Genomic DNA, 72,089 nt, shown 5'->3' with positions numbered 1-72,089 from the left:
CTCGGTATTCTTCGACATTGAGAAAGTCCATGATAAGGCATGGAGATACGGTATACTTCGCGATCTTCATGAGAGTGGCTTGCGCGGCAACCTACCAATTTTCATTCAGAATGTCTTGACCACTAGAACTTTTCAAGTAAGAATTTTCTCTGTTTTTTCGGATGTTTTTGAACAGGAAGAGGGTGTGCCTCAAGGCTGTGTGCTTAGTGTAACACTGTTTAGTTTAAAAATAAACTCTGTACTAAAAGAACTTCATTCCACCATCTTGGGATCTCTATATGTTGATGATCTGCAGATTAGATGTCGAGGAGCAGACATGAGATACGTACAGAGGCAATTGCAGATAGCTGTGAATAAGATCCAAGAATGGTCAAACAAACAGGGATTTACTTTTTCCAAACAGAAAACTGTGTGTGTTCACTTCTGTAGGAAGCGAGGTCTCCATCCTGAGCCTGAGTTATATCTGAATGCTACAATTATTCCAGTTACGCCCCAGGTAAAATTTTGAGGAGTGACGTTGGACCGAAAATTGACCTTCCTTTCTCATCTTTTAAACCTGAGAAAGAAATGTCTAAAAACACTAAATATTTTAAAAGTGTTGGCGAATACCTCCTGGGGTGCAGAGCGCTGCTCCATGCTTAGCATTTACAGAGCGCTTGTGCGCTCTAAACTGGACTATGGCTCAGTTGTTTATGGATCCGCTGGGTCATCTGTTTTGTTAAAACTGGATCCTGTTCACCATCAAGCTCTGCGGATTTGTTCAGGAGCTTTCAGGACCTGTCCCGTTCAGAGCCTGTACGTTGACTGTAACGAACCGTCACTTTATCTGAGGCGTGAGCAATTGTCCCTCTTGCAATATTTTAGTATTCTATCCCAACCTGAACATCCCAAAAAGCTGTACTTACTCGATAATGTGTGTAACACTTTATTTGAAACGCGTCCATCCTGCGTTCCTACCTTTGCTTTAAGAGTTCGCCTTGTCATTGAGGAACTTTCCCTCTCTGATATGCACCCCCAAGCAGTACAGAATTTTGAAATTCCACCTTGGGAAAATTCACGGATTCAGCTTCTTGATGTTTTCAAACATCACGGAAGGCAAGCACTAACGAGATCGTTTACAGACAACTCTTCGCTGAGCACAGGCACAAATATAGCAGTTATTATCCGATATATACAGATGGATCAAAGTCAAATGATCATGTTGGGAGGGTTTTGTATTTGAAAATTACATAGAGGGCAGATGCCTGCACCATGCTTTCTTAGTCCTAACATCTGAACTAACTGCAATATATTATGGTCTTTTGTACATCTCAAAGCTCATCAACAAAAAGTTCATAGTTTATACAGACTCGTATAGTGCTCTTAAATCCTTGGAAGCTTTTCCCAACACTCAGAATCCTGTGGTAGTGGATGTTCTCAAAATTCATATAAATTTAACGATTCGAGGTTATGAAGTCCTGTACTGCTGGGTTCCTGGACATGCTGGAATAAAGGGAAATGAGCTTGCAGATATCGCAGCAAAATATGCTGTTTAACTGTCCAGCCGCCTTATACCTTTTAGAGATATCTGCAGTGTCATCAAGGGAAGGGTCCGGAAAAAATGGCAGCAAATTTGGGATGTTCAGCATCACAACAAGTTGAGAAACGTCAAGCCTAGAATTGAGCATTGGGATTTTCCTGGAAATCGTAAGGAGGAAGTTCTTTTGACTCGCCTCAGAATTGGTCACACTAGATTGACACAGAACTACCTTTTAAAAGCTGAAAATGAGCCTGTATGTTTTAATTGTAATGTTTGTTTATCTGTTTGTCATATTTTAATTGAGTGTTCATGTTTTAGTAATCTTCGCCAGAAGTATGTTAATAGCTGTGACTTATCTCTCGACCGTTTATTCGGAAGAGAGTTCAATTGTAATTTATTTTATTATTTAAAAGAGACTGGCTCTTACTACGTAATGTAATTTGTTTTGAAGACTGTGTCTTGAATTTTAAATGTGTGCTTTTAACTTGTGTTTATATGACTTCATCCTCTGGATTTGGTATATTTGTCTACTTGTTTTTATTTATTGTATTTTAACTTCATCAATTGTAATCACCCCATCACGTGTTTGGCGCGTTTTAATCATCCTTGGTTTTGCGCCATAATATCTCACTCACTCACTCTTCCAAACCTCTCTCGAAGCTGGGCGATTGCTTTTGGATAATTCGACGCCGTTGCCGGAAAGCTCTGGTACGAATTAATTAAATTACACAGTCTTTCTTTATGTTCCGCACTCGAAATATGCGATAAATCAATCTCGTTCACAGAAATAGCATTCACCAGATGTGAAAGGTAATTAATTTTCAAGCCACTTCCGCTTTCGGGTTTTTTGTTTACATTAATGGAGACGACAGACGATTAAGAAAGATCATAAACATTCTTCAATGACGCAGAAATATTCAAATTTCCCATAACGCAACGCACGTTAGTATTTCGAGATGACCCTCAGGGGCTCACTTTTGTGAGTATGGGTGTGGCAATCCCGAGGTACCCTAGCCCTTCAGGGGATCATCTTCTTGGTGAGACGGGTGTCATAATCCTGGAGCCCCAGTGATCTATCTTCTCTTCCGTCTTCTCTCCTCTTTGCTGGAACTTTTTCCCTTCTCTTCTCCCTCGTGGTTTCTCTCTACGGAGTTTGGGGCTCGTCACGAGAGGTTAGAACATACCTTGTTTCTAGTTTTCGAGTGGCGAGAAAACTACCCACGTGTTTGCCGTGCGTGGAGACCCGTGTCGCTGGAAAGGAGGGTCCTGGTAGTTGAGGGGCGAGGTACTGTCCCCAACACACTGCTTTGGCCTCTGATTCAGCTAAACGGGAGGCACCTTAGTCGTCCTCACGGGCGTCAATCGGCTGGTCACTAGTCCTTGTGTCAGTGGCTTGGGGTCAAGCTCTCGGGAGTACCTGCTTTCGGGAAAGCCGACTGTGGGGCTTCAGTTTGCGTATAGGTCCGGCTAGCCCTAACACAGGAATCTGTGTTCCCTTGTAGGGCTCCGTGGTGGGCGGGGCCGTCGGACCCGAATTTTTTCTCTTTTAAACATGGCTTCAATTTTCATACTAAAAAAACCTGACCCAAACGAAATTAAACAAGATATAGAAATAATTGAGAAACCTATTAGTAAGAAAATCCGTACTGATGTAAATGCAAAGGAAACTACTGAAAATCCGCGCTTCCTAGTTGTCTCTTGTCCTTCTGGTGAACTGCAAAAGATGTCTCCTTTTCTAGTAAGCAAATACATTAACTCATGCATAGGTCAGCCAAAGAATACTAAGCGTCTCCGTTCTGGAGACCTGCTTATAGATACTGTTTCGCCAACACAATCTGCTTCCCTTTTGTCACAAACCAAACTTGGAAATGTAGCTATAACTGTGTCAGCGCATAAAACTCTGAATTTTTGTAGAGGTGTTATCTCGGAAATCGACCTTCTCTCTGTTTCAGAAGAGTTCGTTTCCGAGTTAGCTGACCAAAATGTCTGTGGCAATAGGCGGATCAAGATGCGTAAGGAAGGTCAGTTGATTGACACCAAACACGTGATCCTGACCTTCAAATCGCCTGATCTGCCTAAGAATATTAAGGCTGGATACCTCAATTGTCCTGTACGTCCATACATTCCAAACCCTATGCGATGTTTCCAGTGCCAGCGTTTTGGCCATTCGAAGATCTCCTGTCGTGGGACCCTGACGTGCGCTCGGTGTTCGTTGGTTGGCCACGACAGCGAAAATTGCACTGCTGCGGCACTGTGTGTTAATTGCAAGGGCAACCATCCAGCATTTTCCCGTTCCTGTCCAAAATGGAAAATAGAAAAGGATGTTCAGACCATAAAAGTTTCTAGAAACTTTTCCTATGCCGAAGCCAGAAGACAAGTTCAAAGCACACAGCCTCAATCAAACAAATCATACGCCAGCGCCGTTAAATCAACACGCACTATAGCCACCTAAACTTACATAAGTACACAGACTCAACCAAATAAAACCCAGCAATCTGCAAACAAGAAAAAAGGAAAATGCAACACATGTACAAAATAAAGAAATAGTTATTCAAAGCACACCAAAACATATCCCTCCAAAACCACTTAACAAAAATAGAAGTCCCAGCAATAGTTCTGTAAATGAAACGATTTCTGAATCCGCAGATTCAGATAGTATGGACGTGGAAGACGGTCTAGAAGTTCCCGAACATCTGCTTCCGCGCAAAACTAAAAAGGAACACAGAAAGAACAAACATCAAACATAATGGCCACCCTCGTCTCATGGAACTGTCGCGGTTTCCACCGAAATTTATTGACATCAAAGCTATGATCAATGCGTATCATCCTGTGTGCTTGGCAATACAAGAGACAAATCTGAAACCAGATCAACATGCAAAACTTCGGAGGTTTTCTCTCGTCAGGAAGGATAACCTTGCAGGTGAACGTGCCAGTGGAGTTGTATGTCTCCTTACCTCACTGGACTATCCCTCAAGTTCCTTTCCTTTGACGACATCTCTCCAAGTTGTCGCTGTACAAGTAAATTTTCATATTGTAGTTTCAGTCGTTTCTCTTTATTTGCCTCCTAACGAACACATTGATCAGCGGGATTTAAATGACCTTGTGGCTCAGCTGCCTGAGCCTTTTATCATAATGGGTGATTTTAATGGCCATAGTCCGTTGTGGGGAAGCAAAGACACCAACTCACGAGGAAGACAAATTGAGCAGGTAATTGAAGACCATTGCCTTTGTCTCCTGAATAATGGGCAGGACACTTACTTCCATGAACCTACAAGGACATTCCACGCTCTTGATCTAGCCATCTGTTCACCATCTCTCTTGCCATTTTGCGATTTCAGTGTCGGAAGTGATCTGTTTAACAGCGATCATTATCCCATTCTTTTATATCTTCCACGAAGAGGAGCGAACCCCACGTCGAGACTCCCTCGGTTTATACTGGATAGGGCAGACTGGGAACTCTTCTCTTCCTCTGCAGATGTCACACAGAAAATGGTAGAAGATGTGCTTATCGATGATGCAGTGGAAGCAGTTACAACTGCTATTGCTCAAGCAGCTATGCTCTCCTTTCCTAGAACATCAGGAAAAATAATAAAATATTCGAAACCGTGGTGGAATCGTGACTGTCATGAAGCACTGAAAAAAACAGAAAAAAGCATGGGGTATTTTTCGTAGATATCCTACTCTGCGAAACCTCATAGCCTTTAAAAAGCCAAAGCAAATGCACGAAAAGTAAGAAGGCAGAGCCAGAGGGATTCCTGGATTTCATGTGTCCTCAATAACATCCTCTACGCCTAGTAAGCGGGTTTGGGAAAGAGTTCGAAAAGCATGCGGAATGTATAAAGACCACTCACTTTCCTTTCTGGAAAAAGATGGCCGAGTGATTAGCTCCATAGAAGAAATTGCAAATACTATTGGTGAGACATTTGCTGCCGTTTCTTCAAGCAGAAACTATTCACCTGCATTTCTCTCTATCAAGCAACACTCTGAAATAAATCCCATCGCATTCAACTCTTCCAAATCTGAGCCCTACAATAGAGACTTTACTATGGTTGAATTAAGGATAGCTTTGTTGCAGACACATAGGTCTTGTCCTGGTCTAGATGGCGTGTATTATGAAATGCTAAAGCATCTGTCCTAGTGGCCTTCTCACACTTTACAATAGAGTGTGGAAGGAGCGTACATTTCCCAGTGCATGGAGGAGAGCCGTTGTCATTCCTATTGCGAAGCCAGGGAAAGACCCGAGGAATCCCTCGAACTATCGGCCAGTTGTCCTTACCAGTTGTGTTTGCAAACTGTTTGAAAAGATGGTAAACAGCCGCCTAGTCTACTTCTTGGAAAAAATAATATTATATCACCTTATGAAAGCGGTTTTCGAAAAGGGAGAACAACCGTAGATAACATGCTCCTCTTAGAGACATCCATTCGAAAAGCTTTTGTAAGAAAAAATCACCTTGTCTCAATTTTCTTCGATGTAGAGAAAGCTTATGATAAGGCATGGAGATACGGTATACTTCGCGATCTTCACGAGAGTGGCTTGCGCGGCAACCTACCAATTTTCATTCAGAATTTCCTGAACGCTAGAACTTTTCAAGTAAGAATTGGCTCAGTTTTTTCGAATGTTTTTCAAGAGGAAGAGGGTGTGCCTCAAGGCTGTGTGCTTAGTGTAACCCTGTTTAGTTTAAAAATAAACTCAGTACTAAAAGAACTTCTTTCCACCACCTTGGGATCTCTATATGTTGATGATCTGCAGATTAGCTGTCGAGGGGCAGACATGAGATACGTAGAGAGGCAGTTGCAGATAGCTCTGAATAAGATCCAAGAATGGTCAAACAAACAGGAATTTACTTTTTCCAAACAAAAAACTGTGTGTGTGCACTTTTGTAGGAAGCGAGGTCTCCATCCTGAACCTGAGTTATATCTCAATGGTTCAATTATTCCAGTTGCGCCCAAAGTAAAATTTTTAGGAGTGACGTTCGACCGAAAATTGACTTTCCTTTCTCATGTTTTAAACCTGAGAAAGAAGTGTCTAAGAACACTAAATATTTTAAAAGTGTTGGCGAACACCTCCTGGGGTGCAGAGCGTTGCTCCATGCTTCGCATTTACAGAGCCCTTGTTCGCTCTAGACTGGACAATGGCTCAGTTGTTTACGGATCTGCTCGGTCATCAGTTTTGTTAAAACTCGATCCTGTTCACCATCAAGCTCTGCGGATTTGTTCAGGAGCTTTCAGAACTTCTCCTGTCCAGAGCCTGTATGTTGACTCTAACGAACCAGCACTTTATCTGAGGCGTGAGCAATTGTCCCTATTGCAATATTTTAGTATCCTAATATTTAGCATCCCAATAAACTGTACTTACTTGATGATGTGTGTAACACTTTATTTGAAACACGTCCATCCTGTGTTCCTACCTTTCCTTTAAGAGTTCGCCCTATCATTGAGGAAATTTCCCTCTCTGATATGCGCCCCCAAGCAGTACAGAATTTTGAATTCCCACCTTGGGAAAATGCACGGATTCAGCTTCTTGTTGTTTTCAAGCATGACGTCAAGGCAAGCACCAATGACATCATTTATAGACAACTCTTTGCTGAGCACAGGCACAAATATAGCAGTTATCTTCCAGTTTATACAGATGGATCCAAATCAAAAGATCATGTCGGGATGGCATTTGTAATTCAAGACCACATGGAGGGCAGACGCTTGCACCATGCCTCCTCTGTCTTAACATCTGAGTTAACTGCAATATATTATTGTCTTTTGTACATCTCTAGGCTCTGCCACAAAAAGTTTATAGTTTATACAGACTCCTATAGTGCACTGAAATCTTTAGAAGCTTTTTCTGACACTCAAGACCCAGTCATAGTGGATGTCCTCAAGATTCATATAAACCTAACGAGTCGTGGATATGAAATCCTGTACTGCTGGGTTCCCGGTCATGTGGGAATTAAAGGGAATGAGCTGGCAGATATCACAGCCAAATCTGCTGTTGAACTGTCCAGTCGCCTCATCCCTTTTGGAGACATCTCTTGTGTTGTGAAAAAGAAGATACGAAAAAAATGGCAGCAATTTTGGGATGTTCAGCTTCAAAACAAGTTAAGACATGTAAAACCTAGAATTGAGCATTGGGAATCAACTAAAAATCGTAAGGAGGAAGTTCTTTTGACTCGCCTCAGAATTGGTCACACTAGAGTCACACATAACTATCTTCTCAAAGCTGAAAATGAGCCTGTTTGTTTTAATTGTAATGTTTCTTTATCTGTTCGTCATATTTTAATTGAGTGTCCATGTTTTAATAGTCTTCGCCAGAAACATTTTAATAGCTGTGACTTACCTCTCGACCGTTTAATCGGAAGAGAGGTCAATTGTAATTTATTTTATTATTTGAAAGAAACTGGCTTTTATCACCTAATGTAATTTGTTTTAAAGATTGTATCTTGAATTTTAAATGTGTGGTTTTAACTTGTGTTTATATGACTTTATCCTCTGGATTTGATACATTTGTCTACTTGTTTGATTTATTGTATTTTAATTTCATCAATTGTACTCACCCCATCACGTGTTTGGCGCACTATAATCATCTTTGGTTTTGCGCCATAATCTCTCACTCACTCACTCACTCAAAGTTTCTGTTAAAGGTACTGCGATAGATGAGAACATGGGAATGTAATGATTATAATATCCCGCTAATCCTAAAAATGCTCTGACTTGACTTTTTGTGGATGGCTCTGGAAAATCAAGAATAGCTTTTACTTTCACTTCACTTGGCATTCTTATACCACGACCTACAATATGTCCTAGATATTTTACTCTATCTTGAGCAAATTTACATTTTATTGGTTTAATAGTTAAACCAGCGTCCTTTATTTTGGACAAAACGGCTTTCAGGTGACTTAGATGTTCTTCCCAGGTGTTTGAAAAGATTGCCACGTCATCTAAATATGGAACAGCAAAGTTTTCACAACCGTGAAGGATTTCGGCCATCATTTTACTAAATGAAAATGGTGCATTTTTAAGTCCGAAAGGCATCCGTAGAGGTCTAAATGTGCCAAAACTTATAACAAAAGTGGCTAATCTTTGAGCATTAGGTGTTAAAGGTATTTGCCAGTATCCCTTTGTTAAATCCAAAAGAGTTATATATTTTGCGCCTGCTACCGTTTCTACTCGTTGTTCGATGTTAGGCAAGGGGAAGAATTGTGTTTTAGTCAATTTATTCAATTTTCTATAGTCGATAGAAGGTCTTGGATCCCTCCCTGCTACTTCTACTTAAATCATAGGAGAAGTGTAATCTGAATCTCCTATTTCAATTATTTTATGCTGAAACATTTTACCGATTTCTGTTTTTAATATATCCGTTTGTCTAGGAGACATTCTGTATGGTTTACAGTGGATTGGGGTGTTTTCTGTCAATTGAATATCATGCGTTATTAAATGAGTTTTTCCAGGTTTATTAGAAAAGATTTTTGAAAATTTCAGCAGCATATCATGCAATTCTTGAATCTGTTGTTCATTTAGCTTATCACTTAAGGAGCTGTTTTCTTTGATGTCCTCAAAATCGAACAATGTTGGTTCAGAGTCAATTGTTGGGAAATTTTCCTCCATATCATCAATTTCAGACTGATCTTCTGTAATCATAAGGTTAACCGATTCTGCTTGTCTATGATAGGGTTTTAGCATGTTAATATGGTAGACTTGGTTAAAGTCATTTTTTTTCTTCGAAACTCACAACATAATTAGTTTCGGATAATTTCTTCTCAACCTTCCCAGGACCTTTCCATTCAACTGCTAGTCTGTTTGGTTTATTCGTTGATACAACTAATACTAAACCCCCTTCAGAGAATTCTCTTTTATAGCTTTACGATCGTACCACACCTTTCTTTTGGTTTGCATTTCCAGCATTTTATCTGTAGCCAGCTCTTTGCATCTTTTTAACCGATTTATCAATTGAAAAACGTATTCAACAACATTATTTCCTTCGTCTTCAGGATTCATCCATTGTTCATATAATAATGTTACAGGTGTTCTAAGATTTCGACCATATACTAATTATGCAGGTGTAAATCCCGTACTCTCGTGCGTTATTGTTCTTAAAGCAAATAGAGCTGCGGGAACTTGCTTCTCCCACTCAGGGGCTGCTTCGATACCTAAAACTTTTAAAATTCGTTTGATTGTTCGGTGAAATCTTTCAACAGGGTTGCTCTGCGGATGGTGTACTGAGCTTCTAGTTACTTTTATTCCAAATTTTTCTACAAATTCTATGGCTAGATTGCTCATAAAGGAGGTACCTTGATCAGTTTGTATTTCTTTCGGGAAACCCATTCTACTAAATATTTGTAACATGGCTTCAATTACTGACGTTGTGCCAATATTAGGAACAGGTACAGCATCCGGATATTTTGAAGCTAAACAAATAGCTGTAATTAAATATCTATTGCCATTCGGTGTTATTGGTAAAGGACCGCATGCGTCAAAGTTAATTTTTGAAAATACTTCTGCAATAATTGGTACTAAAGTCAAAGGTGCTTTGGCTTTATCATTAGATTTTCCCACGCTTTGACATGGATCGCAAGTTTTAACATACTCTTCTATTTCTTTATAGCAATTAGGCCAGTAAAAGTATCTTGTTAATCTATCTTTAGTTTTGACGACGCCTAAATGTCCAGATGTGCTATCATAACATAATGACTTTATTTGATCCCTATATTTTTCAGGAATAACAATTAATTCCCTTTCATTTCCATTTTTATCTATTTTCCTTTTCACCAACAATCCATTATCTTTTACTTTGAAATCATTTGTCTTGCTGGAATTTTCATTTTTAGCTTCGTTAAGCAATGACGCTAGATCTCTGCTTTGATGCTGAGATTCAATTAATTCCTTTGAATTAACATTAATCACTTTCTTAAGTTCCTTGTCTTCCTCATCAGCTTGAGGTAAAATATCTTCGTCAGTTTCAATAAACTTCAGTTCTTCTAGTTTCTCCATTTCAATTTCTCTGCTTCGATCATCTTCATGAGATCTTTTTACTTGAGATCGTGTCAAAACTGCATTTATTTTTTCTAAATTTAAGAATGATTTACTTTTGAACAATTGGGCAGTTTTATTACCCAATACATATCTGCCTGGATCATTTGTAACAACAGCTGCCTTTGTCTTTATATGACCAAGTTCGCAATTAATTTCAATTTCCGCTAACGGTAGACACACTAAATGGTCATTTAAAAGATATTGTACCCAGACATGTTCTCCAGTCATTTTTGCGTTATCTATGTATTTCCGAGAAATAACATCAACAGTGGCTCCTGTGTCTCGAAGAATAGGCATTTCATGCCCATTAACTAAACCGTTAATTGTATATGTCTCTAACAAATCATCATTCGAAGATACGCAATTTACCTTTTCATTTGGTTTTAAGCGAGGACACTGAGGCTTAAAATGTTCGTATGATCCACACTCGAAACAACGTGGTCGATACCTTTTGTCATATAAATTTTCTTGTGTTGAAACTGACTTCTTTGTCGGTGATCTTTCTGGTATTTTGAATCGTCCCATTTATCAGAATGCTTAAAATGAGGCGGATGCTGTATTTTTTTCACAAAATTACAACGCGGTTTAAATGATCCTTTGTTAATTTTCTCAGTCTGATTGGCAGAAAATTTCGGTTTTATTGTTTCCCTCACATCTTCAAAATCTTCAATTTTCTTAACTATTTCAGTAGGTGAAATGATGGTTGTCCATTGATCCATAAAATGTTCTTTGAAATCAGGAGAAGTACGCTTTTTTATTTGATCAACCAGCATGAAATCTTTTAGCTGTTCAAAAGTTTTAATGTTTAATCCGTTAAGCCATCCTTCTAAATAATTCTTTAATTCATAGTAGAAATCATACCAAGTACTTTCAGTAGATTTTTGGTGTTTATTAAATAGTTGTCGAAATTTTTCCGCACTTAATTTAAATCGTTGTAACAGTAAAGTTTTTACATATTCATACTTTTTCGCGTCCTTTTCTGGTTCTCTAGCAATAAGCTGAACAATGTCGGGAGGCAGCAATAAAATAAGTTGAGTCACTTGATTTTCAGCAGGTATATTCATTATTTTAGCTTGACGCTCAAATAACACCAGAAATAAACTTATTTCATCTTCTTTAGGGTTGAAACGTGGCATGACATCGTGAATTCTGATTTTTAAAGGTAACTGCGTAGTTTCTACCGGCTGCACTGTTGCAGCCATTGCTTCCAACTGAAGTTTCTGTAGCTCAAAGGCTCTAATTCGCTCTTCTCTTTCACGCTCTTCTTTTCTTTCTCTTTCTTCTCTTTCGCGTTCCTTTTCTCTTTCTTCTCTTTCGCGTTCCCTTTCTCTTTCTTCCCTTTCGCGTTCTTCTCTTCTTTCTTCTCTTTCACGTTCTTTTTCTCTTTCTTCTCTTTCGCGTTCTTCTCTTCTTTCTCTTTCTCTTTCTTCTCTTTCGCGTTCTTTTTCTCTTTTTTCTCTTTCGCGTTCTTTTTCTCTTCCTTCTCTTTCGCATTCTTCCTTTCTTTCCCTTTCTTCTCTAATTGCAGCCAGTAGTTCTCGAGTAAACTCCTCATCATAACCGGGATTTTCAGTAATCAGTTTATGCAACTGAGCAATCTTAAATTCAGGTTTCACGGTTAAACCTAAGTCTTCTGCTAATACTTTTAAATCCTGTTTTTTACTCCTAGCTAAGAATGACATGTTGACACAAGTTACCTTTAATAGGCTTCCTTTTGAAATACAATCTAAAAGCTCGTACTTGTATTAAAAATATATAATTTTTGGAGAGACTTAATTTCTCAAATACGAAATTCACACCAACCAATTGGAGAGATTTATTTAAACAACTTTGCCAGGTTGGCACAAAATACTATAATTCTACGTCGGGTTGATTTTTTAACTCAATATTCACAAGCCTCGTGAGCTATAACTATATAAACACCTTTGCCAGTTAGGCAATTACCCACGTCAGTTTGACGATTTTACTATCTATCTCCACGCCTCGTTGGCGATAAGAAAACAATTTTTGCCACTTTGGCAATTCAACTTTTAGAATATACAATCTGTAATACGTCGGGATGACGTTACTATCTACCACACGCCTGGATGGCGAGAACTAAGAAAAAAATCTTTGCCAATTCAGCAGTATAATCAAATCACACTACGCCAGTTTGACGTTATTATTTATTTTTCAAGCGCCTGCTTGGCAACAAATTCAAAACTCAGCTAGCAGTTCTTTTTTTTATATATATAAACTCCGGAATGGCTTACACATATCAATTATCAACATAAAATTTCAATACAAATAAAAGTAAAGCATAAATAACAATTTTAAAATACTTCTTTACCACAAATATCAATTATAAATTTAAGGTGAATATTTTTAGTGTCAGTTATTTTAAACAAAATCTTACACGATAAACTATAATTCTGAAACAAAGTATTAAAATTCAATAGAAAACCAAAAGTTAATCTTATCTTCGAAGATCAGCAGTATCCTGTTTTGACAGATTTATGCTCGGACGCAAGTTATAGAAGCACAGAAGATGACCTTTGAATGATCCGCTTCAAATCTGGCTTTAAAACGGCAGACTTCTTACATCCATTTCTCCTTGAAATAAACAAACTTGGCAATTGGTATTAGCAAACTTAATTTAAAAAATTCAGTAAATTTCTGGGGTTAGGAGACCAGCACCATCGAAATTGATAATTGCACTCCTAATTTCCAGTATCTCGGTGGAACCTCCAATTTATTAAGACTGTAATGTATTTTGCAGTAATTTACAAAACAGACAATCTTCTTAGTAGAACATAAATTTTATTTCTAGTTCTCGGTGATAGACAAATTTTATACAATTCTTAAGTGGCAAAATTTTAATACTACTCCTAGCTGTTAAAATCTTCAGAATACCAAATCTTTTTAAAATCTCTCGTTGCTGAGTAACGGTTTGATACAAATATGGCGTTGCCACTTCAACAATAATTATATTTATTTATTAAATAACAAGATATTACATAGCTCATTAAATAATTTAAAAAACATTGATAGGGTGGTAGCCACTAGGTATTATTATCGACCTGTGCGTTTAGTGTTTAACTAAAAATAAATAACTTAAAAATACATTTTTGATCATATTGTTTAGAATTCTTTGTGGGACAGCCCAAAATTTTACTTCAAATGTGAATAATATTTTATTAGGAAATCTTAGTTATAAATGATGATTTTTTTTCCGATTCTAGGTCAGTCAAAATTTTTTCTCCAGGTTTGGATTTCCTGGTGTTTATGGAGCAATTGATTGCTCTTTAATACCTATTTCTAGTCCTGGTGGTATTAGAGCTGAAATGTTTCGAAGCAGAAAAGGGTTTTTTGCTTTAAATGTACAGACTGTCTGCGATGCAGACCTGTATGTTCGAAATATTGTTTCTCGCTGGCCAGGAAGTACGCATGACATGACAGTTTTTAGCAATTCTTATGTTCGCGCAAAACTAGAAGCAGAAGTTCCTACGCAGTACCATTTGATTGGTGAACACCATATTTGGATCCAGCATCAGAAGGACAGAGAAGGTAATTTTTTAATATGTATCCTTTAATTAAATATGAAGTAATAAAAATTGTCAAATATGATTAATACTTTTTTCAGCAGTTTATGTCAGAAACTTTTTAAAGTCTATTAAAACATAAAAAAGCATAAATTATATTGTAAATGAGATTTTTTGGGTACTTTTCCGTTTTGCCGGTGCAAACGATAAAGTCGCCAATAATGCTACAACTGATACCAAACGGAATATCTTCGCTGGTAACCTTTTACGCTTCATTTTCAAAGCAAGTCGCATCCATTTCTTATCAGATTGATTGTTTCTTTCAAAACTGGCATACAATTATATAGAATTTTTAAAAGATAGTTAAATTTTATGCCGTAAGACCATTCGCGGTAATTAAGTCAATTAGGATGCAATCACCCCACTCACAGGCGAAAATATAGAAAGGCAAAATCAAGGGTTAAATTCATCCATTCTAATGAGAATGCACTAGCGAAGCAAAGCACTGCGGTTTTACATAATTTCTGAATAAGCTATTTGTACGAATTGAATAATTCTTGCATTTAAACTTGTATTCCAAATTAAGATTAGAATTAATGTAGATAATTACTGAGAAACTTGAAATTAATGTAGATAATTACTGAGAGAATTTTATTTTTGTAGCGTAGTTTACGTGAGATGAGATCACTTGAGGTCACGTCATAAGAACCGGAGAACCAGGATGTTGAACCATGAAAGCATAGTAAATTCTTAAATTAATGTCTTTTTACAAATTTATTGTCTTTATTTATTGGCTTTTTACACAATTTTAAACCATATCAAAATAAACAAAATCTTAAAACTAACATTTTTTATGTGTATACTGTATGCTGTCGCCAACAAAGTCTGCTTGGCGAGATTTGGGCCGGCGAAACGGAAAAGTACCATTTTTTTAATTAAATGTTTTTGTGTCATGTAAAGGCATAATTTTTTTTTTTTTTTTCTTTGAGTTACCACATACTCTGGTAATCTTAAGGTTCTAAAAGTGCTGGATGAGGATCTAATTACTAGAAATTGCAAGTAATATACCACCAAATTCAGAGCATGTATTTACATGATTAATTGAAATCATGTAATTATCCACATCAATTATCTACATGTATTACATGCATTCCTGCTAAGACTTTTTAAATTCTTGTTATACTTGTATACTGTAATTTCTTTCATTCGTTTAAAAATGCTTTAAATATCTAGAAAGTTTTCCAGTATATTTATTTAAAAATTTATATATAAGCTGAATTGCACGATTCAAGAGTAAATTGTATCGAATTCTTTGTTCTTCATATTCAGTATTTTTGATATTTTAATGCTATTTAACATTACGATGTTTTAGCATTAGTCGAAGAAAATTTTATGGTAACTTACTATCAGATCAGAAATAATGTATTAATAAATTTCTGAATTTATATTTTATCTTTATGTACGCTTGGATAGCAGCTATAAGCTTAATTTCTGTCTATTTTTTACAGGTATAATAATTCTTACATATATGCTAGGAACACCGTAGAGCGGCAATACGGAGTATGGAAGAGGCGTTTTTCCTGCATTGGGTCAGGCCTCCGATGTAAAGTGGAAAATGCCATGACTATAATAGTAGCAACAGCTGTGCTACACAATATAGCTCTGCAAATGAATGATTTTTTTGAGGAAGATGATACAGAAGATGAAAATACAAATCCTGTATTTCAAGAACGAAATGTGGCAGGATTTGCAAAACGCAATGCAATTGTCAGAGAGTATTTCACATAATAATGCAAAAAGATTTTTAAAAAAAAATGCTATTAAATAAATTTTTATATTATAAATCTGTGTTTATGTAACTATTTTATTAATCTTTAATACCATGATACAGTAATACAAAAAAGGTTAAAAGTTCAACATTTAGTATATTTCATGTTTTATTTTTAATCTGATGCTCATAGTGAAGAAATGCCTAGTTTCTGAAGATTAAATGAGCACATAGTGAATAGCAGTACTGTAACAAACATATCTACTATGAGTTTATAAAACTGAGTTTTGAAATATTTTTAAGGGGAATAATGATAATTTCAGTAATTCTAAGTTTAGTTAGTAGGCAATAAAATATTATTGGTGCATTGCTATTAGGTGAATTGTGGATTAAGAAATGAAATTATGTGAAACAGATACTTAAGATCATGAAAATGTAAAATATTTATTCACCTACGTTCTGTTAATTTTAAGTTTGCAAACTTTATTAAACAGGTAGTTAAAATTATTAGAAATATAAAATGCAATATACTTTACAAAATTATAACGTGGTAACCCCTCAGATACAGATTTCAACTGAAATTAATTTTTTTAGGATCATTCTGTATGACAGCAAGTATATTTCTTTTAATTTCTAAGTCTCTCTTTAAAATTTCCATTTTTAAATCATGATCTTTTTTCATGTCATGTTCTTCTTTTTTGTATTTCATTGTTAATTCATGTTCTTCTTTTCTGTATTTCATTGTTGATTCATGTTCTTCTTTTTTTAATTTCATTGTTAATTTATGTTCCTCTGAGAGAAATTTCGATTTTAGTTCTGAATGTTCTACCAGAGCAACTGCATTAGATGCTGGAGGCTGTCTTTTGGCTTTCCTCAGTAGTTTAGGTGTAGGTATAATTCTTGATGATTTATCAGCCTTCGTTTCTACCATTGGTGAATACATTTTGCCTTTTTGACTTCCTGATGCCTGTGAAGGAGAATCACTAGCCTTGACTTGTGTTATAAAATGTAAGTTTGGCTCTTGCTGTACATGTCTGATTTCATTCATTTCTTTAGGTCCATTTCCCAAGTTAGCCTGTTACATAAAATATTACACAGTAAGTAAAAAATACAAATACAGTAAAAAAAATGAAATAATTATTATTGGTACTCTTAATTATCAGAACCGGATTCGAGAATGCATGCATATATGTATGAATGTATGTGTATGCATGCACATATTATATACACATACATGCGTACATATTTTCTTGAATCTGGTCCTGATAACAGAAGAATATCTTATCTATAGAAAGTGCAGATTATAATCAAAACATTACATTCCACATCTTTCGATTGCCACATGCAAGAAACAAAACTAAAAAAAAAAAAAATAATAATTACCCTGCGAAAAGTGCCTCATAGAAACCAGTAAATTTTTTTATGGGTACCCATAAGATTTTATGGGTTTCTATTGACTTTTCCTGGTTTCTGTTGGTCTCTGTGGGTTTTTCTTACTGGTTTCAAAATGACCCATAGAAACCAGTAAAACTTTCTACTGGTACCTATAGAATTTTTGATGGTCTCTACTGACTTTTACTGGTTTCTATTGATCTCTGTGGGTTTTTCTTACTGGTATCAATTCACACCCCATACAACCAACATTTTTTTTTTTTTTTTTTCAATGGCAGAACTTTGTACTGGTTTGTATAGGTTTATATTGACTTTTACTGGTATCAATATAATAATAAATCTTCTGTTGGTTTATATGGGTTTATGCTATTTTTTTATCTGACGTTAATAGACTTCTTGTAAACAATAAAATTAACAGAATGAAAATATGATCTCTTTAAGACCATCAGAGTAACCTGGAAACGCAGGTGGTTGTTTTAGAGAGGGTTTTTACTAAATATGCTTATTTATTTGATTTAAATTTTTTTTCGGAAACAATAACAGTAATCATATACACCACACACAAAGAGGTCTCTCTAAGGCGACCAGCCGCAAATAAAAATTCATCTTTGCAAGTGGTCGCCTTAGAGAGGTGATGCTCAATACCAATATATACTTACGTTCTCAGAGATACGTTTATCTTTTAGAGGTGGGCGTCTTAGGGAGATTGCATCTACGGAATAAATCTCTCTAAGGCGACCAGCCACACTTGCAGAATTTTCTTTGTGAATGGTCGCCTTACAGAGGGAATATTCAATACCAAAGTATACTTATGTTTTCAGAAATACTGGTTTCTTTCAGAGGCGGTCGTCTTAGGTGGTTTTTGCTACGGTTTTGAGCGCCCAGGGACAACTGAAGATTTCGCGCCCCCTACTGCTTGCCAAGGAAGGAAAACATTTAATTCTAAAATGTCGTAACATCAGTTTGGCTTCCCTTGGATTCTGCGCACGGGGACAGATACCCCCTTGACCCCCCTCTAGCTACGCCCCTGGCTACAAGTTGGTTCTCTGAATACACACACATAAGCACTTACATTTCTGATATTACAAATAAACACCGGTATCAACCAACATCTCTTTAACGCGAACAAGTTCATTCACAAAACTTTTCTACCTGTTAACGCTGACGTGAGGAAAACAATTCCCTCTCCCTCCCCCGCTCTCAGAAGTTTCCCAAACAAGCAATATGGCGCCGCTCTAGTTATTGTTGTGCGATGGTGGTGTTATTTTCTTCGTGGTTGTATTAATGCAATATATTATTTACTATGATTAACTGTATTACAAATTTTACTATGTTTTACTGTTTAGAAATTAGTAATAAATAATAAAATACCAGCACTGACTATGAATATTGCACTAAAGCCATGCACGTGTAATCGCGTCTAACGTTTGAGAGAACGTTGCTGATAACTGACTAGTTGTGTAATGGAGTTTCTGAGCGTGAAATTGATTTTCCATCTTTACTTTTATCCTGAAAAACAATATGCTTAAAGACTGAAAAGTAATAATTTCAGACTTGATAATTTGGTTCAGTGTGCAGATGCAGATGTGATCAGATGCAGAAATATAGTTTTTGCATTCTACTGAAACTGTATTTTGGAAAATTTATTTTTTTGATTACAGTTTAGAAATACATTTTTAAAGCTTGTTCATGTAGATGCTTTATCATTTGAATATTATGTACTGATAAATTTGAGCATACCTTACTTAAAAATGATCTTGCATGATTCAATTTTCAATATTTCGACTAATGTGATGTGGCGGAGCAAAAATAATGTTTTCTTATGTTTTAAAAAATGTACTAATTATATTTCGCGAGCAAAAAAGGTAAGTTTTTGTGATGATTGATTTTTAAAGGTTCTTTCGTTGTCTGTCATCCGTGGTGTTAATCCAATAATGGGACTTCTTTCTTCTCAAGCATTATTTTATTTATTTATATATATATAAGAGGTATTAATTAGATTGCAAAATATTTACATAAGATTAACATTAATTAAAGTCCATTGGAGAGTACACGCCTGCATATTATCGTATAGTCCTATTAAGACATACGGTGAGTGCACGCCTGCGGTAATCGTGCAGTTACCTCCGACACTGTCCAAACCCTAACTGCGGCAATCAATCGCCAGAGGGTGTTGTACAACTTTTTCCCTCGAATACCAGGGGGAGGGAGGTATCAGACATTACACCCCCCACCTAAGATTGTGATTGGGGTGCAAACCTAAGATCACATATCTCATAATTGTCTGATACATTGAAATATTTCTATCATCAATTCATATAAATTTCATGAATAATTTTTCATACAATACAAATTTCTACCTTGATCATTACAATTATCAATAATAGATTAATCACTATTATCTATATAAAATACATGAAAAAATGTTCTAATAATTCATAGAAATCATAGCAAATAATATATCATACCACTAACTTAGCATAACATATCCAAACATAAATACCAAAGCATGAAATATTAAAAAATTCGATTAAAATATACCTAACATAATAACCATATGAGAAATCTTATCTCCACTGAATCTGTAAAATATAAAAGATAGATATGGTTATTTAATATAGCAAAAATATCAATAAGAGGTATGTGTTTTGTCATGGTTTTAAGCTTAGTGCTTTTAGTCAGATATTGAATAAAGTCACTTATTTCAATATAGTTCACAGAGTTCAAGTCACACAGAACCACATAAAGTGTCCACTTAGTCCGATGTGAATTACTTAGTTTACCATTAATGTCACTTAAAGTCACACCAAGTCCACACAATGATGGCACCTATAATCAGGAGGACTACCGCACATCAGTCCTGTAGAGCAGTTTGAACCCTCTCTATAAGCAAATAATAGAAATGGAATTTGTTTGTCCCATCCTCTGGGGTCTTCTCTTATTACATGATATAACATATTCTTAAGGACTCTATTCCATCGTTCTATTAAACCATTGCTAGCTGCATGACCTGGACATGAAAATCTCGGGGATGCCCCAATTCGTCTAAGAAATTCCTGGGTCAATGCTGAAGTAAAATTAGTTTCCTGATCGCTTGCTACTGTATTGGTACTCCTGTCATAGAAAATATTTGCAATAGTGTTTCACACGTAGATTTAGCACTCAAAGAAGTTATAGGTATAGCTTCTGGCCATCGTGTATGCTGATCCATCACACATAACACATATTTATGTCCTCGACCCGATGGTGGATCGATAGGACCAATAACATCCATGTTCACGACGAATGGTTATGGGTTATGGGTTATGGGTGCTCTTTCGTGTATTCTTTCCGGATTTCTCAGCTGACAATTTTCACAAGTACTCCGCAATGTCCTTAACCATGGAAGGCCAATAAAAGTTATATCGAATCCGCTCTTTGGTCTTCTTAATTCCTAAGTGTGCACCGAAGACTGATTCGTGTGCTAATTGAAGAACTTTCGAACGTCTTTTCGCTGGTAATACCAGTTGAGATACCTTTTCACCCGAAACCTTGTCATTATGATATATCAAATCGTCAATTAAAAGAAAATTTCCTTTCCCCTTCTTTAAATTTAACCTGACAATCTCTAAATCGTCACATTCCCTCTGTTCTTCTTTCAATTTTTCCCTTTCCGATTTCTCTGCCTGTGATGTTGGTTCTTTAATTTCTTCATTATTTACCTTAATATTCATTAGCCGATATAAGTCTGTCGTTTACACTTTCTAACGAAGGTGTTCCCATTACATTTAAATTCTGGCGCAGACTTTCATCATCTGTAGTTTCGGAGTCTAGGATCTTTTCGACTACTATCCTTTTGTCTGATTTTTCTGAATCTCTAAATGTTAACGGTGTAAAGAGGTTTTCATATTCCTTCTCCATCATTTTTAATACACTGGTCGGAATTAACCCTGGTTCTTTCAGTTTATTTGTGACCGCTACATCGACTTGGTGTTGTTAATGTACCGCTTTTACCCTTATTTATCGACGTAAAAGTCTTAATTAATTTGGCTCTTATTTCTTCCCCGAAAGCTGAACTCAAGGTGATGACTCCATAATCGTCATTTACATTAGGGACATTTTCTGGTCTTAAAATGGTAATCTGGGTTCCGCTATCTTCAATACATTCAATCTCCCTTCCATTCACGTTTACCGTAATAAATCTCAGGGGTTGAATAACTTCCGATGCGTTTACTTGTTTACAACGACTCCCGAAGTTGCGCGAAATCACCTTCGCAATTACCACGTCGTTGTTCCCTCGTTCAGTCGAAACATTCTTTTCTGTTTGGTTCACCTTCTGCGGACAGTTTCGCGCTAAGTGCGTTTGGTCGCCACAAATATAGCACTGCTTTGTACGAAGGCCCCGTGGCTTATCAGAGAAAGTTTTCCCCTTCCAGCTGCTTCTAGTTTGGGAGTGGTTATGGAGTCTTACCCCCTGGGTTTGAATTATTCTCTCTGCGCTGGTAATTGGAAACTGTTGACCGGGAAACGCAGCTGCATCGCTCATTACTGTCTGCGTAAGCGTTTTTCCTTTCGAAGTAAAATAGAGATCGCTTTCTTTAGCTAAATCTATTGGAATGAACCACTTATTCCCTTGACGTAGTTTTATATGGGCTGCTGTTTCGCTATCTAGTGACTCCATCAATTTGTCTGCTACAATTAATTCATTTAAAGTTTCGAAATCTTCAACTTTTCTTAATTTGCAATAGTAATCCCATGTCGCTCTTAATCTTGAGGCAAACTGTGTATGGGTTTCAATTCGGAACCGTTTAGCTTTTCTAAAATTGTTTAAGCATGCATCTGCCGTTGGTTCAAATTCCCTTAGAACGACTGATTTCACCCGTTCGTAATTACGCATTTCTTCACTTTTAACATAGGTTAATAGATTCGTTGCTTTTTCTCCCAATATATGAAGTAATATTTCTACTTTCATTTCGGTAGGGATGTTTTTAATTTCAAAAGCTTTTTCTAAAGAGGTGAAGAATAATTTCCAGGTTTCTGCACGTTGCGGTAAGGGAATTGTCAATGCTCGAACACTTTTAATCATATCTTCTAATGTTAATGTTCTTTCTACATCGGAATTCCTACTTGTATTACTCTGGATACGAGCCAGTTCTAATTGATTATCATGCAGTAATTTTAATTTCTCTAGTTCCAGAGTTCGATCCTCACGTTTAAGTCTATCTGAGACCGTGCTCCTTAAAATTTCTGTTACGAATTCCGGATCATTTTTCACATTCTGAACTTTGTAAAATAAGTTTTCTTAGATCAGCTACTGTTGAGTTAGGAGGAACAGCCTGACCTAATTCTTCCGCGACAAATATTAAATCTTCTTTTCTTATTCCTTTTACAGCAAACATTTTATCTTATTTTCATGCAATAAGAGAAGAAATCAAAAAGTCAGATAAAATTATTGCCTACCTCTTATCTTCTTGATGACGCTCACCACGACGACAAAGTGATCCCACTCCTGACACCAATGTGATGATTGATTTTTAAAGGCTCTTTCGTTTTCTGTCATCCGTGGTGTTAATCCAATAATGCAACTTCTTTCTTCTCACACATTATTTTATTTATTTATATATATATATAAGAGGTATTAATTAGATTGCAAAATATTTACATAAGATTAACATTAATTAAAGTCCATTGGAGAGTACACGCCTGCATATTATCGTATAGTCCTATTAAGACATACGGTGAGTGCACGCCTGCGGTAATCGTGCAGTCACCTCCGACGCTGTCCAAACCCTAACTGTGATAAGGCATGGAGATACGGTATACTTCGGGATCTTCACGAGAGTGGCTTGCGCGGCAACCTACTAATTTTTATTCAGAATTTCTTGAAAACTAGAACATTTCAAGTAAGGATTGGCTCTGTTTTGTCTGATGTTTTTGAACAAGAAGAGGCTGTGCCTCAAGGCTGTGTGCTCAGTGTAACTCTTTTCAGCCTAAAAATAAATTCTGTATTAAAACAACTTCCTCCCACCATTTCAGGTTCTTTATATGTTGATGATCTACAAATAAGCTGTAGAGGTGTGGATATGAGACATGTAGAGAGACAGCTCCAGATCGCTTTGAACAGGATCCAGGAATGGGCAAAAAGACAAGGATTTACGTTTTCGAAACAGAAGACTGTCTGTGTGCATTTTTGTAGAAAGCGAGGTCTCCATCCTGAGCCTGAATTATACCTTAATGGGTCTGTGATTCCAGTAGCATGTGAAGTAAAATTTTTAGGGGTGATGTTCGACCAAAAATTGACTTTCCTTCCTCATGTCCTAAACTTGAGAAAAAAGTGTACAAAAATTTTAAATATTTTAAAAGTCCTGGCGAACACCTCCTGGGGTGCAGAGCGTTGCTCCATGCTTCGCATTTACAGAGCTCTTGTTCGCTCTAGACTAGACTACGGCTCAGCTGTTTATGGATCCTCTCGGTCTTCAGTGTTGTTAAAACTAGACCCTGTTCATCATCAGGCTCTATTGGATGATTTGTTCTGGAGCCTTCAGGACGTCTCCTGTCCAGAGCCTTTATGTTGACTGTTACGAACCATCACTCCGTTTGAGGCGTGAGGAGTTGTCTCTTTTACAGTATTTTAATATTTTATCTCAACCTGACCATCCTTATAACTTGTGTATATGTGACAATAGCTGTGACCTTTTATTTGAGGCACGTCCATCCCGTGTGCCTTCTTTTCCTGTTAGAGTTCGTCCCCTCATTGAAGAATTCTCCCTGTTTGATACTTCCCCACAGGCAGTACAGCATTTTGAAATTGCACCTTGCGAAAATGCACAAATCCACCTTCTTGACATTTTCCACAATTACGGAAAAACAACTACTAATGAGAGCATCTACAGACAAATTTTTGCTGATCACAGGCAGAGTTACAGGAGTTATGTTCCCATATATACGGATGGCTCTAAGTCAGCTTGCCATGTTGGCATGTCATTTATAATTGGTGACCACATGGAAGGCAGACGTTTACACGACGCTTCCTCTGTCTTAACCTCCGAACTGACTGCCATATATTATGCGCTTTTGTACATCTCAACGCTGCACCATCGAAAATTCATTGTATATACGGACTCCTACAGTGCATTGAAAGCTTTAGAATCCTTTTCTAGCACTGAGAATCCTGTGATAGTGGATGTTATCAAGTTGAATATTAAATTGACATGTCGTGGATTTGAACTTCTGTACTGCTGGGTCCCCGGACATACAGGAATAAAGGACAATGAGCTGGCGGACATCGCAGCGAAATCTGCTGTTGAAATGTCTGGCCGCCTCATCCCTTTTAAAGATATCCGTTGTGTCATAAAAAAGAAGATCCGAAAGAAATGGCAGCAACTTTGGGACATTCAACTTCATAACAAGTTGAGAAGGGTAAAGCCTAAAATAGAGCATTGGGATACTACTAGCAATCGCAGGGAGGAAGTTCTTTTGACTCGCCTTAGAATTGGTCACAGTAGAGTGACACATAACTACTTTCTGAAATCTGAGAACGAGCCTATTTGTGCAACTTGTAATGTTTGTCTTTCAGTTTATCACATTTTAATTGAATGCTCATATTTTAATAATCTTCGTGAGAAGTATTTTAATAGCTGCGACCTGCCTCTCGACCGTTTAATCGGAAGAGAGGTCAATAATAATTTGTTTTACTACCTCAAGGAAACAGGTTTCTATTATTTAATTTGATTTTTGTCCTGAGATTCTATGTTGGAATTTTAATTAATCAGATTTTTAGGATTTTATATCTATACTGCATATCTCATTATTAAAGTCATAATCAGCATTTTCATCCCATCATTTAAATATCTTTTTACTTGCCTCGATTTTAAAAGTGTGCTGTTGTCTTTATATTTTTTTCCTTTAGTTTATATGTTAAAAAAGAATCCTGTGTTTGGCGCATATGGCCTATTGAGCTTTGCGCCATAAAACTACTACTACCACCACTACCAAACCCTAACTGCGGCAATTAATCGCCAGAGGGAGTTGTACAACTTTTTCCCTCGAATACCAGGGGGAGGGAGGTATCAGACATTACAGTTTTATTAATGAAATAAACATTGAAATATTTAATGTGTTTATTACTTATTGAACGGGGTAGACAAAACATACAAGCTTAAGGAATCTTTTTTCCACTACTAAAATTATGTGAAAATTTAGATGATCATAGTAGCTTACATTGTTTTTTCTTTTTGGTCTATTTTTCTTTACAAGTATGAGACTAGAACCACATTTTTACATTAAATATTTTGTGCTATTTTGTTAAAACACATATAATCATTTTTATGCATACTTTAATTTTCATTATTATTAGTTTGATACAGAAAATTTCAATTGTGTTTTTCATAAATTGCTTTCGAAATAGATTTGTGAATAAGATTTATGTAATATTAAATGTACTAGTCTTGGGAGTATAAAAAGTGAATTATTTATTTGAAAAAAAATTACATCAAGTTGAAACCTCATATAGTGGTTATTTTCTTAAATGAACACCTGATAATGGCACATTTGTCAAGACAATAATTAAATAACAGGACTTAAAAAATCACTCATAGTTTTGTCAGGCTACAGGAAACTGGCATTATCTTGAATTGTGGAGTTGATTGTTTTAGGAACGTTTTGCTGTATAATCAATTGACTTGAATTGTCAAGTCAAATTGAATCAGTTGACTTGACGGTGTAGTAATTTTTACGTGGGTATGAATTTTGCAGAAGTAATTGAAAGTTTTTACGAGACTATTAAAACCAAAGCTTTTCGGATCATGAGTCTTATAAGGGCAATGTTATAGCATTGCTTTCAAATATAGTTAGAGTAATATTTAAACACTATTTTCGAAAGCACTTCCACAGAGAATCCGGTTGTTCTCTGCGGATGAAAACCCATATAAATAAATCTTCTGTACAGCCTTATACAAATGCAGTTAAAATTACTGTCATTACAATTAAGCGAATATAGCTACATTTGTTTACAAAAAGTTATTATTGCTAAATACTGCACTATATAAATTTCATTTGGCATTGTAATTTCAGAAAATGCTCAGCATGAGGTATTTTTATATTATATTGTAAGGATCCTAAGTTTTACTAACGTTTATTTTATTTTAAATCTTTACTATCACTTCTTATTTTCTACTTCCGGCCAGAATTAAAAGCTTTTACTTAGTTATGCAAATTTGTCTTGCTAACGCCAAGTACTTAAGTTGTGGCTTTTTGCCAAGCAAGAGAGAGGAAGGAGTTATTAGAAGCAGGCCGCTTGCCATAGTAGTTTTACTCGTTTGCTGGTTGCCTTCAAGACCAGAGGTTTAATCCTCTTGATAATTTTAAACGTATCCTAGTTTTAGCAGCTCTCTGTACTACATACGGCTTTTTGTTAATTAACGGCCAATCTTAAAGTAGGCACTTGTATATTAATCCAAAGTTAGTTTAGTTATAGTTAATATTTTTATATTCTTACGTTCAGACCACAAGTGGTTGGTCTCTGTATTCCGAAGTTCCGGAAAGCTCTGTAAAGATAGAAAAATAAAAGGTTTCGTATACCCTTCCTGTGTGTATTGTCTACTTCACAATTTATCGAACATAGCTTGAGTAAGCTCCCTGTTCCGAGTCAGGACAGTTCATGTTTCCAAAGCAAGTAAAGAGGAATACCAGTCCTGATAATATAACCTACTGTCAAAAACAATAGCTACCTTTTCAGTACTTTAAATTTTACTATTTAGAATTTTTATGGTTCAAAATAATATTTCTATACATTTTCTAAAGTATTCTTTCTACAATAGAAATCTAAATAACTTACACCTAAAACACTGATTCAAATTTATTCCAATAATGCATCGCTTTAATTAAATTTATGTTCCTTTGAGATGATACATGAAAAACCTTATGTAATAATAAATTATTAATATATATAGGTAAATGGTATTTTTATATATTTTTTCGAGTCAAGTGCAAAATCGCCCACTTATTTATTTGGCGCTTTTTACAAAAGTAAAAATAATTGGATTTTTGTCAATTATCTTTTGACTTTTTAAGTGAAAATAGGTCGATGTGTACATGGATAAAGTCAAAGAAGTGCGCAATGACATTTTTGTGCATTTCTGGGATGCTTTTTTAAGTGACAATAGGTCGATGTGTACATGGATACCGAGTATGTTCAATTCTTAAAAACACACCAAGCAGTGGACGATTCTACACTTTCCCCATTTTTCTATAGGAATTTAGTTTCATTAAATTAGTTATTTAGTATAATTATGTGTATAGGAGTATATTCATAGTTATTCACATAGATGGAATTTTTACAGTACGAAAGTTGATCTCTTTTACATCAAGAACTACATATAGTATACCCATTATGTTATAGATTTTATTTATATAAAATTATTAAATTTATTTATATAAAATCTGTGGAAGATTATATAGCACTAAAAGTGAGATATGGAATAAAACATTATACGCTATGAGATATTTCCTTAATTCCCGAACTGTGCGTTGAGAATTGGTATTTGTTGAGACTTGTAATTTTTTTAAATTTAGTTTTGTTACAATATAATTTATTGTATTTTGGGTATTATTAAGTTTATTATATGTTAACTTCATGTTTCATTTATCTTTTGAGAGATACAGGTAACATTCAAAGTATTGTAATAAGAGGTCGACACAGTGTTTGTATATTATTATTTCTTCACTACATTATATTCTAGGATTCATCCTTTCTTCACGCAAAACATCTATGTGTATGCGTCTCATAATAAGCTGCAGGGTGTTACTATCAGTGGTAAGCGAGCTTTAAGGGGATAGGAAGTATGCTAAATTTGAACTCTATATTAAGTTTCTAATTTGCAAGTCCCTTATTCTTTTTGCTTGCTTCCCTCAGGGGGCTCACTTTTGTGAGTACGGGTGTGGCAATCCCGAGGTACCCTGGCCCTTCAGGGGATCATCTTCTTGGTGAGACGGGTGTCACGATCCTGGAGCCCCAGTGATCTATCCTCTTTTCCGTCTCCTCTCCTCTTGGCTGGATCTTTTTCCCTTCCCTTCTCCCTTGTGGTTTCTCTCTACGGAGTTTGGGGCTCGTCACGGGAGGCTGGAACGGACCTTGTTTCTAGTTTTCGAGTGGCGAGAGAGCTGCCCACGTGTTTGCCGTGCGTGGAGACCCGTGTCGCTGGAAAGGAGGGTCCTGGTAGTTGAGGGGCGAGGTACTGTCCCCAACACACTGCTTTGGCCTCTGCTTCAGCTAAACGGGAGGCACCTTAGTCGTCCTCACGGGTGTCAATCGGCTGATCACTGGTCCTTGTGTCAGTGGCTTGGGGTCAAGCTCTCGGGAGTACCTGCTTTCGGGAAAGCCGACTGTGGGGCTTCAGTTTGCGTATAGGTCCGGCTAGCCCTAACACAGGAATCTGTGTTCCCTTGTTGGGCTCCGTGGTGGGCGGGGCCGTCGGACCCGAATCTTATATTTTTCAATCATGGCTTCCCTTTTTATTTTAAAAAAACCCGAATCAAATGATACCAACAAAGATATAGAAATTGTCGACAAATCTATTAACAAGAAGATCCGTGCTGATGAAAATACCAAAGATATTGAAGTTAATGACAAATCCATTACAAAGAAGATCCGTACCGATGCAAATGCCAAAGAATCTGCTGATTGTCCGCGCTTTGTTGTTGTTTCCAGTGCCTCTGGAGAATTGCAAAAGATGTCTCCTTTCCTGGTCAGCAAATACATTCATTCCAGTGTAGGTGAGCCAAGGAACATAAAGCGTCTCCGTTCTGGAGACTTGCTCATTGATACCCTTTCGGCCACCCAGTCTGCTTCACTTTTACATCTAACCAAACTTGGACAAGTAGCTATAACAGTGTCAGCACACAAAACACTTAATACCTGTAGAGGCGTGATTTCGGAGATCGACCTTCTGTGTGTTTCAGAAGAAGAGTTCGTCTCCGAGTTAGCTGACCAAAATGTCTGTGGTGCTAGGCGGATCAAGATGCGAAAGGAAGGTCAGTTGATTGACACGAAACACGTGATCCTGACCTTCAAATCGCCTGATCTGCCGAAGAATATAAAGGCTGGGTATCTTAACTGTCCCGTAAGACCATATATTCCCAACCCAATGCGATGCTTCCAATGCCAGCGGTTTGGTCACTCTAAGATATCCTGTCGTGGCACCCTTACGTGCGCCAGATGCTCGTTGGTTGGCCACGATAGTGAAAATTGCAACGCTGCGCCATTGTGTGTTAACTGCAAGGGTGATCACCCAGCATTTTCTCGCTCTTGTCCAAAATGGAAATCTGAAAAGGAAGTTCAGACGATAAAAGTTTCTAGGAACATTTCATATGCCGAAGCCAGGAGACAAGTTCAAAGCACGCAGCCTCAATCAAAGAAATCATATGCCAATGCCGTGAAATCAACCCGCACTATAGCCACTCAAACTTCCATAAGCACACAGACTCCACGAAATAAAACCCAACAATCTGCAAAGTAGAAAAAGGAAAATGCAACACATGTCGTACAAAATAAAGAAATAGTTATTCAAAGCACACCAAAACATATCCCTCCAAAACCAATTAACAAAAATAGAAGTCCCAGCAATAGTTCTGTAAATGAAACGATTTCTGAATCTGCAGATTCAGACAGTATGGAAGTGGAGGATGGATTGGAAATTCCTGAACATCTGCTCCCGCGCAAAACTAAAAAGGAACACAGGAAGAACAAACATCAATCATAATGGCCACCCTCGTCTAATGGAACTGTCGCGGTTTCCACCGAAATTTCCTTGACTTAAAAGCTATGATCAATACTTATCATTCTATGTGCTTCGCAATACAAGAGACAAATCTGAAACCAGATCAACATGCAAAACTTCGGAGATTTTCTCTCGTCAGGAAGGATAACCTTGCAGGTGAGCGTGCCAGTGGAGGTGTATGTCTCCTCACCTCACTGGACTATCCCTCAAGTTCCTTTCCTTTGACGACTTCTCTCCAAGTTGTCGCTGTACAAGTAAACTTTCATATTGTAGTTTCAGTCGTTTCTCTTTATTTGCCTCCTAATGAGCATATTAATCAGCAAGATTTAAATGATATTTTAGAGCAGCTGCCTGAGCCTTTTATAATAATAGGACATTTTAACGGCCATAGTCCGCTCTGGGGTAGTAAAAATACAAATTGCCGTGAAAGACAAATTGAGCAGATGATCGAAGATCATAGCCTTTGTCTCCTGAATAATGGGCAGAATACTTACTTCCACGAGCCTTCAAGGACATTCCACGCTCTCGACCTTGCCATCTGTTCACCATCTCTGCTGCCATTTTGCACTTTTAGTGTGGGAAATGATCTTTACAACAGCGATCACTATCCCATTTTTATATCTCTTGCACGAAGAGGAGCAAACCCCATGTCGAGATCCCCTCGATTCATATTCGATAGGGCAGACTCGGAACTCTTCTCTTCCATTGCAGAGCTCACAGATGAAATGGTAGAAGATGCGCATATCGATGATGCTGTTGAAGCTGTTACAAATACTATTATTGAGGCAGCTATGCTTTCCATTCCTAGAACATCAGGAAAAATACTGAAATATTCGAAACCGTGGTGGAATCGCGATTGTCATGAAGCACTGAAAAAACAGAAAAAAGCATGGGGTATTTTTCGTAGATATCCTACTCTGCGAAACTTCATTGCATTTAAAAGAGCCAAAGCAAACGCACGAAAAGTAAGGAGGCAGAGCCAAAGGATTTCTTGGATTTCCTATGTGTCCTCAATTACATCCTCTACGCCTAGTAAGCGGGTTTGGGAAAGAGTTCGAAAAGCATGCGGAATATATAAGGACCACTCACTTTCCTTTTTGGAAAAAGATGGCCGAGTGATTAGCTCCATAGAAGAAATTGCAAATACTATAGGTGAGACATTTGCTGGCGTTTCTTCCAGCAGAAACTATTCACCTGCATTTCAAACTATCAAGCACCACTCGGAAATAAATCCCATCGCATTCAACTCTTCCAAATCTGAGCCTTACAATAGAGCATTTACTATGGTGGAATTAAAGAAAGCTTTATTGCAGACACATAGGTCTTCTCCGGGTTTTGATGGCATAAATTACGAAATGCTAAAGCATCTGTCCTATAAGTCACTGAAAGCCCTTCTCGCTCTTTACAATAGAGTGTGGAAGGAGCATACTTTTTCCAGTGCATGGAGGAGAGCTGTTGTCATTCCTATTGCGAAGCCAGGGAAAGACCCGAGGAATCCCTCGAACTATCGACCAATTGCCCTTACCAGTTGTGTTTGCAAACTGTTTGAAAAGATGGTAAACAGCCGCCTAGTCTTCTTCTTGGAAAAGAATAATATTATATCGCCTTATCAGAGCGGTTTTCGAAAGGGGAGAACGACCGTAGACAATATGCTTCTATTAGAGACAACTATTCGAAAAGCCTTTGTTAGAAGAAGTCACCTTGTCTCAATATTCTTCGACATTGAAAAAGCTTATGATAAGGCATGGAGATACGGTATACTCAGGGATCTTCACGAGAGTGGCTTGCGCGGCAACCTACCAATTTTCATACAGAATTTCATGAACACTAGAACTTTTCAAGTAAGGATTGGCTCTGTTTTTTCGGATGTTTTTCAACAGGAAGAGGGTGTGCCTCAAGGCTGTGTGCTTAGTGTAACCCTTTTTAGTTTAAAAATAAACTCTGTATTAAAAGAACTTCCTCCCACCATCTTGGGATCTCTATATGTTGATGATCTGCAGATTAGCTGTCGAGGAGCAGACATGAGATATGTAGAGAGGCAACTGCAGATGGCTCTGAATAAGATCCAAGAATGGTCAGACAAACAGGGATTTACATTTTCGAAACAGAAAACTGTGTGCGTGCACTTTTGTAGGAAGCGTGGTCTCCATCCTGAACCTGAGTTATATCTCAATGGTACAATTATTCCAGTAGCGCCTGAAGTAAAATTTTTAGGAGTGACGTTCGACCGAAAATTGACTTTCCTTTCTCATGTTTTAAACCTGAGAAAGAAGTGTCTAAAAACACTAAATATTTTAAAAGTGTTGGCGAACACCTCCTGGGGTGCAGAGCGTTGCTCCATGCTTCGCATTTACAGAGCGCTTATCCGCTCTAGACTAGACTATGGCTCAGTTGTTTATGGATCCCCTCGGTCATCTGTTTTGTTAAAACTGGATCCCGTTCAACATCAAGGTCTGCGGATTTGTTCAGGAGCTTTCAGGACTTCTCCTGTGCAGAGCCTATATGTTGACTCTAACGAACCATCACTTTATCTGAGGCGTGAGCAATTGTCCCTTTTGCAATATTTTAATACTCTATCTCAACCTGAACACCCCAATAAGCTGTGCTTACTTGATGATGTGTGTAACACATTATTTGAAACACGTCCATCCTGTGTTCCTACCTTTCCTTTAAGAGTTCGCCCTGTCATTGAGGAACTCTCCCTCTCTGATATGCACCCCCAAGCAGTACAGAATTTTGAAATTCCACCTTGGGAAAATTCACGGATCCAGCTTCTTGATGTTTTTAAACATCACGTAAAGGCGAGCACCAATGACATCATTTATAGACAACTCTTTGCTGAGCACAGGCACAAATATAGCAGTTATCTTCCAGTTTATACAGATGGATCCAAATCAAAAGATCATGTCGGGATGGCATTTGTAATTCAAGACCACATGGAGGGCAGACGCTTGCACCATGCCTCCTCTGTCTTAACATCTGAGTTAACTGCAATATATTATTGTCTTTTGTACATCTCTAGGCTCTGCCACAAAAAGTTTATAGTTTATACAGACTCCTATAGTGCACTGAAATCTTTAGAAGCTTTTTCTGACACTCAAGACCCAGTCATAGTGGATGTCCTCAAGATTCATATAAACCTAACGAGTCGTGGATATGAAATCCTGTACTGCTGGGTTCCCGGTCATGTGGGAATTAAAGGGAATGAGCTGGCAGATATCACAGCCAAATCTGCTGTTGAACTGTCCAGTCGCCTCATCCCTTTTGGAGACATCTCTTGTGTTGTGAAAAAGAAGATACGAAAAAAATGGCAGCAATTTTGGGATGTTCAGCTTCAAAACAAGTTAAGACATGTAAAACCTAGAATTGAGCATTGGGAATCAACTAAAAATCGTAAGGAGGAAGTTCTTTTGACTCGCCTCAGAATTGGTCACACTAGAGTCACACATAACTATCTTCTCAAAGCTGAAAATGAGCCTGTTTGTTTTAATTGTAATGTTTCTTTATCTGTTCGTCATATTTTAATTGAGTGTCCATGTTTTAATAGTCTTCGCCAGAAACATTTTAATAGCTGTGACTTACCTCTCGACCGTTTAATCGGAAGAGAGGTCAATTGTAATTTATTTTATTATTTGAAAGAAACTGGCTTTTATCACCTAATGTAATTTGTTTTAAAGATTGTATCTTGAATTTTAAATGTGTGGTTTTAACTTGTGTTTATATGACTTCATCCTCTGGATTTGATACATTTGTCTACTTGTTTTTATTTATTGTATTTTAATTTCATCAATTGTACTCACCCCATCACGTGTTTGGCGCACTATAATCATCTTTGGTTTTGCGCCATAATCTCTCACTCACTCACTCTTTTTGCTTGCTTGTTAATAATGTTTCTCTTCCTGAAAATTTGGGTTTCTTCTAGTTTTGTTTTTTAATTTGGTTTAGTGCATTGTAGGTAACTTAAAATTTAAGCAGATGCTAGAAAGTACCATCCTTTGGCAATACATTTCTCATTAGGTATCAAATTGTTAAACAAGCTGATGTGATTAAATACAATTGTTTAATTTCCCAATTAAAGAACTGAAATACAAATATATGCAGTGAGGTACAGTACTATATGTATATATTTATAATGAAATCAATAATATATATACAGTCAAAGTAATGATTCGCAACCATCAAATGAAATGATATTATATATATATGTAATAGATTCTGTAGTCGAATACAAGCAGCTGAATCCATAATGAACAGCAAGAATTTTGATGTCTTAGAGATGTTGAAACTCCAATCCACAATGAATAAGAAATTTGGCAGTCGAGGTAGATTTAATTCAACTTTTCTTTCAGCAAATATGTTGCATCCGCAAACAAGTTGGCACATTATTTATGCCTATTCCAAAAATGAACATTTTTGATAAATGTGTAGTAAGAAACAAGGAGCAGACAGACTGCAATCCAGCTAGGCCAAAGCGTAAAAAGCAAATGCGTTATGTTAAGGGTGAAATCTTAATTCAGACCGAGTTAATTTTGTTTCTCGATGCATTTTTACTCGTATTTGATAGTTAATACTGCTGTAAAATTACTATTGGCTGATTGAGTTTTAGTTCCTTTTACAACATCAAATTATGTAAGAGTCGTATGACATAAACTAATCTCGAAATGATTCAGTGCAGAAAGATTACTGTTTTTAGAATAGAGAAGAAAAATTAATTTTACGCTGCTAATTTAATCTTTTGCATATTCCTTATTTTTCTTACATATATATATGTACATATATCATTCGATGGTTGTGAATCATGACTTTGGTTATTATCTTTCTATTCATTTTATTTTCAAAATTATATAAAGGTAGTTTAAAATTTTGTAAAGAGAATTTATACAAATATTTTGTAATATGTTTATAGATATTGACGTGCATTAAAAAGGACAGGGGCTCGTAGGCTTCTAGATATTTTTAAAGTTTTATTTATTCTCATTGAATTTTATTTAAAATTACTTTACATGCTTTCTCCGCCATTTAGTTCTGTACATTTCATCAGTGCTAATTATGTACTTCTGCTGGTTTATGTTTTTATGGAAATTTGATTTACAGTTCTATTTTTGTGTATTGTTTTTTATAGGGATTCTGTATATGGATACCCGTTCTATGTACGATTCTATGTATGGAGACTCCACTATGGTATAATGCTATTGGTTCTGTTTGTGGGTTTGTTTTTACTGTTTTGTGCAGCGATTTTTCCAAGAGGTTCCTTTATTGGTCTGTGGATTTTTGTGTAGTGGTTTTTACAGGACTTGGCGTATGGGTGCCTGTATAGGTGTATATGCTTTTGTTTACTGGTTTTTACAAGGCATAGACCTACGGAATATCCATTTTTTAATGAAAATTTGGCCAATGGATATGCCTATAAAGTTCTGATTTTTGGCTATGGGTTTTTACTGGGATTTTGTTTATAGTGCCTACAGTTCTACAGAGATTTGGCCTACTCGTATCCGTACAGTCGTACGGGTTTCTGTTTGCAGGTTTTTTACGAGTATTTGGCCTACAGGTACCCGTACAGCCGTGTGGGTTTCTTTCTATGGGTTTTTACGGGGATTTGGCCTACGGGTACCCGCAGAGCTGTATGGGTACCCGTGGACCAATGGGTTTTTACGGGGCATTTTTAGCAGGGTAACTGACAGGAAGATATTAACTAAATAAAATTAAATGGAAACATTCATAAATTATAAACTTCACGTCACGTGAAATCCAACATTCTCCCACCAACGACAGCTTAACCACCTGCAAATATTAAATAATAAAACTTTTAAAAACAAACACAGTATTTCAAAATTACAAGCACCGAAATAAAGCTTTAATAGGCTTGCCACAGGAATACATATAGCCAGAAACCACAACCAAGTCAAAATCGTGCCAAGTTTGGCGCTCACCCCGGTTATGGAAGATTAACCAAAATTCTAAAACAAGAAATAAAAAAAGATCATAATTTCTTTAAGTAAGTCATGTTATGGTATATGCATGCAGAAAATTAAGTCCAGAATTTTACTGCAGGCAATGAAAAATGCAGTATGTAGTCGAATGCATGCTAAAATACAAAAATTTCCGGCTAAAGTGCAGAATCGCCCACTTATTTGTTTGGCGCTTTATACAAGAGTAAGAAGAATTGGATTTTTGTCAATTTTCTTTTTAAGTGAAAATAGGTCGATGTGTAAATGGATAAAGTCAAGGGAGTGCACAATGACATTTTTGTGCAATTCTGGGATGTTTTTTTAAGTGAAAATAGGTCGATGTGTAAATGGATAAAGTCAAGGGAGTGCACAATGACGTTTTTGTGCAATTCTGGGATGTTTTTTTAAGTGAAAATAGGTCGATGTGTACATGGATACCGAGTGTGTGCAATTCTTAAAAACGGGCCAAGCAGTGGGCGATTCTGCACTTTCACCAAATTTCCATAGAAGTAATTATAATCTGCAGTAAAATGTACGGAGAAATAAAAAGCCATCAGGGGGAGGGTAACTAGCTTGGAACATAAGTACTTTTTGGCAACATGGTGCTTTCCCTCATCAATACGTTTTCTTGCCTTTTCAATGTGAATTACAGTTAATAAGAAAGTACAAAATTTTCAGTATAAAATAAAAATATTAAATTAATTCAGAGTATGACTTTTAACTTTCTATCATTGAAAAATGAGCTAAAATAATAAAACTTACTCTTTTTAAGTCATCTGCATCTATTTCACAGTTTGAAATTGTGTACTCATCTGAAATATTAAAACATATGCATGTTATATGTACATGATAGCATATCATTAATGCAATATAATGATTGAATAAAAACAAATTTTTAAAAAGAAAATTTTAATGAATATATTAATATATGAATTATAGTACTGCTTAATTAGTTCTAGTTCAAAATTAAAAAAAAGGAAACAATTTTAAATCTTCAAAACTGAAAAATAAGATGAAGTATTAGATTAATGTTACTATTTATAAAATTTCTTTCTATTCAAAGTTTCCGGGATATCTTATAATTGCCTGCATTATTTAAAACCATTGTGAAGTGTTATTAAAAATGTATAGAAACAACTAGTTTAAGAAAATAGAAATGTGTTAAATCTTCGGCTCAAGCAAACTCGATGAGTTTATCGCAAAGAGGGTCCCCGCGTTACGACGCTATCCCGGCATAAGAGGTGTGCAATTTTCGAGTCTGAGCGTCGAACAGTTGGATAAAAAATTCGAAAGCACAATGAGTTCATAACAAGAACCGATGATTGAGTCCAGAAGAAACACCAGTAGCTGATATGCCTTAGACGGAGATAAGTGTGCAATGGCATAAGTAAAAAGAAATTGCCTATCGCTGGTCTGAATTGGAGTCCATGTGACCACTCATCATAAGTACAAATATATAAACATAAATACATAACATTTCCATAAGTAATTAAAAAGTATGTTATAAGAGAAAATACATAAATACATAAAGAGAGAAATATGTGCACTATATACAGACATTTAAGCAGGCGGCGAGTCAATTCAAAACATTAGTAAGGGAGAGTGTTTAATTAAGTAAATTATAAAGGTTGCATTAATTTAGGTATCTTAGTACCGCAAGCGGCCGTTTGCTGTTTACATCAAGTGTATAATCATATTGAGGCACAGGTATGGAACTATTGTTTACATTAGGAATATTATAGAAAAATTTGTCAGCAAGGAGTGCGAAATAATTTGAGATAGTTGGAATTTCCAACTCCGCATGTATGGCCGTATTTCTAATGAACCAACGGCTTCTGGTGAGTTGTCTAAGTGTTACATTCTGCAAGACTTGCAGTTTATTGATGTTAGTGCGGCTGGTATATCCCCAAACAGGGCAGGCATAAGAAAGTATGGGACGCAAAAGGGTTTTGTAAATGAGCAACTTATTATCCATAGAGAGAACGGAGTTCCGGTTAATTAAAGGGGTAAGTGTTCGTTTACGAGCACGGAACTTGGCAATAAGCTGTGTAATGTGTGGGGTCCAAGTGAGTCGCCTATCTAAGGTAATGCCTAGGTATCGGGCTTGCCTAGTCCGCTGCAGAGGGCTGTTGTACATCCGGATCGAGTCTTCCGAGTCTATTGTGACTCTTTTAGTGAACCAGATCGCCTCCGACTTGTCCACGTTGATCTTAAATTTCAAGGCAGTGAGCCAGGACTCGAGTGTGTGGATGTGTGCTTGGAGTGATTGTATAACTGGACCAGGAGATGCATTTTTCGAGAGGATTGCCGTGTCGTCGGCATACATAGCCAGGGTGGTGTGTGGTGATTGTGGGATATCGTTCGTGTAGATATTATAGTAGATGGGCCCAAGGAGGCTCCCTTGCGGGACCCCAGCCCTGATAGCCCGTGAGGTTGAGTATGTGTTGTTTACACGAACGACAAAGTGTCTATCCTTAAGATAGGAGTATGTGATGGCTGTAATGTAGTCTGGGAAACCCAGAGAGATAATTTTGTGCATGAGGCCCTCCAGCCAAACACGATCAAAGGCTTTAGCTACATCAAGGAAGATGGCACCTGTAGTCTGCCGCTCCTGCAGTCCTTGCGAGATGTATTCCGTCACCCGGTACAGCTGGTGCACAGAAGAGTGTTTCTTCCTGAAACCATGTTGTTGTTGGATTATGAGGTTATTCTGATCCATGTATCCATGGAGTCTCTTCAGGATGATGTGTTCCGCCACCTTGCTGAGCGAGGACAGAAGACTAATTGGCCGGTAGGAGGCTGGTTCTGCAGGAGGCTTGCCAGGCTTGAGTATGGGTATAATAATGGCAGTCTTCCAGGGCGTTGGAAAATGGCCTAGTCTAAGCATGTCGTTGATGATAGCGATCAGTTTCAGTAGCATGAGAGTCCCCATACACTTGATCATTTTGTTGGAAATCTTGTCGATGCCAGGGCTTTTCTTGTCCAGCAGTTTTTCGATGTAGCCATAGACCTCTGAGGGTCTGACAGGAGTAATGTTGTTCGTGCGTGGCTTTGAAAGGAATTCTGTTAGTGTGGTGTTAACAAGGTGTTCTGTTTGAGGGTGAGAAATGTTGTGTGTGCAAAACTGAGAAGCATAGTGATCAGATAGTGACTCAGCTTTCTCAATTTCTGTGAGGGCAATATTTTGTTGGCCGTTTAAGGGCGGAATATTGGTGTGGCATCTCTTAAGTTTAGCAGTCGCCTTCCATATAGAGCTTTGATCTGCTGAAAGGGAAGTGAGATAGTTGGTCCAGTCTCGTTGTGTATGTTTGTGAGTGCGAGTCCTGACCAGATGGTTCAGTCTGTTGAGGGTTGTTTTGTCAGCCGGGAAACGATACCTTTGCCAAACCTTTCTGGCAGCGTTTCTTTCTTGGATTAGTTTCTTCAGTTCAGGATCTGTTGCCTTGTGCCTGTGAGAGACTGGTGTGCTATTTGCATCCAGGGCAGTAGTTAAGTTTGTGGTTAATTCTTGGACCAAAGCATCTAACTCATCACCCGTGGTGGCTGTTGGAATGTGTAGTGTGGTGTTGTTTAAGGCTTTGGCATATCCTGCCCAGTTAGTAATAAAGGCCTTTTTGTGTGGTGTGCTACAAACAGAGGTCCCCACCTGTATCATGACCGGATTATGATCAGAGGATAACTCGGTGAGGGTTTGAATAGATCTGTGATGACAGCCTTTTAGAAGGAAAAAATCCAAGACATTTGCTGATCTGGCATTGTAGCGTGTTAGGGTGTCTGGAGCTGAAATGGTGACACCTGCCTCAGTGGCAAATCGGTGAATTACAGAGCCTAGGTAGTTTGATCGATTGCAGTTCCATGCGCGGTGGTGTGCGTTGAAGTCTCCGCCTATAATTGTTTTTCTGTTAAGTTGGAACAGCGCTTCAAAGTCCTGCGCAATATTTGCTTGTGATCTTTTGTTGCTGGGTGTATAGGCAGAGATAACAGTGAGTGGGTGTGAGGTGAGTGTGGTGACTGTGATAGCTATGGCTTCGAGGCCTAAAAGCTGTGGCAGTGTTGTGTGGTGGTGGGTGATGGAGCGCTTGACGAGGATTATAAGTCCACCTCCTGGATGGCTATTAGTCCTCTCCCGGTCGAGCCTGTAGACACAGTAGTTGGCCATTTGGACATTCGTGTGTGGACTAAGCTTGTGTTCCTGTAGGAGTAAAATGTCGGGACAGTGCTCATTTACAAAAATGCGTAATTGATCTAGTTTGTGGAATAATCCATTTGCGTTCCATGTTACAATTATAAGATCATTAGTCATAATCACTCATTATTTACTAGCCCGTGAATTTCTTCTAGCATAATGTGCAGAACCTGGATCTTGTCCAGAATGTGTTCGCATTTTCTAAGTTCGGGCATTTTACTTTTGTACACATTAATTATTTTGCTTATGTTGCATCCAAAAATAGTTTCAATTTCTTTCATGATATTCATTAATTCAAAAATGTCATTTGTACCATTACTAAAATTTTTCTTATCAGTGTTTACATTTTCAGATATAGATTTAGGAACATTTTCATGCGTGACATTTAGTTTACTTGCATAGTTAGGTAAGTCAGCCTTTTGAGAGTATTGCCTGACCCGCATCCGCAGAGACACTTGTGGCAGAGGCATTGCTGATTTTGGTAGAATTCTTAGTTGCCTGGGCATAGCTAACTCCTGGCTTGGTATTATTGTTTTTATTGACTTTTTTATATGTAGGGAACCTGGGGCACCCTCTATAAGAAGCTACATGTGGCCCAAGGCAATTTACGCAGACAGGATTTTCTATTTTCCCTGGTTTATCGCAGTTGCCAGTTTTGTGAAATCCTGCACATTTGACGCACCTAGGTGCAACATGACAGTTATCGGAAGAATGATGCCATTTCTGGCAATTATGGCATTGTGGAACCTGGTTCTTGGCTATATATTTTTCTACAGTGACATTAAAGTACATAAGGTGTTTAATTTTGTATATCTCTTCCAGGTTTTTATCTGGAAAAATCTGCACTTGATATAACGGCATTAAGGCCTTAGTTCTATACTTGGTTAGTTGTACAACTTTATTGATATTAAAGTTTAGTTCACGCAATGCCTCTGTTATGGTATTAACATCTGCATCAATTGGGAGGTCTCTGATAAGGACCTTGACTGGTTTTTTATTTTTAGGGTTTACCACATATTATTTGCTCAATTTTGTGAGTCAGAAAGAATTCACTTAACGTCCGATGATCATCGGCAGTGGAAGGTAACACTTTTAAAAATTCGCCGGTGACCCGGCCAAAGAACTTGCAATCTGGTAGTTCAGTAGCTACCTCTTTTAGGAAATCATAATATTTAATGCCAACTTTCGGCCTAACCATAATAGGGGGGGAGTTTGCAGGTCAATCTGCGGGTGCGGGTTTCCTGACTGGGGATTTACAACACCAGCTTGGTTTTCAGAGTTAACATTAACATGATTTGCATGAGTAACATTGGCACATACATTATCAGAATTATTTACAAATTTTCAATACATGCATTAATATGTTCATCCACTAAGTCATTACACGTTTCAGAATTAGGGTTTTGTACAGATAAATTTGCAAATTTATTTTGCAAAGGTAGCATTGCCTGAGGCTGAATCAGCCTAACGCCTTTTGCAGTCTTAGATGGTTTTTGAAAACCATCATCATCGTTAATTTTTGCATATTTGGCAGAATTTTTTCTCTTATTTTTTACATTTTTAGTAGCATTAGAATTACTAATATTATCATCACAATTAACATCAAGTACAAGTTTAGTAGAATCATAAAGATTATAACATAACCATGCACACTTACCTTGCAAGTCAACGGAGAACTCCTGATACATTTGCACGTTATTTTTAATTTCACGAATTATGTTATCTGATAAAAACACTGGTGTATCCAAAAGCGCACGATCCCGTTGAATAGCAGCTTGTAATTTTTCGAGGCACACTCCGTAGAATTTGATAACGGCATCCGCATGAGCCTGATCTAGCTTTTTTACAATTTGCACATTTATCGACATGCATTTTTAAATGATGTTGATATTTGTTGGGTTTAATCGGTTGACATTTCGGAGAAATTCCAGCGATTCATTTTCTGATAACACATTTTCCGCAGATTCCGTTTCCGTATCCATTTTATCATTCTTATCCATCACATCGGACCACGAGGTAGGCTTAGCCTCTTTGCCGTTATCGGCCGGTGTAGCACGAAGCGGGGGAAAATTTTCCTCCGAGGGAGAAATATTCGCCGCACTATTCGACGTTTCCATGTTAATCCAAGCGCAAAAACACTAAAGGCAGCACAAAAGAACGCACCTTAGAAAAGCAAGAAGTAATCCATAATCGAAAAGAAAAGCAAAGCAGTTTCTTCCGACATCTTTCTCAACGTCATGCACAGAAACACTTCTAAGTCTTCATTTACTAGTATCATCCTTGAACGAAACGTTCGTTGCAATGGGCGCCTGGACTGGAGTCCTAACCCAATCGATGTTATGTCACTTTTCGATCATTACTTTCATAAGGTGCGTGAAGGCATATCGTGATGAAAAGCAATAATTAAAGGCAATAGTCTTAAGGAAAGAAGTAAAATCTTGAATTGACAATATGACATAATGTGAAATAAATCAGCCAAGCATTTTGATACACACGACTTTAACATAACAACAAATTCTATTACAGAAACAGAGAATTTGGTTAATCTTTGGATTATGGTAACTTGGCGATTTTTTGGCGAAAATTTGGCGACCAACCCTGCTACAGCAACCTGTTAGTTTTGTTTTGGACGCCATTTTGTTTTCACGAAGGAATTTTTTTTTTTTTTTTTACTCGAACATTTTTTCGAACAATCTGCTAGCCGAATTACGCTTATACTAGAACTTTTATGGAACAAAAATGCTTAATCATGACGAAGATTAGGTGCGAAATTGGGAGAAAGTGCAGAATCGCAAACTGCTTGCCGCGTTTTTAAGAATTGCACATACACGGTATCATCCATATACACGTCGACCTATTTCCACTTAAAAAACATCCCAGAATTGCACAAAAATGTCATTGCGCACAATGCAATGCCTTTGTGATGAATGAAAGCTGCTATTCAACACTCTTGACTTTATCCATGTACACTGCTTAAGTCCTAGCTCGAAACTTTTATCGCCTTACCAAAATGTCGCCAAACTACCTGTTACCATATTCCAAAGATTAGCCCAGAATTTTAAAAATTCAGTAAACTTTCAGATTTAAGTAACAGAGTGTATTAATAATTAATATGTTTTCATCTAATATTCTTGAAAAATAATATGGAGTGACAGTATGGCTTGTGGAACGTTTCCTGTATTACTTCACTGGTCTTTTATGCAAGGTGGAAAATATCAAGATATTGGATGTGATAATCAGATTTTCAATAAATAAATCTGACCTTATTATTGCATATAGCACAAAATTATATTGGCCAAAACAATATCATACAAACGTACTACTTGAATCTCTTGTATTTTACGAACACAGTTTAACAGACTTCATTAAATAAAGTGAAAAAAGGGCTTATCTTTATATCCTAGGATTTTTGCTCCATAAGAATTTTAATTTTTTAAGTTGCACTGTAATAAATCAAGAGTGGTCTAACTTATTTACTGTAAGTAGATTTATATGCCACATTATAAATATGTTTGTACATCTGTCTAATTTTCAGTACATGGTACAGTGACAATTAACTCAGCAAACAAATGAGAGAGTTAAAACTGGTATATAGTATATCATCTCATACAAAATTGCATATTTGCTGTTTAAAACATGGTTAACAAAACCAAGTTATCTCCTACAAAATTGCATATTTGCTGATTAAATTGTGGTTAACAAACAGCTATAATATTTCTTTTTCCATTAAAAACTTTTGATGTGTTAATTATTTTAGCGTAATAGATTTAGATTTTCTAGCTGAAGTGCTAAAGTCATGAATTAAATTAAGCAACATATTTTTAACCTGCATACGGTGAATAAAAATATGAAAAAGCAATTACTCACCAGAACAGGAAGTTTGCATATGATATAAATGATCACTATCATACACATTCTCCAGTGGACGTGTTATTGCACCCATGGCGAATAATGTTTCGTCAATATTATCGTTTTCATTCGTTACAGCAGGGCCGCCTTCAGTTCGAAAATGTTCTATCCTTTCTTCTGCTTTCCGTTTCGTGGCTTTTCTTTTCAAATTTCTGTAGCAATTATACAATTGTGTTGCAGTACGTACGGTAACTCCCGGAATGCTATTAAATTCTTTTTCAATCGAATCCCACGTATTTTTTTTTTTTTTTTTTTTTTTTTTTTTTTTTTTCTGTTAGTTACTGAATTAGTAACTTTATTTTCAATTATATGGCGGTATTTTAAAACACATTCTGCTAAAACCGCTTTTTCGAGCGAAGTATAGTTTTGCCTATTTGCATCAGCCATGTTTGTTTATAAAAATACAACGTACCGTCAGAATTCAGCTTTTAAAACTGCAGATTATGCCGTAAATGTCACATGAATACTTTCAACCAATGACAACGCTTCTTAAAAATAATCCAGGTATCTCTCTTGAATCACGTAATTCAGTAATGGAGAATACCAAATGTGCTAACCATAGCTCAGACTGTGAGTTACCACTGACACATGGTTCCGTGATACATGAATTAACCAGCTCTTGGTGAATACGGGGGGTAAGAAACGCCGTTATCTTTTCAACTGAAACTTGGAATCCATTCAAGGTCGAGAGCCCGGGGTAAGGCGTTTTAACAATTCTCAAACAGACACCCTACTTCTGCAAAGCAGCTCTTTCCCCTACTTCTACAAAAGAGGCGAGGGGTGAATACGTTCTTTACAGGGGCCGTATACTTTCTGCAGGGACCTGCTTAAATTAAGCTGAATAATTAAAATCTTAATAAGAGCCGTACAGCAATAAAACTTTCATCAACAAGATCCCCCTTAATCACTGCACATTTGAGTATGACTTTCGGAAAGAATTTCGCTGAAGAAGCTCTTGAAATAAAGTGCAAAAGTGTAATCAGGCTTTGTATAGATATCAATTGCTCGTAATATGTGGTAAACTCAATCACTTATTAATTATTTATGAGCTATTTTCATCATAAAATTAACACCTCCGTAATCTTGATAAAATTCCACAACTACTGATACACGATTCGATATTCGAATGTTGATCCTTCTGCCTTTATTTCGTAGAAATGTGAGAGCTCAAAAACATGCAACTCTCTGTATCGATGTAACCGGTGATCTTCAAAAGAAGACTAAGAAAAGTCTTCCCCCCCCCCGAAGAAAGGCTGAGTTTTTATACAGCTATTTTAACAGGACTCAGAGGAAAGCGGCTAAGCGAAATTGTTCTGACATTTTCTTGTCTTTGGCTTTCAGAAGAATAGAATTATACTTTATCTTATCCATGTATCCAAGAAGGTCCTTAAAATGCGATTTTGGTCAATCAATGGATCGTTACATTGCAAGAAAAATTAAAAGCTCAATGGGAAAGCTGAGTGTTTCTATTCTTATAGATCATAATATCGAGGTTTGCTGGAACGCCAGCCGATTGCATCAACGTTTGTGTAGAAGGTTTGATTTTAAGAAAAAAAATGCGAAATGTAAATCTCTGTTTATTAAAAGTTACGTCTTTGGAATGAGAGAATACAAAAATCATGTTATTATACGGCAGATAAGCTTTTCCAAAAACTGTGTAAAAGAAAATCTATGCATATGAAAGAAATTAGAATTATTATATAGAATCATAATGAAGTTAATGTTTTCCTGTGGATGTTAAACTTATGGTGGTGTGGTGGTTCTGTGTTTGGTGTATATCCTTGAATTGACATGACTCCTTTTCTTTAAACATAACTTTTATTCACACACACCATAACTTTAAACACAACTGAAATAATAGAACGAATAAAAAAAAACCACTAAACTAAAATTCAAAAATCCTATGCTGCAACTAAAGGCGAAGTGAGCGAGTTCACTGCCGCGCTAGCAGTTTTTACATAAACCACATGACGTGAATTGGCTGCGCACGCAGGCAAACATTAGATTGCCACAGAGTATCCCCCCAGTGACACAGTCACGACACAAAAGGGGTTGGCTGTAAATTTCCAATTTAAGATACGCACATTCAAATAACAGTAATACTTTAAAATTGTACATACAAAAAGAAATACAAATATATGAATAGTAATAATACATTTACAATTCTGATTGGAATATATACCCATACAATGCAGAACTTAGTTAAACAGAAATAAGGAAAAGTTAATAAGCATTTTATATAACTCAATACGTATGCAAAAAAATTAATCAAATATCTTTAACATTTGCAGCAAATCACAAGAGAAAACTTTACTCATATTACAGTAATTAGTTTCCTAGGAAAATGAACACGACGTCCACTTCGGGTAACTACTTGTTTTGGAACAATTTTTGAGTCTTCGCAGACTTCTTGTAGAAACTGAGGAATTGCAGGTGAATTTATTCTGGCAACATATATGCTGGTTTTAAACGATCGATAGTAACTGTAATCTTTTTGTTATTTACCTCAATAATAAAATTTTTATCCATTCGTTTACCACGGTATGAGGACCCTTGTAAGGTGGAGTTAGAGGTCTTTTAACAGAATTGATACGCAGAAATACATGAGAACAGGTTTAAAGTGCTGGATGTACATAAATTGGTGATTGAATATGCCTAGAAGTTGGAATAGGTCTAACTAAATGCATAACTGATCGAAGTTGTGACACATAAGATTCAGTAGGCGATACAATATTTGTAGCATTCAGCATATCTGACGGTAATCTAAGTGTAGTACCGTAGGCAAGTTCAGCGCAAGTAGCATTTATATCTTTCTTAATGGCAGATCTAATACCCAACAGAACAATAGGCAGAATTTCAGTCCATTTTGGGTTGTTATGAGCCATTATTGAACTTTTAAATTGCCTATGAAATCTCTCAATCAGTCCATTGGACTGAGGATGATAAGCAGTAGTTCTAATGCGATGTGTACCCAAAATTTTCATTAAATCCTTAAATAAGTGAGATTCAAAATTTCGGCCTTGATCAGTTGTTATTGATACCGGGCAGCCAAATCTTGCTATCCAGTTATGCACTAACACTTTGCAAGTCGTCTGAGCTGACATTTCGACAGTAGGTATGACTTCTGGCCATCTGGTAAACTTGTCAATAATTGTCATGCAATAACGGTTACCTTCAGACGGTGCAAGAGGACCTATGAAATCAATATGGATATGTGCAAATCTTGCATCAGGCAAGGAAAAGGTACCCAACGGTGATTTCGTATGTCTATGAATTTTAGAATGTTGGCACTGTAGACATGATTGAACTGCAGTTTTAATAAATTTCTTCATATTAGGCCAAAAATAGCGCTTAGTAATTAATTTTGTTGAAGTTGAAATACCAGCATGAGAAAGACAGTGAATCTTCTGAAATATTTTAGAGCGAAAAGATTCAGGTATGAACGGTTGAGGTATACCTGTGTCCATATTACAGTAAAGAGTAACTTCTTCTAAAGGAAAGTAATGTTTCTCAAGTTTAAAAACTGGTGAAGATTGAGATAAGGAATTCTGAATTTCAGTCCTGAATTTGTGCTTCGGATAACTTTTTATCATCAAAGTATTGATTATCAGATACTGCATCTATTTCTACCCTAGATAAGGCATCAGCTACGATATTTTCATGAACTTTAATGTATCGTATGTCAGTGGAAAATTGGCCAATAAAATCAAGATAACGAAGTTGTCGTGGAGAACACTTTTCGGGCTTTTGCTTAAAAGCATATATTAAGGGCTTTTGGTCAGTGTAGATTGTATAGACCCTGCCTTCAAGCATGTGCCGAAACTTCCTAATAGACAAATAAATTGCCAATAGTTCTCGATCATAAGTTGACCATTTCCTTTGATTTTAGCTGATTTTAACGGATAGAAACGCAATGGGTTCCCAAACTGAATTATGCAGTTGCATTAATTAGCTACCAACCGCAGCGTCCGATGCATCAGTACAAAGTTTCAAAATTGCACCAGGAATTGGGTGTTTGAGAAGGGTTGCCTCAGCAATTGCCTTTTTTTTTGCATTTTCGAATGCTTTCTCAGCTTCGTCGTCCCATTCGAGAGGATATTCTTTTGTTTTGCTTGGTTCTGAAGGTTTCCTTTTATTAATGCGGTCTTCCAGTAACCTATTCAAGGGAGCTAAAACATGTGAGTCTCTTGGGACAAAACGTCTGTAAAAATTAAATATGCCAAGAAATTTCCTTAACTGAGTTAATGTGTTTGGTTTAGGAAATTTTTGAATAGCTTCTACCCTCTCGGGTAAAGGTTTTAAACCCTGTTCAGATATATGAAAACCCAAAAATTCCAAAGAAGTTAAACCAAAACAGCATTTAGATACATTAAATCTTAATCCATAATTACTTAATCTTCCAAAAAGGGCTTTTAATTGTATCAAATGCTCATTTTCGTCTTTTGACGCTATCAATATATCGTCGACAAAAGCAAATACTCCTGGCAGCTCGCGAGTTACTTCATCAATAAAGCGTTGAAAGGTTGTAGCTGCATTGCATAACCCAAATTGCATTCTTGTGCTCTCAAAAAGTCCAAAAGGAGTGGCAATAGCCGTTTTATGGATATCAGAGGGATTAATTGGAATTTGGTGATATGCTTTAAGGTGGTCTACTACAGCAGCATTACAATACTAAAAATTTTTTTACACGCAGAATCGCTAATTAAGGAACTATGTTGCGTGAAATTTGGCAGAAATATAAAGCAATAGGTCAGTTTTGGAATCAAAATGTTAGAATCAGGTTTGGAATGAAATTTACTTAAATATTATATTTTAAAAAAATTAGTTTGAAATACGTAATTTTAATGTGTAGTTTGGAAAGCCATCAATAGATGACGCTACGAGTTAAAATTTAGCATTGTAATCTTATTTCTGCAAAAATTCACGAAGTAATTGATTTTGATATCAGTTATAAATCATATTTTTTTCTAAATAATATTTAGAAGCGTTTCATATATTCCTTTATACACAGTTTTCACTAAACAGTGTCAGCTGTCAGCGGAATGACGTTTACGGCAACCCTATTTATTGCATTGCTATTCCGCACTCGTTTTGTTTACATTTATTTGTACTGTGATCAGTTAGCAAAAAATATGCGAAAATATCAAGGACGACCGAAAAAACATCCTGGTTTTAATAAAAGATCCAGAATTTAGCGAAAACGTCGAGCTCAAGAAAAAAATATGAAATTAAATTCCCGAGATGTGCAAGATTCCGAACAAGCGGATGTTTTCGAAAGGTGAGAAATAATTTATTCTTTATATCGACTACCTCGTGTTTATGATTTCGTAGTAAGTTAATTCCGAAGTAAAATATGAGTATTTTTTTTATTGAAGGTCAGAAATTATTGATACAACTGCATCGTGTCAAAGAAGAATCATTGCCCGGATAATTTTTTTTACAAAGTAAGGGTTTTTTTTTTTTTTTTTTTTTTTTTTTTTGTATGTGTATGTTTGTGTGTGTGTATGAGGGGATGCTAATAATTGTTCAATTCTGTTATAACAATTTATTCCTCCATTCACACTAAATTGTTGGGAAATATTGAAAGGGTAAATTCCAATTCACAAAAAATTGCTGAAATAATTGAATCTTTTCAAAAGTATGAGCATGTTCTTGCGATCTAAATTGAATTCACCATCATTACATGGTATTATTGGAAATTTTATAGTCATATGTTTGCTACGAAATGCTTTGTCAATTACCTATGGTATATTTTTACAGGTGTATGCACATTTCATTCATGTGCTCGCTGTTCAACTTGCTTTTTTTTTATTATGTCATTTACTTGGATGTTAAAACTTTCTTTTAGCGTCGGAACATTTTATGATCATTTAGTAAAATTTATATATAAATATATATTATTGCTTGTTTATTTATGGTTCTGTGTATTTGTCATGTATACATGTTGTGAAGTGTAGTTTTTGAAAAATATGTCACAAATGGTAAATTCCACCAAAAGCTGAATTGAATTGATATTGGGATGCAGGTAATTAGAAAATATCTGCCGTGTATTTTGAGCGTAAACCGTACTAGTGCCAAGAATGGGACCAATACGCTCAGGCTTGCTTAGCCTTTTTGCCATTGTCCAAATTGAATTATCTCTAGCAGAAAAGGAGTGAATGCTTTCTCTGTATAACAATAAAATATCTGTCTGATCAAAAATCTACCAATAAGAAACTTTTCATATGTTATGTGACAGACTTTCTGCAAACAGAAGTCCTTAGCTCTGTTGTTGTACATGTTTTTTAATTGTAGTTCAGATGTGTACTTCTCAAAGGAATTCTTCTCATAGGAAGATTGTCTGAACATTTAAAAACTATATTCTGCTTTTAGGGGCCTAATATTTTAGGCTCCTAAAATTAATATTGAAATTTCTAAAATGTTGAAAAATATGTCATCTGGATTCTGTGCAAAAAATATAATCCCTTTTTCATTTCTGCATTTGCAATTCCTGCATTTTCTTTATTCCTACATTTTTTAATTGGAAGGAATTTCATTCGCAGAGCCCTCTAATTTATTCTTACAAATCATGTAGTAATGTACCATTTTAGATAGATATAAATAACACATTTTGTAATTTTTCTAAACTGTGGTTATACAACATGATATAATAGCTACACAAGGTATGGCGAAACAGTATGCAGCAATATCTGTCGCACTGTCTGAGATGGGTGGTAGTCATACATAGCTTAATGCTTAAATTTGTTATGTGTTATTTATTTATTCTTTTTTTTTTTTTTTTTTTTTTTTTTTTTAATTATGTTATAGCAGTTTATTTCTTTCATTCTTAGGTCTGGAAGTGAAAAATTTGACTTTTCTACGATAGAAGTTACAGCTAATGTTCTTAAGACAAACCAGGCTTTCTTGAGGTAAGTTGGTTTATTTCTAAAATAGATATTAGCTGTGCATGATATTGAAACTCTTAAGTTACTTAATTATGGTTAACTAATTATGTATTAATTTATATAAGTCAAGCAACCATATATTTTCAAATAGTGAATATTTCAAAATATGATGCTGATTTTTGTTGCTTGACTTCTAAATTAATACTTGGTCAGCGTGTTATTGTATCTTAATTAAACTAATTATGGTTCTTTTCTTCTCAGTTCTGATCTGGACATTTCAGTTATTGACTCTGACGTAGAAGGTAGAAATACAAGCTCTCTTTTGGGGTAAATATGTGTTTCTCTATGCCAAAATTAAAATGTCATCATTTATGTTTTTCTTTTATGGTGTTACATTATGTTGTTTACATACTGATAGCTATTAAAACTGTTAAATATAATATTGTAGCTATCAAAAAGAGGGGGATGAATTTGATTTGTACCAAATTTGGACGTTTTGCATGAAAGAACTTGAAAATAAAAGATTTTTTTAAAAAATATATTCAGTGAAATTTTCAGACGGGACACTGAAGCAAATTAAAATATTTTGGGGTTCGATTCTTTTGATGGAAGCCTCATCAATAAGCCTACTATCTTTTTTAAATATTGCTTCTTTTTCATTGTTTTCATGATGTTTTATGTTCCCTTCATTAGAGAGATTTTTAATAATTTAAATTTTGTTAATAAAATATAACAAAATGAAATCTGTGATTATGTGGCTATTATTTTTTCCATATATATTTATTTGAGGAAAGCCAAAAATTTTATTATTTTACAGAATTTTTAAGAAAAATATAAGGATAAAATTTTTTAAATAATTCTGATTACTACCTTTGCTTTCCTCTCGTAATGTGCCTCAAGTTAGAGCAATTAGACAACAAATTTAAGTCATGTGATCTTTTTTTTAGGCTTAGGAGTATAAATTGCTTATCCCCACAAGACATTGCATCTCCTTAGTATGCCATCCTAAGGCTCCGTTTAGATGATGGTATAAATGTCATAGACGATAATCATAAGGCATAAAATGTGGGAGTTCCATTCACACCTGTGAGAGAGGGTCTAAGCCATAGCCAATTAGAGAAGCTAAATTTGTGCATGCATGTATGTGTCTACAGCTTTCTCTCTCAATAGGTTTCATGTATATGCTCTGATTGGCCGACTTTTATATCAAGTCGGCACAAAGTTGAAAACTTCAAGCTTAATGCCCAAACTAGTTTTTGTGACATAGCAAGGTCTGACTACGAAACGTTGTTAGTTGGGAATTATAACATTTATACAACAGCGCAGACGCATATGCGCAGTCGTAAAGGTCTTGAGCGCACGCATGAACGCCTATGCGCATGCGTCAACCCGGCGCATGCGCAGAAAGATTTTAGCTTTGAGGTCCGGATTATAGATCATTCCGGATTATGGGTGTCCGAATTAACGACTTTTGACTGTATTTATCTTTTATAAGTCTCGTGTTTATTTTTTTGTTTACTGCATTTCTTCTGAATAACAATTGTATATTTGAGTTTTCTGGGTATGAATAAGTATTTTTGTTTAGCTTTATTGTATCAGTACAAACATTGTATTTTGAAATCTCTGTATTTGAATTTGTAGAATTTTTGTTATAAACTACATATATTTTGTAAATATTGTTTAATAATAAAGAGTTTGGTGAGGTGAATAAACATATGAAGGCAGAATTATTCCAAATTAATCTGGCCAACATTAATTATTGAAAATTCTAACTTGAATTTGCCGTTTAGCCATTTGGCTTCTCAGTGACATCTCTGAAGACCTTTCCTTCCATTTATTGCTGTAAACTGCGCTTGCAGTGAAGTATTGTGATTTTACTCCTATGTAACATGAATGCCAGCCATTTCTGTGTGGAAGATCTCAAAATCACTACTTCTGTTGAAAGACTGGAGTATAAAGGGTCTAACTTATTCTTATGTTGTGGTACTATGGTATAAATCAAGTGTGATGTGTATATTAGTTTTCTCTTAGGATATCCTCTGCGAAGATACTGCTTCTGCAAAAAAGGTAATTCTACTAACCTTTTCAATTATCCATCTGCTGTTTCAGATTGAAACCAATTTCCTGCATCTGATTGATGTTTTTTGATTTATTTCTCATGCAATTCTGATCTGACATCATCTTCTAAATATTAGTAGATATATATCTGCATTAGTGATAATCAGCTGTGAGCACATAGTGCACCATCTGCAACTCATTTGGGTATAAACTATGCTAGTGATTATAATGTCCTTGCTTTTTCCCATATGCCATATGTTGCATGAAATTTTGTTATATGAATCTAGCTTCCTGTGAGGAATTTCTGTGATCTAGTATGTATGGTCAAGAATTAGGCTTGTGATATACTGTCATGATTTTGCCCACATGTTCCCTGAATATACTACCATTTCCTTAGGAAGACTTCCAAGAAGAATACTGTTGTGAGTTCTAAGCCTAACTATGGTTTGGAACTATGTTTATAATGAATTATTGGGATTCTGCACATGTAATGTGGATGCAATTCTATTTCCATTTAGAAGATTTTCTGCAAAGGCAATGCTTTAGCTGTGAGATAATTCTGTTTTGGAAATAAAACTGATATTTATTTAGATCTGTGGTATTTATAAGGCAGTTTATCAATAGCAGGTAGCATCTTGCCTCTTTGCTTTGATCAGGGCCTGTGCAACCAGTGGTAGTCAAAATTTTTAGAATTTAGATAATAGTGCATAGCAAAATTTTATAATTTAGCAGAGGGCACTGAGCAGCAGAATTTAGAGGCAAAATAATGTTCAGAACTTACGAAGACATCAGCCAGCAGAATTTAGGATATGCAGAGATTGCACTGAGTGGCAATAGTGCCATATGTTACATTTGCTATCTGCATTATTAATTTGTGAAACAATTTCAGCTGTTTGAAAATGCATTTTTCTGTTAGAAATTTGTATTTCTTGCAATTTCGTTTTTTTTGGGGGGAGGGGTATGTGTTGTACTCTGTTGTCGAGAATATGGTGTTAAAAATATTTTATCTTTTTTTTTTTTTTTTTTTTTTTTTTTTTTTTTTTTTTTTCAGGTGTAAATTTTGTGCATGATTTGGCTTTCATTGAGACGTCTCTGGGTAAGAAGTTACAAAGGAAGAGAAACTTACATGCAGGTTGAAGCATGCAGTGTCAAATGTATAAGGAATATAAAAGATGATGTATATTAGTATAAGTTTGAATAACCATAATAAAAAAATTTCTTGAAAATTGTGTTTTTTCTGCGAGTTATTAAAATTGGAAATAATCAATTACAATGTTTATGAAATTTTCGAAAATAAAAATACAAGTAGTATTTAAAAAGTACTGCAAAACTCATTTTTAAGTAGAAAAATTATTCTCAGATGAAATCCTTTCGATTATGCAAAGGGACTATTTTAGTATTTGAAGGGTTCATTTGAACTCAACAACTGAAACTAACGTATCCCCAGTTCATTGATACCAACCATTTTATTGGTATCAATGAACTAGAACGTCCACTACTTTCTAAAAGCATTTCTGTCAATTACTAAGGGCTAATGAACAGGTGTTTTGGTATCAATGAACCCACTACTTTCTAAAAGCATTTCTGTCAATTACTAAGGGCTAATGAACAGGTGTTTTGGTATCAATGAACCCACTACTTTCTAAAAGCATTTCTGTCAATTACTAAGGGCTAATGAACAGGTGTTGAATTCTCAAGATGAATGTTGCCGAAACAGAAAAAAGTGTACTTCAGAACATTTTGCAGTAGCTCAAACAAAGTCACGGACCTGATCTATACTGTAGTCAGGGAGAAATTATTCCCCTTCCTTTTCTTTCAAAAGCTGAGTTTCCAAACGCACAACGGGAGACCCTTGCTAAAAGCTGTGGAACCAGTTTTATAGCTATTTTTAGCAACTTGTGAGCTGTTTTTCAGATAACACAGTAAATCTCGGGGAGGGGGATTTGAAATCATGATCACTGCCGGTACAGCAGAATTTAGGTACAGCAAAATTGTAAAATTCAGCGAAGCATCAAGCAATAAAATTTTAGAATTTTGGGGGAAGGGCACTTGACAACAGAATTTATTGCATACAAAGTCAGCAAAATGCATAGCGCCGTACCGGATTCACGATACAGCAGTATTCATTACCAATAGCAAACTTGTTTGAGGATAAGTTCGAAAAAATGTTTTCTAGTTGTTACCTAAAATCGGTAAACAATAATCTTTGAAAGATTATTCGATTATATCGCTACTAATACGGTAAAAATTTGAATAGCAATCAGAAGCCGTATCTCTAGGGTCTTCACGTCACGATTTATTTTTATTTGTTCGAATATGATATTTAGATCTCTCTTCCTACAAGTATGTATCTTCGTACGTATAAAGTATCAAAAATAATAAAAGTAATTAATAAATTTTCTCTAGTTGCCCTGAAAACTACATCTGAATATAAAGATAAGAAAGACATCAGTAAATTGCTGTTATTTGCTGATCATAATGGTAATCAACCGAACGTGATCACATATACCGTCTTCAAAACTTTGATTTTTATCAAGCTTCATATAAATAATAGGTTTTTGTTAGTCACGTAACTAGGCATCTTAAATTTAAGATGACAGATGAAATAACACTAGTTCTGAATTAGCTCACTCAGGAAGTAAAATTTTCTCTTTCCCGTCAATATAGCATATTTATAGCTCCCAATTATGGCGATCACTAACTAAATATGTTTTGGATTAGAAGCCTATTGCACTCCATAAGTTTTTCTTTATTTGCTTTATGTGCATGCATGCTTGGTTGAGGAAGAAATTAAAAAGCCCTTTTTTTTTTTTTTTACTTTGATTATTCGAATGTATACGCCAGACATTTATTTGTTGAACTGTAATTATAATTTGGAACGTGGTGCTAGAGCCGAACCGAACGCCAGTTTGTTTAGAATTATAGAGTTTGATTACGCCAAAGCAGGTGAATTTGGAAAACACCAAAATCGGTCATGCATCCAACTTGTTCATCGAGGCTTGAACTCCGGATGAACTACCAGTGTTCGGCGGTTCGCTTGCTAGAATTTAGGGAGGAACTGATTGTTAGAATTGCGTTAGGCTATTTGAATGTAGCAAAGCCACGAGGGTTACCTTCTTAAGATGGCAGGCTTTCGTGGAGGAATTTTCTGAAGGCTTAGATTAGGTTATTATGGCAAAGCACAGTAGAATGCCTTCATGTTGAACTTTCTTAGAGAAATTGGCTCCCCATACACGTTACACATGGAGAAAATTATGAAAACGTCTATGCAGCCGGCCCGTTAACCTTGATTCGAATCCAGGTCGGAACTACCAGTGTTCAGCGATTTAATTCCTCTACCGCGGGAGGGCTTAATTGTTGAAGGGAACTGGCTTGTATTCATGTTACACACGGTGAAAACAAACAATGCAACCAGCTGATTCGTCTGGCATCGAACACAAACGAGTTCGAACTTCCAGTATTCAGTAGTCTTAACCACTCGGCCACTGGTGGCGTGTGGTAGGAGCCACAGATAATGTAGTGAGTAGCAAAAATCCCTAATAGTGGCCCTGGTTACTAGTAGGATTGTAAGTATATTGGTAATCATGTAATCTACAGCAAGGAAATTTCGGAGCTTAACTGCAAAGTCAAATGCGACACTCCGATAAACATGGTATATGTAGAGATGGAAAAATTTATTATTTAAAATACTTGTATTTATTAGTAAACTTTTTATAAAATTTATTCTTAATTTAGCGTTTAAGAATTCTAAGAGAGTTATCTGAGTATTTTTTCTTCCTCTGGTAATCCAATAAAATTGAGTAAATTTATGTTCTGTAATATCTTTGCGTGTTATATACATAGTTTTTTTTTTTTTTTTTTTTTTTTTTTTCGTTCAAAGTTAGACAAGTTTACACAAACAATACAGGTCGAAAAGGGAGCTGGTCTGCGCCCGGCGAGCCTGTCGGCAGCGTCGCAAAGCGTAATTTGACTAACGAAAAGATCATGCTTTGGATCTGGTGAGATTGCCGTGGTATTATCCATAAAAATGGTTGGTGTTGGTGTATTTAATTATGGCAAAGCACACTAGGGCTATCTGCCTAAGGGGAGGGATGCCTTCGTGGAGGACTTTCTAAGGGAAACTGGCTCGTATACACGTTACACATGGGGAAAACCACGAAAACGCCCATGCAGCCAGCCCGTTCGCGGGATTCGAACCTCGGACCGAACTACCAGTGTTCAGCGACTTTACCGCTCGTGGGCCCCATAAAAATGAATCTCTCCATTAGTCGCACTATGCATCACATAAACGTCAGCTGTGCGCCGCATGAGCTGACTCAAGCAGATAAGGTCAGACGTGTTCGAGCCTGTACTATTCTTCTCGAATATCAACGCAAAGTTAAAGTTCTGGACCAGATAGTCACTTGTGTTGAAAAATAAATTTATTTTAACAACATAGGCCAAAAATTTAGTTGATCTGCTCCCGTAAGTCCGTCGGCAGCATCGTAAAGCGTAATTTGACTAACAAAAAGATCATTCTTTTGTATTTGGTGGGATTGCCGTGGTATTAATCACAAATAGTACATGGAAAAAGGTAAAACCCTTGACAGTAAAGGATACAACGAGATGCTAGTGCATGTTGACGCTGCTATCAAGGAAAAGAGTCGAATTGAGTTCCGACGCAGAAAGGTAACGTTCCATCAAGATGATACCATACGTGTCTGCATTCACCGGCTGGCATCTGTACGGACTCGAAAGGGATCTTTCACCACACCCACCATATAACCCCGACATCGCACGTTCGGACTTCTACCTTTTTTTTTTTTTTTCCACACTTGCAGCTACATCTTGCTGGTCCTATCTTCACTTCTGCACAAGACGTCCGAAATGAGAGCCCACCAGCGGCCGAGCGGTAAAAGTCGCTGAACACTGGTAGTTCGGTCCGAGGTTCGAATCCCGCGAACGGGCTGGCTGCATGGGTGTTTTCGTGGTTTTCCCCCATGTGTAACGTGTATACGAGCCAGTTTCCCTTAGAAAGTCCTCCACGAAGGCATCCCTCCTCTTAGGCAGATAGCCCTCGAGGCTTTGCCATAATCACACACACACACGTCCGAAATGAGGTTGACCTGTGTTTGGATTCGGGCCACCAAGTTTCCGAGCCGAAGGTTTTGAAAAACTACCAAAACATTGGCAGAAAAGCATAGAATTTTGGTAGTGATTACTACCCGCACTAAAGGTACTGACTGCTTTTTTTTTTTTTTTTTTTCCTAACTTTATGAAGAACGTTCGTGTTTAAAATTTTCGTTACAACCATTAAATTCTGTAATTTATGAATTCCTTCCCACTTATGTATTTATCAGCTGTACTTTATGAACCTGATATTCCTACAATTATCAGCTGTACTTTATAAATCTGATATGTAGAAACGCAATTTGATTTTATGCATTTCAGTATCAAGTGAAATCTTTAAACTAATCGTTCATTATAACATTTTATGTTGTTTTCATTCAAAGCTGAACTCAGATAATGTGCCGAGGTTGAACTACCAGTAATAGGCGACTTTAGCGCTCGCCCGCTAGAATTTAGAGAGGAATTGAGTGCTAGAATTGGGTTAGGCTCTTTGAATATAGCAAAGCCACGAGGTGGCAGATAGCAGATGCCTTCGTGGAGGAAGTTTCTGAAGGCTTAGTTTAGTTTATAGCAAAGCTCCCCATACACGTTACACACGGGGAAGATTATGAAAACGCCCATGTAGCCAGCCCGTTCGCCTTGATTCGAACCCAGGTCGGAACTACCAGTGTTCAGCGATTTAACCGCTCAGGGCGCGGTGAGCCTAATTGCTGAAGGAAACTGGCTCGTATTCATGTTGCACAACAGGAAAACAAACCATGCAGCCAGCTGGTTCGCCTGGGATCGAACCGAAACCAGGTCTAACTTCCAGTAATCAATATTCTTAACCACTCAGCCACTGGCGGCGCGTGGCAGAAGTAAGAGCCACAGATATTGTAGTGAGCAGCAAAAACCTCTAATACTGGCCCTGGTTACTAGTAGGATTATATATTGGTAATCATCCAATCTACAGCAATGAAATTTTGGAGCATAGTTGTGAAGTTAAATACGACACTCCGATAAACGTGATAAAGATGGAAAAATTTAAAAAAAAGGAAATTTACTATGCAAATACATGTATTCATTAGCAAACATTTTATACAAATTTATTCTTAATTTAGCGTTTATGAATTCTCAGAGAATTATCTCATCGGATTATTTTTTTCTGCTCTGGTAATCCAATATAATTGAGTAAATTTATGTGCTGTTAATATCTTTCTTTGCCTGTTATGTACACAGTTTTTTTTTTTTTTTTTTTTTTTCGTTCAAAGTTAGATAAAACTAAACGTAACGTTACACTGAAATTACTTTGTCTAGAAAGTAAGCCGCTTGGATAGAAACAGATGTGGGGTTTCATTTTTAGAAGACATGAGATCACGTAAAGTAATGTTATAAAATTTTGAATTTGAAATAATCGTACTTCGTTTTTAGTAGCGCAGAATGATAAAGATTTAATAAGAATATAGCAAAGCATCTTTTTAGAAACGCTGTTATAATTTTGCTATTTTATTTTTTTATGGTAGGTCAAGGAAAAAGGCAGGCTGCTAAATACGGTAACAGCACATTGCTCTGTTTCATATATAGCGAATCCGCTCTGAAATGAGGCACGAAGCAGTAAAGTAGCTGAACACCAGTAGCTCGGTCCGACTGGCTGCGCTTTCGTGGTTTTACCCTGTGTAACGTGTATAGGAGTCAATTCCCCTTAGAAAGTCTTCCACGAAGGCATCCTTTTCCTTAGGCAGATAGATCGTACCGGTGTTTATGTTATCAACAGTACTGGTTATTTTCAAAAATGATCATCCTAGAAAGGTGATTGCCAAAAAGTATTTACTTCGCTTATTTATACGTTATGCATGAATATACTCTTTTTACTCAATCTAACATATATAAATTACTAATGCTTAAAACAAATTCAATTTTCAATATTCTGTTTCCTATTTGTTCCTGTTCAATGAAACAAATTTATTCACAGCAAATCCAAATGCGTCGCTACAGGAAGATGATAAATCAGCTCAGTACGTAATTACAGTTGCATCCGGAAAAGAGTACATATACATATAAATATATAATATATATATATATATACGATATACAATATATATATATAAATATTATCGTTTTTTAGGATGTATCTATAATATGTATCATTTTACTTCAGTAAAATATAATATTCAATTTTGTAATTTAGGAATTTCTTCCCCCTTATCATGTATTATCAGCTTGTACTTTACCCCTTCAATTATCAGCTGTATTTTATAAACCTGAAACATAGAAACGCAATTTGATTTTATGCATTTCAGTATCAAGTGAAATCTTGAAACTGATTGTTCATTATAACACTTTATGTAGTTTTCATTCAAAGCGGATCTCAGATAATGTGCCGTGTACTAGAAAAATTTGATAATGATTTATCCACTTTTGAAATAAAAAAATAATAGTTAGGAGTGTTATACGATTTTATAATACAAGTAAAAAAAATATATATATATAAAGCTCTGGAAAGTGCTAACACATATTTATGGAATATTATGGATGGTAATTTATGAAATATTATAGATGGATGAGTAAATGGAATATTATGTGCATGCTATATATGTATACACATATCATCAAGTATAAAATCATTTATATATAATTTTTATGTCGCGATGAAATTACCGAAATGCTTAAAAATCTAGTATTTTTAAAAACTGTTTTCTTCCGCAGAATAACGGCAAATTATGAAACATTACACAACATTGAAAAGCGTGATGAACAAATTTTGCGAAAAGAAATAGCGACTGCTGCACGTATCTCACAGATATCTTTCATTCAACACAAAAGTGGAAAAGTTCTATTCCTGTTCAAAACATACCCTGCAGTCTGAGTCACAGACGGAAGAAATGACAGCAGGTCTTTTGTTCAACTGAGGGGAAGTGTTTTATGGCTTACTCACTTTCCCGCCAAACGAGTACAGTGGAAAGGAAGCTTCATTGCCATAGTAACCAGGCTGTAGGTAGTCTTACAGATTTGAGTCTTTATCGCTCAACGTTCGTAGCGCCATCTGTTATTAAAAATCGACATGAGAAAGGGGTATTAAACGCTCTTAACCAAATCTAATCAAGAAAATACCTTTGTTCCATCTAACTCCGCTGCAAAGTCGCAAATAGTATTTAGGAATAGGATACTTATTCTTCACTGTCTGAGCGTTTAACCTCCGAAAATCTCCCACAGGTCTCAATTCGTTTGTGCCTTTTTTTGACACTATGTGAAGAGGAGAGAAGTAATTACTTTTGGAGGGTCGCATGTGACCTAAATTGATCATTTTCTGAATTTCATGCTTAGCAATTTTTAATCTATCTAGAGCTAATCTCCTTGGCTTACATGAAACAGGAGGACCAATGGTTTCAATGAAATGCATAGTATTGTTACGTTTTTCCTATTCTTCTGACACCAGTTGTTGCGTTATTTCCTTCCTTCACGTTCGTACAGGGTTTGTGTAGATTTGGAGTGAATAACGACGACACTTTATGAAGTCTCGAAACACACTTTTTTTGCCAGTATTGTCAGGACAGCTCCAAAGCACGTTTTACAGTCGTCGAAGATCTACTATAAACACGCTGACACGATCAGCGACACAGCCATCAGGCTATCACGGTGGAGACAGCTTCCTGCAAAGCAGCCGATTCTGCTTTCCGGAGTACAGCTCCCGACTCTGCTTGGTCGTTCTCGGAACTCCACGTACTCTCGAGACTCTCCACGCTACAACTCGCGATGCACTCGACGCCACACGAGCACGGCTCCTGACTCTTTGGTTCAGTCCTTCCCGGAACTCAACGCGCTCTCTCGACGGTGCACTAACCGCGATACTCTACGAGACTCTTTCGGGGCACTCGACGACCCACTTGACACTCTCTGGCCGGCTGTCAATGCAATCGCCTCCGCAGGGATTGACTCGCTAGACGAGGCACACTCACTCGATGAGAGACGCACTCTCTCGATGAGAAACACACTTGCTGACTGCAGACCAGCACTTTTTATATAGCTTTCGGCTTGTGTTCTTGAACATTCTGGATTAAACCGGTAAGAATTCGTTCCAGAAGGTTAATCTGTGCACCCCTCAGAGGAGTTAATTGTGTGACTCCTTTTTCATTTACCTTATCTTTTATTTTCCTCACTCCTTCAAAAAAGGACAGTGATATAACTCTCTCTTATGGTACTCTCTCTTGATATGTATAAGGAAAACTAATGAATCTTAATCTATTAGTATGTATAAATAAATGTGTTTATAATCTTGCAAGTTTCGTTTCCAACCTCTTTTGGGATTACTCATTTTACTAAGCTATGACGACGCTGCCTTGAATACAAGGTAAGAGAAATTATTCTGCTCTCTATTTTGGTTACTTGTTGTGAAAATGAGATACAAAGCCAGCTTAGTCGCAAAAGGATTTAGCCAGAAGTTTGGATCTGACTATAATGAAACCTTTGCTCATGTAGTAAAATGCACAACTCTACAAGCTTTCCTATGTGCAGCTTCTTATAAAAACATGTCTGTCAGACATGTTTTTATATCAATGTCAAATCAGCTTTCCTTCATGGAGAACTAAACGAATAAATTTACATGACTCAAACTGAAGGATACTGAAACGTTGGAAATGGAAATGAAGTTTGCAAGCTGATAAAATCAATATATGGACTAAAACAAGCCACTAGAGCTTGGAATCTGAAAATTAGAAAAATACTTCTAAACTAATTATTTAAACAAAATAAAGCAGACCCATGCTTATTTTTCAGAAACATCGATGGAAAATTCACACATATAATATGTAGATGATATACTTATAGGAAGTGAAAGAGATGAAGATGTAATGGAAACAATCTAACGAATAAAAGCTAAACTGGAACTCAAAGACCTAGGAGAAATCACCTACTACCTCGGCATAAACATCAAAAGATCTAAAGATGGAACCTTTGTCATAAACCAAAAGAACAAAAATCGAAGAACTAGGTAAAAAATTCGGACTTCAAGGTGAAAAACCAACATATACGCCAATGGAAACAAACTACTGCAAACTAGGAACTGAAGTTGATCTTACTTCTAGAGGATAATACAGAATATGGGTAAGCACTAGGTCATTTTTATACATTGCAACAATCAGCCGACCAGATATAGCATGCGTGTCAATCTACTAAGTAGAAGAAACGAAAACCCTCGGAAAATAGATTGGACATGCTGTCAAGAAAGCCATTCGACACTTAAATACAAGTAAAGATCTAGTACTAAGACAAAGTCTACAGATTACTCTCCATGAAGATAACAAGTCATGCATCAAACTTTCGCTAACAGGGAAAAAATAGAATAAAACATATAGAATTTAAATACCACTAAACAGAATAAAACATATAGCATTTAATAAGACAATAAAACATATAGCATTTGATAAAACATGTAGAATTTAAATACCACTGCTTGCGTGAACTTCAACAAAACGACATCCTAAGCCTAGACTACTGCAGAAACTCTGACATGATTTTGCAGACCTGCTCACCAAACCTCTAGACAAGCCTGTGTTCGAGAAACTTCATGAATCGCTGCAAATTGTGATGCTGTCCATCAAGTAGGGGTTTGGTGTGCGGTGAGGGACTAACGCCAGTAACGTGATAAACAGTGTAAACTGTACACCCTACAGAGGAGTTAATTGTGTGACTCTTTTTTTTTCTTTTATACCTTACATTTTCCGTCATGCCGCCCAGACAGTATAGTGGTTAGGGAAGCCTGACTGCGATACCGAAGGGCCTGTGTTCGAAACCCGGAGAAAGCATGGTTGTAACTGTCCGTACTTTCATAGGAGGCGATGGTGGCCCACCTATTAGGTGCCTGCTTCCATAATAAAGAGACCACAGTAGATAGAAAATGGGGGTTCTGCGACAGGTGGATCAGTGGATCAGGGGGCGTGGTCAATGACATCACAGAGGGCGGGGCCAAAGGCAACGTCATCACACTAGGAGGCGTGGTTTCGAGTGGAGTTGAGTTGTTCGTAGACTGCTGGTTGAGTTGTAGACCTCCTGCTTTTCATTTAAAGTTAGTTTTTTTAATTTGGCAACGGAGTCATGGCGTCCTCTATGGACGAAAAAAGAAAATAATTTATTTTAGAAATTTCTATTTTAAAAAAAAATACTCTATTATTCAAAATATAGAATTGAACTCTCAAACAAAATATCTCACCAGCTCAGTAGTTTGAAGATTTTAACCACTAAGCTGACGGGATACATTCAGATTTAGGTAAAAAAGCCTATATAAGAAAATGGAATTTGAATCGACTCATCAATTTATTCTGATACTTTTATCCTTTCTAGTTTTTCATGAAACTTTAACTTATTTCTCAGGTTTTCTGTTTCATAATAACATATTCATTTACTGTCATATTTTTTTAATACTTAACGTTTCTAATTTATTTGTAATATTTTATTTAATTTCCACATACTATTTTTTTCATACCTTTCATAAATTTCAGAATACCTGATTTTTAACTTATACGTTATATTTCACAAACGTTCCCGCACGTGCTGTTTATTTGTTACATTACTTAATTTTAGATGCAATTTCACACTTTTTTTAACGTTATAATGTTCAATATATTCTGAATTTTAACTTCATTTACTTTTTTTAAACCATTCTAGTATTCTATACACACTTTAACTTAGTGGTATGAAATTGTATTTAAAAAGAAACGTTTATTTTTCATGATCTTAGTTCTTTTACTAAATTTTCTACAGAATTTCTAATTTCTTTCACGTGTTTAACAATATCTTCCTTACATTACCGAATATTTTTAAAAAAAAACTTAAGTCTATAACTGTTAATTGCTTTTCTTACGTTCATGATTTCCCTTCTGTGTTTATATTTCTTAATTCTAGCTTAACGTATTTATTATAATGTTTTTATTTCTGTCTCATCACTCGTAATTCCAACATTTTATCCCTTTTTATTCATTTTAACGATATGGATTGTTTTCATTTACTCCATATTCAAATATTTCCTTACAATTTTTATAATACTTGTTTTATTCCTAGATCATAATAGATCATCTACAGGTTTTACTCAGAAATTTCCATTCACAACTTTACAGTTTAATACCATTTATATCTAAATGTATTTCTTTCTCATATAGTTTTATGGTCTTCAAAGTTTCTAACATCATATTTAGTTTTAAATCCCGATTACCTTTAAGTGTGTTGATAATTTTCATTTCTAATTTTACAACCACGTTCAGTGTTTCATCCACACATACCAAAATATTTCTTACATTTTCTGATATTTAGTCTATGTCATATTTCAGTACTTCAAATGAATTTACACTGCTCACACTATTATTTTTTCATGTTTTAGAGACACTAACTATACTAATTTTACTATTTTTCCTGCACTAATTGCATCTATGTCAGCACTCATGATAAACTAGCAATTGTTTTGCATCACATGCATAAAGAAATTCTTAAAACCAACTTTTTCAATATCGTACTCAAATTACTGTTTTCCAGATAGGAATTACCAGTATTCTTTGGTTTTACTCTGTTACATCTTTTTAAATTTTAACATCTTACTTTTAATTCTAACATACATCTTTTAAACAGTTTTTTCTTTTAATGATAGCCTTACCTTATTTGTTCAAATTAATTCTTTCATTCACCTTCTTTACTACCTTTCAGTACCTTCATTGGAACAACCTTTCAGGCTTTCATCCTTACAACCTTACAACCTTCAGCCTTACAACCTTTCAGTACCTTCATCTTCAGTACAACCTTTCAGTACCTTCATCCTTTCAGCCTTACAACCTTTCAGTACCTTCATCAGTACCTTCACTATGCAAACGCAATGTCTTTCACTGACATTCTGTTTAATAATACCACAAGTTTCCTTAATTGACAAAAAGCGAATTATTTCTCATTTCAAAATAGAACTACTATATTTTTGCACAAACATTTCCTTTATCCATTCAAGCCACCCCTTAACCTGTAACTGATGTAGCGATAGGAAAGGAGATTCTTATCATATGCTCTTTCGACATTTGAGGTTTCTAGAACTTCTTTGACAAGTATATCAATACCATCAGAAAATATACTTAACACTTTTACCCAGTTTAAAGGCAACATACTGTTATAAGAATGGTTTTAGTTAAATTTATAACACAAATAAACGCATTTTGTGCTAAATAGGCATAAACATTTAGATTCAGAATATTTCTTTTTAATCCGATGTAAGACTTGAATTTCATTCATGATACGGATTGTCTCTTGATTTTCTTTTTGTTTACCTTACACTAATAGAAAATTTTTATTTTACAAGTTCAGCTTTTAATGAAATAGAAATAAAAACTACGATACACCTGCTGATTTTAAGAAAAGGAACTTTGATATATTTCTGGAAATGTAAATGCTTTTAGAGTTTTCTTTCAATAACGTTGATTTTCATTACTTTACTAACTCCAATAATTCTCTTATTAGCTAATATGAATGAAAGAAGATTGTCAAAAATGTGACACAGTATAATTCTTACGAACATATGTACCTTTACCAGCATACAGATATTACCGATTGAAATGAAGAAAGATACAGATATTTTACTCCAATCTACATTAAATTAAAAAAAAATATTTAAACTTTCATACATTCCAAAGAATAAACGAAAACTCAATAGATATTGTCATGTTTGTATATATGAGATAAAAGTTTTATGAATGGTATTTAAAGTAATGCTTAGAACTTCATAAAAGCGAACATTCACTATGTTAATACACATATCATCAGTTATTTACATTAATCAATGTAATATTAATCATTACATGTACTATATGCATATATATTTAAAGTTTAATTGTCTTACAATTGAATAATTAACTATTGAGAGAAAGAGGTTCATATCTTACACTATTTAATTCACATGGAACAAATTTTTCCATCAACCACATTGAACCAAGTTTATTAAATTCGCCAAAGCTCTTTTATTTCTGCATTTTCACACTCACGACACATTTTAAATGTAACTATTGATTACCATTTCAAACACCGATATCATAACTCAAAAATAACCGAATCAAACTCAGTGTAAAGTAGTTTAATAAAACAGTGTAAAGTAGTTAGTAAATGTAGTTTTACACTGAGTATGATTTCAAACCGAAATCATAACTCAGTGTAAAACTACATCATGACTCATTTTTTCCCTACTAACTACAATTTTATATATTCAAGAAGTACATCTAAGACATGATCATTTTCTATGTTCTAGCAAATCGATTCAATTGCGAACATACTATTAAGACTTGCGATTTTAGAAGACTTGCATGTATTAACGATGTCAACGTTTCTTCGTTTTTATAAGATTCACATCAAATCATGTCGCATTCGAATGTGGTGTAAGAGATCACTTTTTCTTTTAAACACTTGTAAACAATGGATGCAATTTATAAGAAGAGAAGTATCATGCTGTTTCAAAACATCATCATCAGCATATTTCTGTTTCTTTTGACACCGGCGAACATTCAATACGATGTAAAGATTCATATTGTTTTAAATTTTTATGCTCACTAAATATTTTTTATCACGATTTACTCTTAAAAGTAACTTTATAAGTTTTCATTTCCTTTTTACATGAAAAGAACTTGTGATTATTCACTACAAAATTCTAAGACGAGAAGCTTCGCGACTTTTCAAACTACAAACTTAAATTTCTTAGGACATACACTACATCTGATGTTTCTTTCATGAGATTTCAAATATCTCTTCAGATTACTCGTATTCAAGAAACCTTACAAATATATCACATAAGTTCAGCGAATAATCGCTTCATAAACTCTTAAATTTTCAACACGAGTGAATCACTTGGAGCATATACTGCACTGTAAACATACAATACTTAAAAAAATTGTTATAAAAAATAAAAATACATTCATTTCACCAAGAAGCTTTTCTATTTAAATACATTTATTTATTTCCAAAGAACAAGTTTCTGTATTATACATAAAATATACTTAGAATTTTCTTTCATTAGTTAATATCAAATTAACAACAATATCCATTTACTGATATTTGATATATATGTTTGCTTTAAAATTAAAACTAAAATTTCAATATATTTCTATTAAAAAAAACATAAGGAAAAAAAATACTCATAACATCAACCAAAGACAGAAATTTAAATAGAATAGCTGTACTTATATTAGTGCATTTTTATAATCTTCATAACATTTCGATTCAAAAAACCTATTACAAAATAAATGAAACATTTTTTTCTGCCTTAAAGAATCTCTTATATTTTTAAAATTAATACATAAAAATATATCTTCCCCAATATATTTAATTCTATCCTCAACACTTATTATAATGCAATCATGTCTTGTTTGTGAAGGATGATTTACAATACAACCTTCGCATTTAAATAGTTTTTTAATCACTGAATTTAATTCAGTTTTGATAGAGTTTATGAGTTCTTTAAAAAGTTCATCATCATCACTTACCATATCCGAACAATTGTTTTTACATTTGATTTGCAACGGTAAAATAATTTCAAAAATACTTTTATATAAAGTATTAGATACATCAGGAATAATTTCTTTCAATTTTTTTAAAATATCACAGTTTACTTTTACGTATGTAGGTTTTAGTTTAAAAGAATTTTCATCTTGTTTAAAAACTTGTTGAAAAATACACTCACCTTCTTTGTTGAAAACTACCAACTCATTATTGCAAATGATGCTGGCAGTCGTATAGACAAGATTAAATTCATATATTTTTGACGAAAATTCTTGCCATGTTGCAGGAGTTATAACAACACCGCGTGTAGTAGGGTATAATATTTTATTTTGTTCCACACATTCACGTAGATGAATGTTCATTCTGTTTTCAAACTGATTTATGGACACAAAATATCCCCAACCAAGAGTCCACTGTGCAATCAACTTCGAACTTTCTTTTTTCTGTTCTCGATTATTCGGCATGAAGATATTTTCAGGAACAGACTTCATATAGTGGGCAAACCAGTCATCCTCTGGAAGTTCATCCTCATTATCTTCCAAGCGTCGTTTTTTAATTTTCGAAATTTTTATGTTTCGGAATGTGATACTAATTCTAGGATCTTTAACGTCAGGTTGAGAGGGTATTCCGTGCATCCAAAATTGATTCGTTGGGGGTTTCATTACAAGGAGAGTTCCATGAGTTAAGTCCACGCTTCGAGATGTGAAATTTCGCCTGGTAAATACCATTTGACGTTTTGCACCTAAACTGATGATAGGTATATCACTTTCAGGTTCGAGACAAGTTTCATTGTCTTTATGCGTTGAAATTTTCGCCACTCCGTCAGGATAATAGTTCAATAAAGCAAAATTATATTTTTTGCCAGTTATCGTTTCAACATAATCTTTTACATTTAGAAGAGTTTGAGTCCATGGTTCTGCACAAATGCTCATTCCAGAGAATTCGTAACTAAGTCCTTCATCACCAAAACCGAGTACTTTTCTTCGTGGAACATACTGAGTCCCATTAATTTCAAAACTAATATTTTTAAAATCATAATTTGATAGTTCATCTAGCAAAAAAAATATCAGCTTCATTTCGTGAATAAAATTCTTCGTATAATTCCACATTTAACTCTGTATCACATATATTCCTCATATTCGCTTCTGAATCTAACGACAATTCTGAATGATATAGAAATACGTAGCATTCTTAAATAGCAAAAATTATCTAAAACATACATTAACGAAATGATTTCATCAACACTTATCGTAATACATTTTTGTCATGTCTTGTTTGTGAAGCCAGTCTTTCCGGCGTCATATGTGTAAAAATAATCATGATAGGATAGTGGGAAAGAGTTATAGTGTCCTAATGTTGTTATTCTGAACCTCGATATTACATATATGCATAAGGAGAATCTTAAAAGCATCATCCACTTATCATGATAGAGTAATGGAAAATTTCTAAAACTCTGATAATCATACGCGAAAGAATGTATTATCTTAAGGTTATTGTTGCTATTCCAAGTTTGACAATACATACAGAAGTGAAGGAAGACCCTTGATAAGTGCTGCACGTTATCATGATAACGTGCGTTATCATGATAACGTGAAGTCTACAGCGCTTATCAAGGATCTTCCTTCACTTCTGTATGTACTGTCAAATTTGGAATAGCAACAATAACCTTAAGATAATACATTCTTTCGCGTATGATTATCAGAGTTTTAGAAATTTTCCATTACTCTATCATGATAAGTGGATGATGCTTTTAAGATTCTCCTTATGCATATATGTAATATCGAGGTTCAGAATAACAACATTAGGACACTATAACTCTTTCCCACTATCCTATCATGATTATTTTTACACATATGACGCCGGAAAGACTGGCTTCACAAACAAGACATGACAAAAATGTATTACGATAAGTGTTGATGAAATCATTTCGTTAATGTATGTTTTAGATAATTTTTGCTATTTAAGAATGCTACGTATTTCTATATCATTCAGAATTGTCGTTAGATTCAGAAGCGAATATGAGGAATATATGTGATACAGAGTTAAATGTGGAATTATACGAAGAATTTTATTCACGAAATGAAGCTGATATTTTGCTAGCTGAACTATCAAATTATGATTTTAAAAATATTAGTTTTGAAATTAATGGGATTCAGTATGTTCCACGAAGAAAAGTACTCGGTTTTGGTGATGAAGGACTTAGTTACGAATTCTCTGGAATGAGCATTTGTGCAGAACCATGGACTCAAACTCTTCTAAATGTAAAAGATTATGTTGAAACGATAACTGGCAAAAAATATAATTTTGCTTTATTGAACTATTATCCTGACGGAGTGGCGAAAATTTCAACGCATAAAGACAATGAAACTTGTCTTAGGTGCAAAACGTCAAATGGTATTTACCAGGCGAAATTTCACATCTCGAAGCGTGGACTTAACTCATGGAACTCTCCTTGTAATGAAACCCCCAACGAATCAATTTTGGATGCACGGAATACCCTCTCAACCTGACGTTAAAGATCCTAGAATTAGTATCACATTCCGAAACATAAAAATTTCGAAAATTAAAAAACGACGCTTGGAAGATAATGAGGATGAACTTCCAGAGGATGACTGGTTTGCCCACTATATGAAGTCTGTTCCTGAAAATATCTTCATGCCGAATAATCGAGAACAGAAAAAAGAAAGTTCGAAGTTGATTGCACAGTGGACTCTTGGTTGGGGATATTTTGTGTCCATAAATCAGTTTGAAAACAGAATGAACATTCATCTACGTGAATGTGTGGAACAAAATAAAATATTATACCCTACTACACGCGGTGTTGTTATAACTCCTGCAACATGGCAAGAATTTTCGTCAAAAATATATGAATTTAATCTTGTCTATACGACTGCCAGCATCATTTGCAATAATGAGTTGGTAGTTTTCAACAAAGAAGGTGAGTGTATTTTTCAACAAGTTTTTAAACAAGATGAAAATTCTTTTAAACTAAAACCTACATACGTAAAAGTAAACTGTGATATTTTAAAAAAATTGAAAGAAATTATTCCTGATGTATCTAATACTTTATATAAAAGTATTTTTGAAATTATTTTACCGTTGCAAATCAAATGTAAAAACAATTGTTCGGATATGGTAAGTGATGATGATGAACTTTTTAAAGAACTCATAAACTCTATCAAAACTGAATTAAATTCAGTGATTAAAAAACTATTTAAATGCGAAGGTTGTATTGTAAATCATCCTTCACAAACAAGACATGATTGCATTATAATAAGTGTTGAGGATAGAATTAAATATATTGGGGAAGATATATTTTTATGTATTAATTTTAAAAATATAAGAGATTCTTTAAGGCAGAAAAAAATGTTTCATTTATTTTGTAATAGGTTTTTTGAATCGAAATGTTATGAAGATTATAAAAATGCACTAATATAAGTACAGCTATTCTATTTAAATTTCTGTCTTTGGTTGATGTTATGAGTATTTTTTTTCCTTATGTTTTTTTTAATAGAAATATATTGAAATTTT

At 35.7% G+C, this 72,089-nt stretch overlaps 1 protein-coding gene across 2 annotated transcripts; it reads right to left on the bottom strand.

Moving 5' to 3' along the window:
* Positions 1–15,976: 15,976 nt before the first annotated feature.
* On the bottom strand, positions 15,977–44,903 carry LOC146995689 (uncharacterized). 2 transcript variants are annotated; one of them, XM_085822916.1, is made up of 3 exons: positions 43,978–44,903; positions 36,687–36,736; positions 15,977–16,904 (listed from the first exon to the last, which is right to left on the bottom strand). In XM_085822916.1, exons 1-3 carry the CDS (start codon positions 44,051–44,053, stop codon positions 16,401–16,403), a joined length of 630 nt encoding a protein of 209 aa, XP_085679042.1. In that variant the 5' UTR covers positions 44,054–44,903; the 3' UTR covers positions 15,977–16,400. The 2 variants fall into 2 exon arrangements, with proteins under 2 accessions (XP_085679042.1, XP_085679041.1); XM_085822915.1 differs by lacking the exon at positions 43,978–44,903 and adding an exon at positions 41,768–42,362.
* Positions 44,904–72,089: the final 27,186 nt, after the last annotated feature.

This window comes from Stegodyphus dumicola, chromosome 8, assembly GCF_044657685.1.
Source record: "Stegodyphus dumicola isolate Sdum_Otavi_A_Nest chromosome 8, ASM4465768v1".
Taxonomy (NCBI): Eukaryota; Metazoa; Arthropoda; class Arachnida; order Araneae; family Eresidae; genus Stegodyphus; species Stegodyphus dumicola.
Note: the sequence above shows the minus strand (reverse complement) of the source record. Positions and strands in the feature narration are given on the sequence as shown.

Bases quoted from the DNA above. Each gene is read 5' to 3' on its own strand.
- LOC146995689 (XM_085822915.1), bottom strand. From the start codon at position 41,978: ATGTCGATAAATGTGCAAATTGTAAAAAAGCTAGATCAGGCTCATGCG. The intron at 36,737-41,767 runs GTAAGTGTGCAT...TTAATATTTCAG, and splicing joins GTTCTCCGTTGACTTGCAAG to ATGAGTACACAATTTCAAAC. The intron at 16,905-36,686 runs GTAAGTTTTATT...TTTATGTAACAG, and splicing joins ATGCAGATGACTTAAAAAGA to GCTAACTTGGGAAATGGACC.